Source organism: Olea europaea, chromosome 9, assembly GCF_002742605.1.
Source record: "Olea europaea var. sylvestris chromosome 9, O_europaea_v1, whole genome shotgun sequence".
Taxonomy (NCBI): domain Eukaryota; kingdom Viridiplantae; phylum Streptophyta; class Magnoliopsida; order Lamiales; family Oleaceae; genus Olea; species Olea europaea.
In genome coordinates this window covers 6,500,338-6,561,961 of record NC_036245.1, presented here as the reverse complement: position 1 = coordinate 6,561,961, position 61,624 = coordinate 6,500,338, and the positions used below count along the sequence as shown (strand labels likewise).

At 34.0% G+C, this 61,624-nt stretch overlaps 1 protein-coding gene across 1 annotated transcript; it reads right to left on the bottom strand.

Annotated features, from left to right (window-relative positions):
* Positions 1-15,414: 15,414 nt before the first annotated feature.
* LOC111399869 (mitochondrial carrier protein CoAc2) lies at positions 15,415-32,017 on the bottom strand. The gene is given in 12 exon segments (XM_023027358.1): positions 15,415-15,868; positions 15,965-16,087; positions 16,170-16,354; positions 16,430-16,556; positions 16,685-16,892; positions 16,986-17,071; positions 18,484-18,678; positions 19,534-19,624; positions 19,756-19,859; positions 21,959-22,003; positions 31,784-31,829; positions 32,001-32,017. Coding segments are annotated over 12 exon segments (1,323 nt in total). The 3' UTR covers positions 15,415-15,772.
* Between the last annotated feature and the right edge of the window lie 29,607 nt (positions 32,018-61,624).

The following is a 61,624-nucleotide window of genomic DNA, read 5'->3' as shown; positions in this document are numbered from 1 at the left end:
GGTGTCTTTTTGGACTTTTCCATGGAGTGGTCCACATACAATTCACCCAATGTTCTGAAATTGCTATTGACATATTATCAATAGACTTGACTTGGTGAGGGTAAATTAGTCCAATCAATTTCCAACGGTCCAATGGACAATCTAAAGTTCGAAGTTTGACACAGCAGTTAAACTTTTGCACTTTTTTATTAATTGTTCACTGTAGATTAATGAGATTTTGAACCAAAAAAAAAAAAAAAAACTCATTAGAATGAGCTCCAAACGGGGGCTTAAGATTAGCTATAACCGTCAAAGGATAGAAGTGGTCTCTTATGAGCTCACTTTTTAGTATGTGCAAGAAAAAGAAAGACTAAAGCAAGAGAGGACTAAAAAGTGCTCACACGACAAGTATCTCTAAGGACAAGTTTAAGAAAAGAAAGAATGATAAGGAAGCTACGACTTGTCAAGTTCAAAAGAAATTATAAAAGCCTAAAAAGGATGAAATATCTGGCTGCTACTTTTGTGAAAATCCTAGACACATAAAGAGTGACTACATTATATATCACGCTGGGCATGTAAAGAAAAGTAACCTTCTATCTTTGGTTTGTTAAAAGGTAAACCTAGTTTCAGTACTATGTGCACCTAGTAAATAAATTTCGGTGCCACTATGCATATGCGTCTATGCAAGGTTGCCTGAACAATCGAAAACCAATTCACGTTGAAAGATTCATCTATATGGGCAATCATAAATCAATTAAAGTTGAGGCTATATGAATTTTTAGATTACTTTTAATTATTTGGATTTGAAAGAGACATTTTCAATATCGTCTCTTAGACAAAATTTGATTTCTATTTCTACATTAAACAAATTTAGTTACTCTTGTTCATTTGAAAATAGTCAGTTTAGTTTTTTTTTCTTAATTCAAATGTCCTGGGTACCATTTTTTATTTGGTTATGATAATCAATATTTGCTTAATCTGTTGCCTTGTATGATGAAATATTGAATGTGAATTCACGTGGTATTAAACGTAAATTAACCAATGAGAATTTCACTTCCTTATGGCATAATAAATTAGTCACGTTCTTTTAAAAGACAGTTGAAAAGTTTGTGTCAGAAGAAATTCTTGATCCATTGATTTTTCAAATTTAAATATTTGTGTTAATTACATTACATTAAGGGAAAACAAAACAACATAAAGAAATTTGGTGCAAATAGGACTTTGGACGTCTTGAAACTAATACATAAAAATATCTATGGGTCATTCTTTTCAACTTCTTGGAATTGATTTTTATCGTTATTGTTTCCTGTGTCCCATTCATGAGAAATCTCAATCCCTGGACATGTTCAAAGCTTATATGGTTGATGTTGAAAATCAACTCAGCAAAATAATAAAATCCGGTAGATCTGATCGTAATGGTTAATACTCTGTAAATTACTATTGGAAACTCCTCTAGGTTGTTTCCTATGTACATTAGTAAGCAATGGGTCTTATCTCTCCATCCGTGCCTTTTGCATATCCAACATGTCTCTCACATTCAAAAAGAACATCTCGAACTGTCATATCATCTCATTCGATATGTTATATTGATTATTATTCCCGCTTGAAGTAGAATCGTCTTTATCAAACATCCTAAATCTAAAGTAAGATTTGCCTCGCATGTATACGCGCGTGGATCATTCAAATTTGGCTTTTCTCTTTACCTATCTTACTATTCTTACCTTTTTGCACTCAATGTTTTAGCTTAAGTGCTTTAAAGAACTAATTCAATTTCAACCAAGTTTTAATCTCAAAGAATTTAAATTAGGATGTGAGTGAAAAAAATTATAACTTAAAAGACTCAATAAAGGAAAGAAAAGAAGCAATCGAATTTGACACTTTGAATGGGAACTAATATTAATCCAAGAAAGTGATTCTTGAACTTTTATTGGACACCCCCTTCTTTTTCTTTTCAACTCAAAAAAAATGAAATTGTACACTACTTTGAATTTTCAAATTTTTTTGCTCAAAAATTTAATTACGACCAGCAAAAGAAATAGAAAATAATTAGGGTGATAAATTAACACACAACCCCAACGAATAACAAAGATTGAAAGCAAAATAATCTCTTAAATTGTATGTATCAAAATTGTTCTACAATGAAAATAATGAGTTCCATATATAAGAAACTCGAGAAAATCTAGTTAAAACGAAATCAAATTCTAAATATTACAAAAGATACCAAAAATATAAAGTTTGAACTAAATTAAGAGATTTTGTAAACCTAGTTAAAATGAAATCAAATTCTAAATATTACAAATGATACCAAAAATATATAGTTTTAACTAAATTAGAAAATTTCACACACAATTTGAACTATGCGGTCACATAGTTATATTGGATGCAGTCGCATAGAACTCTTCAACTCTTTAGATAGATTTTTTGCCTGGTTACATGTGGCCGCGTGTAGTCTTTCACTATGCGGTCGCATATGCCCCATTTTAGCTTCTCCATCATTGCTTGAACCAAATTGATCCATTTTGTTTCTTCTCCCAAGTCCAACACGACAAGTAGTCACATCGCTTTTTTAACCCTCTTTGCTCATGACCTAGTTATAGCCATTCTTCAACAATCAACAGATCTTTGACCAGGCTTGCCTTTGTGCCATGGATCACATTGCAGATACTTTAGCGTGAAGATTTTAAAATATGTTTAGATTTGCGTACGCCCGGATATAGTATTCATTATTGGAACTAGACAAATATTTAAGTAACTTTGGGATGGATTTTTGGAGAGAAGCCAAGAATGGTTATCCTGTATCTATAGAGAACAAAGGATTACATGACCACATACAGGAAATTAGATCAATTGGAGATCATTAGATATTCTGATTTTGATCATGGAATATAAATGCGAAATTTTGTCACTGGGTTGCACATTTTGGATGGAATTGAAAGATCGCTCAAGTTATTTTGTAACAATATGTTAGTTGCTTTGTATTTCAACAAGAACTCAATGATGACAAAGTTTATAGACATTGAGTTCTCAACTGCTAAGGAGAAAGTTCTATGTGACTAGGTTTCTATAGAACATATTGAGACAAACTCTATTATTATGGATCCATTTACTAAAGGATTATTTCCTAAGATTTTTCATGAGCATGCTACTCATATGGGTGTTGCATCTTTTGATGATATTGTAGTTTAGTGTGAGTTTGTTTATGGTTGTTGTATGATTCAAACACATTTTATGCTTATAGATATTCAGGTTATTTTTAGAAATAAAGTATTCAGTTATTTTCACTCTATTAAAGTTTTAGCCTGATCTCATTAAAGAGTATGGCAGGTGCAGTTGGAAATAGATATATTTGGATCACATTGCATGTAATATTCATCCTATACATCCATACTTAATCTGTATCATTTGATTGTGTTGATATACATGACCATTGTTGAATTTTGTTATGATATTTATAATGAAGACCGTTTTGATCTTAATTGATATATTTAATGGACGAGATTGTTCGAAAATACTTTGGGTTATGATAGAAAAAGTTTTGAACTCATTAGATTATGTTACATATGTGATCTAATTGAGAGATTGTTGGATTTTAATTTGTCATGTAGATCTACATATATAATTAATTGTGTATTAAATGTTATCTTAATGTTAAGCCCAGTTAAAGTTATATAATAAAGAATCAAAATTATTGAGATTTGAGCATCTAATATGACATGGGCCTATATATGTGTAAAAATTAGATTCATTTGGGCCATATTTCATGATGGGCCGAAATACATATAAAAAGATATAAATAGGTTATGATCCACAATTTGCACGTGACTTCTCATTCCTTATGCCATCTCATCAAAACTAGAATAACAAGCGAGTGTATTAAAGAATAAGTTCAAGAATTCACAAATCTACTAATCAAGAACACGCAATTCAAGATGTTGTGCTTACTGTACACTCTTGTGTACAGCAAGACACACCCCCTCATGTGAGGGGGCTGTAAGGTTTTACGGCCTTAAAGGTTGTATAACTGGAATAACCCTATAAATAGAACCACAGTCCATAGATATATTATGATAACTAATAACCCACAAAGGGAATTCTAATCTGTCCAAGTATCTTAGTCAAGGCTTCAAGCGTTTACAACTTCATTAAACATCAAGTCATATAACAATAGAAAATATAAAAATAAATACATTGTTAATTGAATATGATGGTGGACAAGCACACTCCACACATTTTGGGCAAACCCTTTATTAGTACTGCTTCCATATAGGATAGACCAATCAAATATATCCGTCATACATGATCATCTATAAAATTTACATAGGATAGACCGACAAAATGTAACCATTAAATAGAATCTTATAAAATATACAAGAGAGACCAAAATTTTATCTCATTATAGTTTTAACATAGGATACCACCCTATTATTAAATACATATGTCGGTACATCATAGAGTATTCCATAATTTAATGCATAATCTACACTTTCAAAGTCATTAGATGATGCTACAGGGCTTCACATAATGCAATATTGTTGGATTTTTTTATATCCAATAATTCGGACGATGATTTAAAACACTTGTCGGATTATTTATCGACACCATGGACTTGGCTCGACTCGGAGACGAACTACACTTTTGGATGGCTCGGGTTTGGGTTGGATGATTATTTGGTTAGTTGGACCATTTAGTGATTAATATGGAGTTGGAAATTGGGCCATTAGTTTAGGTTATATGGCAGTCCACTTAGAGATCTCTTGGCTCATATTTGGTAAACTAAACTAACCTATATTTATGTATTTATCTCCCATCCGTTTTGATGTGTGTGTTGTAGCAATTGAAAGGAGAGTTGAGAGAAGAGAGGTAGCCGAGAGAGAGGGAAGCCATGTGAGGTTGTGAGTAAGATTGAACATTTGTGATATCTTCTTCCTCCTCTCCATACCTTTGTGGATTGCTAACACCACCACCCTTCTCCTTTGTGGGGTTTGAGAGAGTTTGGGCAATCCAAAGTGAAGGCGAAAGTTTCGAGTCGAGTCGAGTCGAGGCAAATCGGTGTTCGTTTGATTATTTTCTGAGCCCGAAATCAAGATTTATCGAGGGATTTTCTCTACAAATGGTATCAGACCTTATGCTGTTGATAAATCTGTGATTTTTGGGGCTAAAAATAGGCTGGAAGTAGTCAGAAACGGATATGGAAATCAGAGGCAGAAACTATCCAGTTTCTCAATTTTCTGACGGATTTGTTTTGGCATTTTTTGGTGAAACCAAAAACAATTTGGAGAAACAAACACCACCATTGGACTGTGCAGGTGGAGACGGTTCAGAAGGTTGGGGCGTCCCCGGTGCGTGGGAATGCCGACGAGGCGCGTGAGGGCGCGTGGGCCTAAATCTGGCGATGGTGTCTTCAGACAGAATGTTGCTGGTGACGATAAAGACCCTGCGGTGCTGTCAGATTTCAGTTTTAAGCAATGCAGTGAAAGTTGGACGATTTTGCCCTTGGACGTTCGAGTGCCGGGTGCTGTTTTCGTGTTACTGTGTTTGCTGGTGACTTTAAGATGAATAGTGATAGTCCTGAAGTGGTGAATTCGCATGTCTCGATATTTACGGACCTTCAGACGTGGTCCGCTCGGTATCGTATTCTTTACTTTTTATTATTGTAGTTAAAATTAATGTGTATGTTAATTATTTATTTTTCGCATTAGAAGTCATCGTGTGGGGGTGACGTTAGGTTTGGGGTAATCATTGCTTGTTCCTAGATTTAGGAATTACATGTTAATTAATTGCCTTAAATTCTATGTGAATTTGTCACCAATTTTTTCTACACCGATAGAATTGCGTGTGATCTTATGAAAGTTTACTTAACTATTTTGTGTGAATTATATGTCAATACTTCGCTTGTGGTTATTATTTGGTATAGTTGGCATGTATAGGTCTAAGACAAGTGCGAAAAATAAAATGTCTTAACTGTGGTAGACATAATTGAAAGAGATTGTTCTAAGATAATAATAAAATGAAAGATGAGAATAGAGACGAGGCGAATGTGACTTTAGGGTCGAGTAGTGATCTCAGTGAGGTTTATTGAGAGAATAAACCTGGTTATTGCATTGCATCTGTATGTAATCCTTTCTACATGTATGTGGTCACTTAATTTTGTTGCAATATTGATGTTAGATTTTCAATATGTTTGATGTGTGTAATTGCACGAATTAGAGTGATTTATTACTTTGTGTAATGTGTTTGCATGCATAGTGGATTGAGATTTGTGGCATACTCTATTTGCTCTGTGAGTGGTGTGAGAGTATGGTAGTGAGAAGAAAGTTGGGCAGCCACTTCTCTCCTTTATCTTTGTGAGTCTGTATGGTTTGTGAGATTATGTGAGGCAGCCATGTTAGGGTTATATTCTTCCTCTTTGTGAGTGTTGTGAAATAACCGACTCTTTCTTCGATTTTTCTTTGTAAGTGCCACCTTCGCCATTTTTCTTGTGGATTTTTGGAGCTTTGGTGATTGGAGAACCTTTGTGGTCACCGAAATGTGTTGTTTTGCTGCTGTGAGTTTGGGATGCATTAGCAGTAAGTTGGATGTCTTTTGATAAGGTAGAGTATAGATGCCTAGATGTGCATTGGTGATATGCACGGGGATGTGAAGTGTGACATTTGGATCATAAGTGGAGATGTGATCAAATGTGCAGAATCATTTATCTGTGAAAGAGACCCTGATTAGGTGGAGTGTGAGAGAGACACTTCTATCACTTCTATAAGGTGGAGTCCTATTATCCACGTACGTTGGGAGAAGTGATGTGGTGATAGAGGATTATCCGGAGAGTTTAGGATCTATTGTGACTTACCAGTTAGATATGAGATGAGTGATCTGTTTAGTGAGCATGGTGAGCGATGAGAGGAGATATGTGTTCTCAAGGTGTGTGGAATACGAAATGGGATAGGATAAGTGTGGTGAAATCTTTCATGGGGTAATTTATGCATTTGTGGCATATGTGCGTGACCGTGTGTTGATTAACTAGGTGTTAATCTGTGGTTCTGTGTGAACGTGATTTTGAAATGATCTGCTTGTGTGTTATCCTATATATCTTCATCGCATGATTATTTGTTCACTGTGAATACTTGTTTCTATTTGGGTGTTCTTGACCTTAGCCCTAGTGAGTACATGAAGCAAGTGTGGTATATATTTCGGTTCGAAACACGAGGTAAGGTCTGAGATACCAATTTTATTGGATTACCTTGATTGTGCAAGTATAAACTGTGTGTTTTGGTTGCTTGCATATTATTGGGCATCAAGGTGGAGATTGTTGAGTTTTTTGATACCCAATAATTCGGGTGATAATTTAAAATAGTTATCTGATTATTTATCGACATCATGGATTTGGCTCGGCTCGGAGACGAACTACACTTTTGGATGGCTCGAGTTTGGGTTGGATAATTATTTGGTTAGTTGGACCATTTAGTGATTAATATGGAGTTGGAAATTGACCCATTAGTTTAGGTTATATGGCAGTCACTTAGAGATCTCTTGGCCCATATTTGGTGACCTAAACTAACTTATATATATGTATTTATCTCCCAGCCGTTTTGGTGTGTGTGTTGTAGCAATGGAGAGGAGAGTTGAAAGAAGAGAGGCAGCCGAGAGAGAGGGAAGCCATGTGAGGTTATGAGTAAGATTGAACCTTTTTAATATCTTCTTCTTCCTCTCCATACCATTGTGGATTGTTAACATCACCACCCTTCTTCTTTGTGGAGTTTGAGAGAGTTTGGGCAGTCCAAAGTGAAGGCGAAAGTCTCGAGTCGAGTCGAGTCGAGGTAAAACGGTGTTCGTTTGATTATTTTTTGAGCCCGAAATCAAGATTTGTCGAGGGATTTTCGCTACAAATATCAAATAGCACAACTTCCCAGCATCGAATTAAGCCACATATTATTAAGTAGCATAAATGATCAAGCTTTCACTGCTACGTAGTAACAAGTAAATCATATAGATAGAGAATTATTTGTTTGCATATCCCTTTACGTTAGGGTTGAATATGATCCGATTCGATTCTAAAGAGAATTAAATTAAACCCAAATTTTTGGATATTTAGTAAGTAGAGTCGTTGAATCCAAATTTAATTATGAAACCATTCAGGTTCGGTTCCCGAATTCCATACTATAATTAATCCAAATTTCATGGATTTGATTATTAAAATCACATGAAGAGGAAGATATTGAGTTCATAATAATGAAGAAAATGAGCAACCTAGTTTCAATTCAGTTTCTACAGAACAGTAGAAATGACACTATGGTATAGTAATAGATTTGAATAAAACTTAAGTCAATTTAATTAAATTGGTCTTGGAGCGAAAATTACAAATAGAAAATTTATATATATATTTTTTATGTTTGGGCTAGATTAATTAATTAGCAAATTTATTTAGAAAAAAATGAAATACTTTGGTTTATTTAAAATAAATAAATTTAAAAAATTAGAGTTTTCCGATTCTTGATCTAGAACTGAGAACCAAACCAAATTCATCAATTCTCGATTTAGATACTCGTTTGGATATTTAACTTATGAAGAACCACTCGATTCGATTCAGTTCAAGTCGGATCGAGTTTGTTTCAGAAGTTTTGTCCATCCCTACTTTACGCCACTATTTTGGTCTTAACTTATAATATCCCTTTTCATTTATGAGTCCCTTTTCCACTACTTCGTTATTGACTTATTGTATCCCTTTACGTTTATGAGTCCATCCTCAACAAATATGTAACGTAACATGGTTTTTCTCCTTCTTTTATAGCATTTTTACCTTCTAATTAATTAAACATTTCAAATTTAAAAATATATTCCAAAAATCTAAAACCACTAAACATTTAGTCCCAGTTTGGTCAAATTTTTTAAAATCCATATTTTTCCAAATTCATCTTTAACTACACATTCTTTCAATAAAATAATTTTGCACATAGAACCATAATTTTTTTCTTACTTTTAACAAAAAATAAAAATATTACATTTTGCAAAATCTATTTTAAAAACTTTACCTATACGTACAGTAGAAGGGTGTTTCATTCATGAATTGTGACCCCATATCATATAGCCTTTTGAAGGTAATGTACAGTGTAAATGTATTTCATTCATGAATTGTGCCCGGTAAAAGAGTTGAAGAACCAAACTTATGGTTCTGTTTGTCATCCTTTAACAAAATAAATTATTTGCTACAATAACATTTTTCATCACATATTCACACAATAAAATATTCAACACTTGCGTCAGCCCAAAAGTTTACCCAGTACGCACCCGAAGGGTAGCGGCTGCGAATTTTCCTGTCATTAAAATAATAATAATAAATAAATAAATAATAAAAAAATAAAATAAAATATTCAATACACATACCAATAATTTTTCTTTTTAAAATTTCAACCACATGTTTTCCAAAAACTACTATTCAAAACTCTATATTTCCTTCTAAAATGGGATACAAACAAGAACCCCTCAGCACTTCATTTATTAGGCCTTGAGAGAAACAATTTAGATTAGCCAAATCAGTTCCGGGTCAATTGGTTCACAATAAACTATGTTCATAACAAGGTTTTGAACAGCTATTTCTGGTCGAGTCAATTATGTTTGGTCCAATTTTTGAAAAATATTGCATATTGTTACTTAGCCAATTATTAGAAAAATGACCTTAAGGAAAAATTGCAGCCGCGATACTAGACCTTTCATTTTTATGCAGACCAGACCCAAACCTTTAATTTGTGGCTCTTGTGGTACCAAACCCTTCAAAACAGACAACCGGGGTCCAATTTAATATAAACTATTAGTTTGATTTTTAATTGATTGGAGAATTGACATTAACCATAATTTTGATTGATAAAATGATAACTTTACATTTTTTTAACAAAAAAACTCAATTGTAATATTAAAAAATAAATAAAAATCGAACACACCACCCGCTACCATTCCCTTCTTCCCCAAAACGACCAGCGGCTGTCAATTGGTACAAGTATATACAGAGCCGGTCCTGAGATTTTGGGCGTACTGTACGAGATTTTAAAATGATGCCCCCTTCAAGTAACTAAAATATATATTTAAAAAATATATATTTCAATAATATTATTTAATCACAAAAATATGATATTTTATTTTACATACGTGAAAGAAAGCATAAATAAAGCTTAAAAGCATCTCTCGAACTTCATAAAAATTCATATATCATCAACAAAGAATCATTCAAGCCACTAGCCTCTTCGTGTAATTCCATATACAAACCTTGAAAAAATATATATATATCAAGTCAAGTGTAAAATTTGAAATGCAACAAATCATGTAAAAATATTTCTTCTCGCATTTTTAGAAGTAAACTCATTATCTAAACTTTCGTAATTAATATTTTCTAAAAAGTCTTGCTCAATAGATATCAAAACAAATATATTCAATCATTCTTGTAACATGATTGATCGCCAATAAGATTTTAAAAATTTCAATTTTGAAAAACTTTTTTCAGCAGATGCCACAATAATAGGAATTGTCAATAATATTATATAAGCAATACATGTATTCGGAAAGCAATCCAATCTTTTCAAATATGTCAATATATCAAAAGTTGTCTTTATTTATTTTGGTAAAAGATTTTGCAAAACTTTTTAACTCTTGAAATAAATCTTTATCATCAAGATCGCAAAAAATTACATGTCTTAAAAACAATATCAAGATGATCACAACATGTTTTCAAATTAACATCATTCGATGAGTTTAACTTATCTAAAGAAAAAAGAGATTTTTTGGAGCTAGATCAAAGATGATTGAAGAAAAAGACGATTTCTCCAAAAAGATGGTTGTTTTCTTTCTTCTCTCTGCCTCAATTATCATTGGGGCAATTGGATAAGATGGTTGGTTTCTTTAATTCTTTTTTCCAAAAAGATTATTGAAAAAGGCGGTTGCTCAATTTTTCTTTATTATCTAAATTCTATGGCTGACCTGATCTCTTTTCGATTTTTCCCTTTTCCCTCACATTATTTACTGTAGGAATACTATTTAAAAATATTAAATTCAAGGAAATTATAATTAGTTAGTCACATTATTCTTAATTTTAATATCTTACGCATAATAATAAAAATTTTATATTTTGAAATTAATATAAATATTTAATTATAAGTAAATCAATAACTATAACAAAAAATTTTTTTGGTGCCCCTACAATTGTGAGGCCCTGTGCGGTCGCTCAACTTGCGCACCCTCAGAGCTGCCTCTGAGTAAATGAATTAAGCATTAAAGAAGCATTGGGCATTGGGTTATGAATCTGAAACTTGTGAGTTCACTATAACTCAATATGGACTTGCTTATTGCAATAAAGTTGTTGGGTCTGAATCTGGCCAGCCCTTCTCCTCTTCTTCTTCAATAGCTAGTAGTGTTGGTGGATTCTTGCTAGGTTATGGGCTGTAGCCGTGACGATGGTGTTTCAATCTCTTCTGTCATGGATGGCTGCTGATGAGTGGGATTTGGTGGAGATGGTGATGGGATTGTTTCAATTCGGTGTTTCAATGTGGCGTTGGGATCTGATGGGTAAGACTTGGAAGAGGTGTAGATAAACAAAATTGAAGGTAGAACCCCGATGGATGGTGTTTCAATTTGGTGTTTCATTACAGATGGAAGGTGGCGGTCAAGGTAGCTGTGGTGGTTGGTAGGGTTGATGGCGATGGTCGAGAAGTGGTTGGGTACTGATTTTTTAATATTTGAGGAAATTATTAGAAATCTCCACTATCCCATATCCATTTGCAAAAATGTCCACATTGCAAATTCTAGCAAAAATGTCCATTTTGGAATAATATAGACCAAAATACACTTGTTAACAATTTATGATTCCACACAAAGTCAAAAATGAACATTTTTACAATTAAAAATTTTACTGGCCAATAAAATCTTGACACGTAACCTGTCCTAATTATTTTAAAAGTGCACATGTCAAATCGCAATTAATGCTATTTTTCTCATTAACACAAAAATCTTGAGAATTACATTTCAAGTGTAGAGAAATATCATGTTCGAAATGAAATGTCATTCTAGACATCTAATATATCGAGAACAACATTTGAAATATCGTGAATATTATTTTCGGAATGAAATATTATGATTTGACATGTGTATTTCTGAAACATAAACGGGGTTCAAATCTCGAGAATGACATTTGAAATGTCGAGAATATCATTTTAATGTAACTTCTTATGGAAGCTACTACTCGAAATCCGCGACAAATTAAAAAAAAATTAATTGCTTCATTTTTTCATTAAGAGCATAGTAGATAGTTTGATACTAAATTTAAAAGTGGACATTTTTGAATTGCCACCCATAAGTTAGACATTTTTTAAAATACCCCTTTTTATTTTTGGGCTTACATGGGGTGGGTGTGTGTGGAGATTGGTGAAGATGTAGTGTTTTTTTAAATTTTTTTTATTATGGAAAATATAAATTTATCATTTTAACCTTATAAAATTAATCAAAATTTCGTCAAATCATTGACTTTTGGTCAACTAACATTTTTTGTTAAATTGGACTTCGGGTGCGAGTTTTTTAAATATTTGGTACCATGGATGCTACAAATTAAAAAGTTTAGATCATGCCTGCTTAACAGTAAAAGATGTAATGTTATGATTGCAATTTTCCTAATCTTAATCCAATTTTGTGGAAAATATAGCTTGATGACAGGGGTCATAATGTTTAAGATCAGTGTTTTAAAAGATGTAATGCGTGAAGATGCGTTGATGCTAAATTAAGGGCAATGCGAGATTAGGCGAGACAAATACGTAAAAAATTGTTTTCTTATTTTAATATTATTTTAAATTTTTAATCAATAAAAAATTTATTTAATAATTATAAATTATTTAATAATTATATGTTTTAACTTAAAAGAATTGTTAAAAAGAAAAAAGGAAAAAAAACCCTAATAATGCACTCCTAGGCGCCTTAACCTTGCCTCACGTCCGTTGACCGACAAATAAGGCGTCAAGCACTTCGCATTGGCGTGCTATTTAGAACACTGTTTAAGATAGAATGACATAACTAACTAGTTGAAGATGCTTGTAATAATTATTCAAGCTTATAAAAGGAATTTATTAACTTTAAAGAGATTTTTTTTTTATTGTGTGTCCGTATATTATATTTTGTCATAATAAAATAACAATTTATGATAAATGAATTGTGATTTTATTTATTTATTGCATTTATTATTATCGAGCATGTGAATTAAAATGTCGACGATCACTTGCAATAATATAGTTTGGGTGCATACATTGAGAATCACAGTGTTACACAACTTATATAGCAATGTTATGTATTGTATTGGAAGGTTGTAATTCTGATCAATTCATTATTCGGGTTTGCAATTTGTGTGTTGAATCGAGCACATGTTGAGTTTAATTTTATAGCATGATCATACGAATAATTAAATTTCACTTGATTGTCGAGTATTTCATCTAAATTCATTGATAAGGTTGTATATATATATTTTTTTGTGAATTTAATAATTATATGATTTACGATTGGGTGATATCAATTAAATATGTTAAATATCTCGTTGAGTTGAGGATTTGAGAATGAATAAGATCAATTTAATTTTCCTCTAGCCTCATCCTACCCAATTCAACCATAGATACCTGGTCATACTCATTCTCTCTTTCCACTTCATTCTCATCATTAAATTCATACCATGAGTTGGGATCACGCCTACCTTACCTCCTACGACTAGGGACTCTTTGTAGTTGTTCTTGTTGCAAATTTACAATTGTTGTATCTTGCCTATCCATTCTATTCATAATTTTTCCAAAAACCACATTCATCCACTTAAAATTGTTGTTGCATGGCTTTCAACATAAAGAATTGATGATTCTCCTTCCTATATGTTAAATCTTTGTTCTTGGACAATTTCGGCTAACGAACAGAATTTTAATAACTAGGAAAAACAATCTCACGTGTTTCACTCTAGTGACTTTTTCCTGAAAATAAGCTTACCACTATTGCTTTTTTCCCCTCTCTTTGCTTTCCTTATCAAGTTCTTTAAGGAACTAATTAAACTTAATCAAGAATTCAATCTTTGTAATGTTTAAACCAACGAGACTCAAGAAATAAGAAGGACAACAAAAAATGAGAAAGGACTCAAGAATACAGATCACAAGCAGAACGAAATTTATGATTTATGTGCCAAACAATAGTAATAATGTATTTCTTACAAAATAACACCACAAGAATTCTAGGAAAAGATTTCTTGAAACCGGTTTATATTTTTCTTGAATTTTTGAAGAATTCTTGGATTTGATTTTTTGCTCATTACACCAAAAACGTCTTTTGCAATGTTTGGACGTACGTTGCCGGCTTCAACGTTGCTGTAGAACAGATGAATATGACAACATTCAAAGATCGTTGCAAAAAAACTTTTTGTAACGTTCATTACACGTTGTCGTTAAAGCTTTAGCAACGTTCATTGTGTGTTGCCATTGATATTTTCGTAACATTCAATAAGTGTTATCATTGATGTTTTAGCAATGTTTATTGCCTATTGTCGTTGATGTTTTAGTAACATTTTTTGCCCGTTGTCATTGATGTTTTCACAACATTCTTTGCCCGTTGTTGCTTCCTATCTATTTATATAAAAAATCATTTATAACCTTTGTGCAACATTTTTTGACCGTTGCCATATTTATTTTTTTTTCCTCTTTATACAACAATTTCAAATTAACCAACAAAATTATATGTATATTTTTGAGATTGCTTGACCGTTGCCATGAATGTTGCATTTTACATGTTGCAAAATGCATTTTTTCTTGAAATTTTGATGAACTCTTGAGATTGGTAAGATGGTTGGTTATGTCCTTTTCTCGAAATTTTCGTACTTTGTGCAATCAGCTTAAAGGAATAGAGTATTCACCAAGCACCAAACCAGAAAAATCGACATTGTTGCACTATGGTTGAGGGATTGTCCATTAATCAATTCTTGAATATTCTTGGCACGATTTTGAGATAAATGACTAAGATTGTAATGAAACTCGGGAAACAAGAGACGCAACGAAAAATAGAATGGAAAGAAAAATGAATAAAACCTGATTTTAGAGCCAAAGCTCTGGTATCAACTTACTTGAACTTTGGAACCCACAACAAGATTTGATATACACACACTCCAAGAAAGCTAAAATTAGATCTTAGAACCTTGACCCAATGATTTCTTGATCAAGAACCAAGATTTTAGGGTTGACCGCCCCAAAAATAAAAAACACCGAATCCTCACTTCAAATTAATTCACACAAATCAAAGTTGAATGTTTATACAATAATAATGCATTGAATATTTATAAAATAATAATGCCTAATATAGGCGAAATTAGAAGAACTCTAAATTACACGGAAACGGAAATAACTCGAAATTCACATGTTGACATGATCCTGAACACTGTCACGTATTAAAATTTTCTTCATGAAGAAACTATTTTCATTTAGACAATGTTTAATGGCACATTCTTGTTTCTTATATACACTGTCTTGATCATTCAACTGAAGTGTCAATTTACTACAAAATCAACTAAGGTTGAACAAAACCAAAAATGTCGATTAATTGTTAACCTCTGTATTGAGATTCATTTGTGACCCCTCTGTATTGGGATTCATTTGCAACTTTAATACGTCGATATTATATTGCAGAAAAAATAGAACGTACAACCTAAATGATCCCGGTATTTGGGAATAGACTTCAATAATAATTGTGGAGGCAGCATCGAAAGATTTAACTGAGATAAGGATGCAGCAGAATGAAGGGACGATTGAATATCTTTTCAAGCAACTTTCCCTGTTTCATCTCGTGGTGGAACTTGTAGAAATGACTTCAAAACATCATAAAGAGTGAATCCAATGGCCACTGAGGGTACAACCTGAATTTGACGCATATTCCATAGTTGAAGTTTTTCAAATGAATGGAAATAAATGAAAAATGAAGCCAAAAAAAAATAAAAATTATTCATATTTACCTTCAGATAGTTGATGCTAAGTCCAGAAAATAATTGTTTCCATCCTTGTCTTTGAACAATCATGATAAGAGTTTTCATTGTTCCTTTCATATCACTGCTGCTAGATGTTTGGAGCCTTTGGACCTGCCAGATTATTCTCTATCATTCTGAATTCAGATTGAGGACGGTACAAATGTTTCAATGAAGTAGAGATCATGTAAATTACCTGCATTTGCCGCCTGACAACATCAGGAGGATAAGTGAAAGTCTGACCCAGTAAACCAGCAATAGATCCGCACACAAGATTTACAGTTATATCCTTTTTGTGATTTTCAGGGACGTTACTTTTCATTTCCTCGTAGAAATAAAATTTTAATCCAGCATATGAAAAGATCCCATACAGGGACGGAGCTGGAAGCACAAGGCACAAGCTTAAATAAGAGTTCAAGAAAGTTTAAACAGAACTGTAGGTATACTGCAACATACCCACTCCACGGTAGAGGCCTCTTATTCCAGCCTCCTGCTAAATGTTTGAGAAGCAATTCCATATTCCTTTATAAACTTTTTCTGTAGGAACAAGCCCTTTGATGTTCAGTTTCGAGGAATCAATAACCTGTAGCATCGTATAGAAACTAGTAATCAAAATTTATGAAACTATAAAACGGAATAGAAATCTCATTTCTTTCATTACACTTGTTCGATTGAAAAAAAATAGAAGAAAAATGCCTTTGTACTGCTTGCCTGATAAGCCAATTTAGTCCAAATTAAATCAAGTAGATATGTAAAAAGTACAGTTGTTCCTCCAGCAAATGATCCAGTTATGAGATCAAGAACTGGGCCTCTCCCGATGCCAGGAACACCGAGTATAATCCATCTCCGGTATTCTTCATTCGCCATATAATGCAATGCTGCGTAAGGCAAAATACGAGCAACACTGGCTCCATTTCCCCTAATGAATAAACCCAATCAAATCTTATATTGAGGAAAAGATAAACTTATATGAACAAGAAGCTCAAGTGCAAAATAAAGATAAAGCTTCTACCTATAAAAACCCAGCAACCCTTCTGTTTTTGCAATTTTTTGGAAGGTTCCCACTTGTCCAAGACAATGAAATTCAGTTCGTCTCATCTGAAAAATATGAAATGCATGATCATAGAATTTTTTTCCCAGACATATATTAGAAACAAAGTATAGTTTCATGTTATCAAATGGTGCAAAACTTTGATGCCAGAATGTGCTATGAACTCATGGGATTATGCCATTAGTACACTCATTTTTTACATCTTTGTTGACATTTGCTCTTTGGCAAATAATTGGATGAAAGAATTGGTTTATTTTTTTATTTATTTATTTTTTATATTAACTGTCCAATTGAATAATGCTATGTGATAAAGTGCAAACAATGATGTACCCAATGACGTACACCAAGCATGATTGAAACTCATAACTAAGTTTTATTAAGACCTAAAAATATGCTTATAAAGCTTTCATAAAACCATGTGTATGTCATAAAGATGCACAAGCATTAGTCATTTCACTATGTCTCCATAACACACGTCAGTCGAAGTACAAAATCCACACGTTTTAATAGCAGCACTTCTCATATATACTCACACAGAGATAACTACCAAATAAATTCCTACTCTTTACAAACTTGCATTCCACCAAACTCTGACATCACAATTTGATCTCAAGTTGACGAAGAGAATCAAAATCTAATGTATGTGAAATTGAGTTCACTTGTGCATCTGCATCATCCAAAGAATTATAAAACTTGATCATCAATATCAATTCATTTATGTGTGTAGAAATAAATTGCATACTTTCTTATATTGAGACTAGAGAATTTTCTTGAGTTGAGACTGCAATTTAGTTCGCTTAGTATTCCAGGCTTTTGTTTTTTCTCTTCAAATGGAACATAATCTACTTGGACATCTTGAACAAGGAATACCAAAGAAGTGCAAAGCGAACCTCAGCCAGAGTTTGACACAGACGAATACATAATGAAGCATAGGGAATAAATAATGTGAAATTCATTTTCCGTGTATGCAGGAAATCGATGCCATATAAATACAGAAAAACGAAGCACATTTGTGTGTATGATACAGAATTATTTGTTACATTCTTGTATGTTTAGCTTTTGGAGACTGATCACAAAGTGTAGATCCATAAATTCTCAGAAACCTTTGCTTTCAGAGGAAAGAATCGAATGCTCTATGAAGGCAAACCTTTTCTCGACACCAAACCCCTCCCACTAGGTTGCAGGATTGAATATCAGTTCACTAAAATGTAAGCTCTGTCTGCTTAGTAGGTTAACACCAGAAAAGTTCATTATAAAACTCTTTTTAAGAAAAACCCAAGCACAAACCCAACATTGCCACTGCCCGGTATAGCTAAATCGAATCATTCTAATTAAAAACACCTCCCCGGCCATCCCCCCAACAAACACATAATCCCACATAATTTAGAAAGAACATTCAATTCATGGTAATCATAAAAATTAGCGCACAATTCAATGATTAATAAAACTAAATAAATACCTGGAATAAGATCTTGACACGTTCAAGAGGTGCAACAGCAGTCTTGGCAAAACCTCCAGCCACACCACCAGCAATTAACTCCTTAGCAAAAACAGGCATGCCCTCAATTAACCCATCTGCAAAAACGCCCCTCTCTCTCTTTCGTCTCTTTTCTCTCCCATTGCACAACAGTAAATACCCTTTTTTTTTCAAGATTTATATGCATACGAATATCAAAATGGATCAAGAAACGTAAGCTAAAGGGGAAAAAAAGAACAGGAATCAGAAATGTTTTTGAATTGGGACATATGCTCTTGCAAGTTTTAGTTATGAAAGAATAAGTTGACAGGTCATATAAGCCATGTGTCGTTCTTAGTAATTGAACAATTACAATTAAACTCAGTATATGTATAACTAACTTTTACTCTAGAGATACTATTGTACTTTTATAGGAAAAAAATTGGGCGCTGCGGAGGAACATTGCTCGCCAAATAAGGTGAAAAGTAGCAAGCGCATAGGAAGTTGTGGCTTGGTCCATCTTCTGCCCAGAATGAATGTCAGGTTTTATCGGTCATGTCCTCTTCCCATCAAGTCCGATTACGCAACATTTCATTTATTAGTTATAGGGATCACAAGGGGCGGCATAGGGTGGCAACGAGGAAGCTATTTCTACGTTATTGGGGATTTAGGAAGGCAAGATAGGTGAAAAAAAATCTTCAATTTATCGTCTAGTTTAATTAATTATTATTTTTTATATGATTAAAATTGAAAAACATAAAATTAAATAAATAGATTTGGAATGGGGAGTGACCATGTTCTCCGTCTTGTCCTCTTTACTTTTCAGGGCGGGATCAGTGGGAAATGAATAATTTTGCAATTGCCAAGTACTTTGCTTCAAAATTAAGGCCCCGAGTCCCCAAACAACATAATTTTATGACCTGTAGTCCACATACGGCGAAAACCGTCAATATGGAAGTTAATGCACTCTACTTTCAGGAGAAATGTAAACTAGTTTGATGGTGAATTAAATGTTTCATTAGCCACTGAACTTTACACCTCGTCATGGTTTACCCACTGAACATAACGAAGCTTCCCAATGGCCACAGAACTTAACTCCGTTGCACTAAATTGACCATCGGATGGATTCCGTCTGTGGTTGTGTCTACGTGGAGGATAAAAAAGTGACACGGCAGTTAAAATTCTCCACAAATTAACAAATTTGCTTGCGTGTATGCCAAATAGCCAAACAAAGTCTTATCCATACGAAATTTAAAAATGCTTTTCCAAATTAACTCCAAAACCCCCCATGCCAAACCAGAAACCAAATCCATAGGTAACTCGCCGCCTTCTTCCACAGCCACCTCATCATCGTCAGCGGCAGCAGTAGCCTTCGCCACCTATTTATCTTCTTCTCGACCCTTAAAAAAAGAAAAGAAAAGAGTAGGGATCATGAAAATAAAAATCTCCAACATTTAAATAATCAACCAAAATTGTAACTAAAATTAATTGATTAGGAAAAGCAAAAAATTAACGTTAATGGTCTTTCATTTTGGAGCAATTGAAGGAGATACAATGTAAAATCTGTCATTAAGAGTTACGATTTTCCTCTCTAACCCTCTCTCTGCCCCTATAATTATTTGTTATTTATTGGTATTTGTGTAAAAGGGTTAGTGGTGATAGGAAGTGTTTTTCTGTAGGAAAAGTAGAACACATAAAATAGAATTTGTGTAAAAGGGTTTGTGAAGGCCACTACTGCATCGGCTCTAATGAGGTAGCTATGGACTTGGTTTTGGGTTCTGGGGATAGGGAAGGCATGGGGGTGGGAGAGGAATTTTGGAGTTAATTTGCAAAAGTATTTTTTAATTTCACATGTGTAAAATTTTGTCTTGTTAAAACCTTATTTGAATGACATATTACATTAACCATGTGGAGAATTTTAACTGCCCCATCACTTTTCCATCCTCCACGTAGACACAACCATAGACAGAATTTGTCCGGTGGTCAATTTAGTGCAACAGAGTTAAGTTCAGTGGCCATTGGAAAGCTTCGTTAAGTTCAGTGGCTAAACCGTGATGAGGTGGAAAGTTCAGTGGCTAATGAAACATTTAACTTTTTGATGGTTATGCCCTCTAACTTCAATGAAATAAGCATGGCATTTTAATGTCCATGTCAGTGGTTTCCTTCAACTAGAGATCCAAATTCACATATTTATATAGGGTGAAGATCTAAAAGTTCATTTTTATAGATTGAGGATCAATAATCACACCACATAAAAGGTTTGGAAGCTCAAACCAATTCTTCTTACTTTTATTTTTGTTCTATTTATCATTAATGTATTATAAATCTGCATGTGAATCATTTTATGGACGATATACCAACTATATTTAAAATATTTCGATATATAATTATTTTTATTTTTATTATTATTATTTTTTTGCTGAACGACAATAAATGCAGAAATTATTGAAGGGTTCATTAAATAACGATCCTACACATTAATTATCTTTCAACGGATTTGAATAAGATGGATCTAAGATTATTTTATGATTCATGTACACATACTAAATCTATTAGAGTACTTGAATACATTCTAAATGTGTGTTAGTACAATATACATGATCCTAAAATTAGAAATAAATTGGAGTTTTTATTGTATCTTGAAGAGAGTTTAAACATTTTATGAGAGAAATTATCCTTTTCTTTTCTACAATCTTCGTCTAAAGATTTGTATGATCAAAGAAAAACAAGCTACCAAGTTTTAGGAAAGAATGATTATTAAAGAGATATTTTTCATTCAATGCGAAAATTAAAATTGGAAGAACAAAATTATCTAAATGAAAAATTAGAATTGGAATAGCCAATATGGACCCTGGAATGCAAATGTCTGGAGAAATTATAATTTTTTGGAATTATTTTCTTTTGTTATGAAAAGAGAAGAGAATAGAGAAAGTTCAATAGACTGTGTGTATTTTATTAAGAACCAAAACCTTATATTTACTGGGTAGAATCAAAGATATAAGATAATAATTTCTAAGGCTGTAGGTATAGTTATCATTCACTTGTAAACCTTAATAAACTTATCATTACAATACTCCCACTTGAATGACATATTACAAAATGTTTGTCTTGTTAAAACCTTATTTGATAAAAACCCTATGGGACAAAAAATCAAATGAAAAAAAAAAGAATATAGTTATTTTGGAGTATTAAAAATAAATGCTACTTCATTAAACCTTGCTAGGAAAACCCAATGGGATAAAACCTAAGTGAAGGAAAAAGAGTACACCTATTCTCCCTTATGTTGATCATTGAAAATCTTTGAGTTTACGGATTCTAATATCATGAACTAATTTCTTGAATTTAGATATTGGTAGTGCTTTTGTGAATAAATCAACTACACTGTCATTTGAATGAATTTGTTGGGCATCGATGTTGCCATTCTTCTAAAGTTCATGTGTATGAAAGAATTTTAGAGAAATATGCTTCGTCCTATCACCTTTGATATGACCTCCTTTGAGTTGTACAATACAAGCTGTATTGCCTTCATATAAAATTGTAGGATAATCTTTTGTTGAAGTTAACTCGCATGATAATATTTGTATATGATGGTTCATGTTCATCAACCATATACATTTTCGGCCTACTTTATGGATTGTAATAATTTCAGAATGATTTGAAGATGTAGCTTTCAAAGATTGCTTCATAGATTTTTATGATATAGTTGTTCCTCCACGTTTAAAGACATATCCCGTTTGTGATTTAGCATTATGTGAGTTAGAGAGCTAACGTGCATCTGTATGTCCCACTAAAGCAGATCCTAGCTTTTGGCAATAAAATAATTACAAATCAATAGTTCCCTTTAGGTAACAAAAAATATGTTTAACATCATTCCAATATCTTTAAGTTGGTGTAGAGTTATATCTTATAAGGAGATTTATATAAAAAGCTATGTCGGGTCGAGTGTTATTTGTAAGATTGGTTAATGCTCCAATTGTACTAAAATATGGTGCTTAATCAAGAACTATTTCTCCATCTTCAAGTTGACGAAATGGATCATTTTTTTATATTAAATGATCAAATAACCATAGGTACTATTAACGGATGTACACTATCCATATAAAAACGTTTTAAGATTTATCTGTGTATGATTGATGAACAAATAATCCTTACGCGAAATGTTCAATTTGCAATCCAAGACAAAATTTGATTTTTCCTAAATCTTTCATTTCAAATTTTTTTTTTAAATAATCAGTAGTATTGTTGATCCCTTCAAGAGTTCTAATTAAATTTAAATTATTAACATAAACTGTCATAATTGCAAATATGATACTTATTTTCTTTATGAAAACACATGGGTAGATATCATCACTTTTATAATCCTCGTTCAACAAATATTCATTGAGGCGATTATACTACATGCATCTGGATTGTTTCAGTCTATATAATCATCTTTGTAGTTTAATTGAGAACATGGTTCTTGGACATGTATCATTTACTTTTGTTACTTTAAGTCCTTCAGGGATTTTTATATACATGTCACTACCAAGTGAATCATATAAATAAGGAGTTACTGCATCTATAAAGCATATATCAAGCATTTGTGTTGCAGTCAAACTAATTAAAAATCTAAAAGTGAGTGTCCATTACGAGAGAATATTTTTCCTCATAATCAATTCCTGATCTTTGTGAAAAATTTTGAGCTTCGAGTCGGGCTTTGTATCTTATAATTTCATTATTTTCATTTATTTTTCATACAAAAACCCATTTATATTTCATAGGGATTACATTTTCAAGTGTTCGAACTATTGATCTAGAAACTTTTCATTTCTCTGAAGAGTTCAATTTTGCGTATATGGCTTCTTTTCATTTTGGCCGATCATTTCTATTTTGACAGTTTTTAAGTGATTGTGATTCAGAATTCTCATTTTGCATAGTATCAAAAGCCATATTAAAGGCGAAAATATTATCTATAACAACATTATTTTCTTTTCGTAGTTTATGAGATAACATATAATTTATTGAAATCTCATTATTTTTGGATACTTGTGGTTCCTTAGGAATCATATTTTCAATGTTTGATTGATTAATCATTTCTAATATTACTTCTTTTGAAGTTTTTGGTTGTTTTTCTTTCTCGAGGTGTAGAGTTTTTTGAACCAACTGGTCGACTATGCTTCTGGTGTATTTGAGAATCATTTGCTACAGTAGATTGTCCTATAAGGATATCAACAAATAGTATATATGACTTTGTCACTTTTTTGTATCAACAAATATATTAGGTAATTGATCTGCAAAACGTGCAATACATAAATCATCCGTTAAAGACTCAAGATATCTAATAATAGATGGTGAATCAAAACTCACATAAATCTCAAGTTTTCATTGGGAACCCATTTTAGTACATTGTGGGAATGGAATAGGGACTTGGACAACATAATCAAAAGTTCGTAGGTGAGAAATATCAAGTTCATGACCAAATGAGTTGAAAATGTGAATATTGATAATATGTAGTTGGTCTAATACGAACCAATGATACAGTTGTTATATGGCATGAACCCCAAACACAAGTTGAGAGTTTTGTTTTCATAAGTAATGGTCTAACAATAAGTTGTAGACGTTTAATAAACAACTATGCTAAACCATTTTGTGCATGGACATGCTCAACTGAATGTTCAATTACAATTGCAATTGACATACAATAATCATCAAATACTTGTAATCTAAATTCACCAGCACTGTCAAGATGAATAGTCTTGATTGAGTAATCAGAAAATTGTGCATGTGATTTTATGATTTGAGCAAGTAATTTAGTAAAAGGCTACATTCCTAGTGAAAAACAGGCAAATATGTGACTATCTAGTAGAATAATCAATTAATACCATAAAATGGTCCACATAGTGGGTGTATTGAGCCATATATAGCTTCACGAATTCTTTTCAAAAAAGTTGGAGATTCAATATTGACCTTTATAATCGAAGGTCTAATGACTAGCCTTGCGAACAAGTTACATATGAATAATCGTTAGGTAAAAGAATCTTCTGGTTCTTTGAAATACGCCCGTGTGAGTAGTTTATTTTTCGACGCATTTTTATAATTCCAGACGTCTAAGTTGACCATGTCAAAGTTTAAAATTTTTTGGGTCAATGAACTAATGGTTCGTGACAATATTTGAATCAACCATTTTTATAAATTTATAATATATGCCGGATGGGAGTGCATGACTTTTATCCGCTTCTGATCAAATACAAAAGAAGTTATGTAAAAATATTCAACATTATGTTTTTGCATCATCTCAATATGATATCCATTACAGCAAATATCTTCAAGACTAAACAATTTTTTTCTGGATTTATTAGAATAAAGTGCACCGTCTCTATATAAAATTTTATTATTTGGTAAACTAAACACATTAGAATAAAGTGCACCGTCTCTATATAAAATTTTATTATTTGGTAAAATAAACACAAGTTCTTTCGAAGCCTTCAACGATAATTGATGCACTTGATATCGTATTAACATCATTTTCTGCTAATGTCAAGTTAAAAAAAATAGTTTTTATCTTGAAGAATGGTATATATAGTTGCACTATCAATCAAACAGGTATCTTGACAATCTATCATGAATTTATCAATATAACAAAAATAGACATATTTTAAAAGAACTTTAATTGAAATTTAAAAGGGTAAATATAATTCAATATTTTGAAACTAACGAAGCATAATAAAGTTTCAAATTTTGCAAAAAGAAAAAATATATTTCAAACTAAATTTCTAAAATAAAAAAAAATTCTAGAGACATAGAAAATAAGCTAATCTATATCTTTCATTACACTATCCCCAATCAAAGAGTCAATATTCCCATTTGGATCAGCAAAGAAATCGATGACATCCAAATGAGTCACATCAATTGGGCCATCATAATTAGCAAAATTTATTTTCACCTTTTTCTTTCCCTTGATTGATTTTTTGATAAAGATCCACAAGATATTTTGTCATATGACAAATACTTGTCCAATGCCCTTTCATTCTACATCTAAAGCAACTTTGTTCGTGTTCCTTTTTGGATGTACTACTTTTGTTTGCTTTGTGTACTTTGAAATTATTGCCTTATTGCTGATAGCATTGTTGATTATTTCATCTATGGTTTATTCCATGTGCACGTCTGTGTCCACGTTATTATCTTGATATTGTATTTGCTTAAGGAAACATAGTACTATTTGCTTTTGGCAATGGTACAGAACCAATTAGACATAATCCATGATTTTCATCAGCAGTTCATTATTTTATTCAGCCACAAGCAGGCAAGATATGAGTTCTGAGTACTTTTTGGAACCACGCTCACAATATTGTTGCTGTAGGAGCGCATTCGAGGCGTGAAACGTGGAAAATGTTTTCTCCAACATATCTTCATTAGTGATTTTTTCCGCACAAAGTTGATTTTTAACATATTTTGAACAGTTCAAATTGTACTCATTAACATCTTTGAAGCCTTGCAAACAAATGTTCATCCATTCATGCTGGGCTTTGGAGAGGACTATAGTCTTCTGATAATCAAATCTCTTAGTTATTTTTTTCGAAAGAGCTTGTGGATCTTTCTCAGTGAGATATTCAATTTTCAATCCATTATGAAAATGATGATGAAAGAAGATGAGTGTTTTTGCATGATCATGTGGGGATTCTTTGTTTCTTTCTTTCATTGTCTCTCCCAAACCTTTTGAGATAGGATGGATAACAGCATTGAGCACTCGAGATAGATAGTTTTCGCTAGATATGTCAAGTACAACAAACTCAAGTTTTGTGATGTTTGCCATTTGATTAATTACACAATAAAGAAATACCATTAGCTTTGAAGAATATGACTACGGATTATATCACATAATAATTAATCAAGTAGTCAATGCCAACATGACATGAGTAACATATTTCCCTTAAAGAGTAAACACTAATTCAAAAAATAATATATTCTTCGAAGCATGTGTTACTTCAAGAGCACATTGTATTTTATCAATACTTCTTCAAGAGCAGTATATCAATATTCTTCTGGAATATTGAAAAAAATAATTCATACTCTTCAAGAGTAAGTAATATTATTCAAGAATATTAATTATAACATTGTGTTACTTCAAGAGCAACAATAAATTATTTATAACAGACAAATCTACAATTAATATTCTTCTAGAATATTAATAATAAAGTTGTACTACTTCAGGACGAACAACATAATAAATTATTAATTTAAAATTTATATAAGAATATCTAAAAATATTTAATCATGTTAAAGATATTAATTACCATACAAACATGAGTATAAATAACCAAATACGCATTAGAAAAAAAATCTTCATATATAGAAGGTAACAAAATCGACTAAATCTTATAGGCTAAATCTTTACCAACACGTATTAGTAAGAAAAGAAAGAGGCCAAAGATGCATGTGAATTTCATAAAGAATTTTTTAGTATTAGTATGTGAATTGGATGCAAACAGGAACATGGAATAAGTGTAGTAAATTCATTAGTTTATTTGTGTAGGAAATGAAAAAAATAAATTGTAGGACATGAAAAAAATAAATTGTATGAATTGTTGTAATTGGTAGGCAAAAATTGAGGTAATGTATCCCGACAGAAATAATATGATTTTGACAGATGTATATGTAAAATTTTCGTGTTATTAAATTAATTTTGGCATACATGATAATAGAAAGAAGTCAATAAATTTGTGTGTATTTTATTAAGAACCAAATGCCTATATTTATAGAGCAGAATTAGGAATACAATAGTAATAATTTCTAGGATTGCACAGGTACAATTATCATTCACTTGTAAGCCCTAATAAATTTACCATTTACAACATTTTTCCTATCTAATTTTAGTAATCAACGTATGCAAACTATTATATTTTGTCTTTGGTATTTGATGGTTGCCTATGTTTTAATTGTTAATCTATTAGACTATATACTTGATGGAATTTGGTTAAATAGATTAAATATTTGGTTAAGTATGAAAATCAAGAAATGTGAGAAATGACTTTCGTGTCAACTTCGGCTAAATATTTTGACTTGATTCAATAATCAGATTACAAATATAAATAGACTAACTTGTTCTACTCGTTGAGTAGATTGTCGTGGTATATTTGAAATCTTAAAACAAATTTCGAAAAAAATGAGAAATTACTGTCCAAAGTTGGAAGAAAATTGAGGAAAACTAGCCTATAAATCGCCTAACTCCATCGTTCGCTTGTCACTCGAGTGATAGCCCGTTGCTCGAGCGACAGGTGAACGAAAAGTTTCTATTAATATTTTGACACTGTCACTCAAGCTAGAGGCCAACGAAAGGCTAGCAATAGCAACTGATGTTTCCTTTTGTAAAGTTACAAGGTTTGGCTCGCATCACTTCACCCACAATCCCTCATCCTCTATAAATAGGACCCTTGAGACGTCCATTTATTTATCTAAATGATATACAGTCAGAGCATAACATTATTCTCTTATTTCTCTACTAAATTTCTACATAAAACTTTGCATAAAATCTAGTTTTCTTTGTTCGTTCATATAAAGAGTACAAAACTCGGTTTTGGTTTGCTGATCTTGTGTTTTGGAGTGCTACTAACACAATAGGATAGTCGTTGCGTCTTGGGAGTTGATTGCCATTGTTATAGAATGTATAACCTGTAGAATTATATATATCCTTAATTGCAGGGATCCCTAATTAGGATCCTTCCTAATATAGATTTCCTAATATGTGTGTGTGTAAATATGTTTGTACCTTTTCCTATGAATTAATATCAAGAAATTATTTTCTCTCTTGATATCATGGTATTAGAGCTATAAATCAAATACCTCAATACTTTCTCGTGGGACTGATTCTCGTGGTTTTGAAAACCAATTTTTAACTTGTTTGAGTGCTTCTTTCTGGCTGTCTTGGCTTTGGTAGATACTCTTTGGATTCGAACGGAAGCTTTGTGGAATTTCCATCAATTTTTCTATTTCTTTGGTGTTGTCAACGTCTTCAATTCGATTGGCATTGGTCGACAACATCTATGGTGATTTAGTGGTCTCGAAGTTTTGCATAGGTGGCCGACAGCGTAATCTGACAACTTGATCGATACACGGTTGATATAATTTCGATGGTCTTAGTAGTAGGGAATGCAGATCGTTGGATTTGTGGACTGTTATTGGGCTAAAGATGATTTCCTTTAGTTTGGATTAGTTATCTTAGGCCAAATACTGTGCAGTGAGGTTCTAAAGAAATTAATTTTGGTTGTTTGGGCTATTATTTGTTGGATTTGGGACAATATCATTTTGTTTTGGATCTTGAGGTTTTTTTCTATGGTTGACAAGCAAAAGAATTTAGTTACGACTAATGTCATTCTAGTGATTTCCAAAATCACAGAGCATAAGTTGGTTGGTCCAAATTCTTTATATTGGTGTAAGATAGTTTCGATTTATCTGTGGAGTATTTTTATGAACAATCATCAAATTAAAGATCCATCAACTGATAATACTCGCCAGATATGGCTATGAGATGATGCCTGATTACGTCCAAAGAATAACGCGGTAGTTGTAGCACAACTTTGAGGTGTCGATTCCACAGTGAGACGAACAAATTGTTTAAAGGATTTATCGAACTAAGATTTCCTGAACTATGTGAAAATAATTTGTCAATTGGACTGAGATTTAATTATCAATATGCGAGATTAATGAAGCATCCAAATTCCTTTAATTGGATTGCATCATCAACATCAATAATTCATGGCTTTGGTCAATTAGAGGTTTTCATCCCAACTCTTTAATCGGAAGATTTAACAATGAACAAATTTCAATTGTAATCCTAGGATCTAGACTTTTGTAAACCATTCACACACATGCTTATTGGACTAAGATTAAGAAATCCACCAAAAAAGTTGTTTGAAATTGAAATTAGTTGAATTTCACAATAGAAAAAACACGATTGAATCTATGAAGAATCTAGTAAAAGCTAAATCAATTTCCAAAGTAAATTCATAAAAGAAAGTCTAGATCTAGAAGTGTTTGACAATAAAAACACCAATTTGCATGAATAAATGATGTGAAGTCGTCAAATCCAATGAATTCCTTCGTAGCTTCACTTAGGAATTTAGTTCTCCATCGAATTCTTTAGTCCAAGATGAGAGAAAATTGTTATGGAGGTGAAGAAAATGTGTGTTCTGTCCAGTTTATGGCTTAAAACCATGTGCCAAGTTGTTTTTAAAAGATGTTGAACCGTATAAGAATACTAAATTTTCGGCTAGAATATTCTATCCGACTACTTTCAGTATTTTGACCATAACTTTATCTCCCAATGTCTGATTAAGGAAATTCAAAGTGCGTTAGAAAGATAAGACAAAGGGCTACAACTTGCTAAATATATATTTCCAAATTCAGACATTTACTCGGTCAAAAGTTGATCCAAATCTCTGGCTGAAAATTTAGAAAATCCTTATTCGGTTGTAATTTGATTTGTGAAAACATTATGGTCATATTTAACTTCTTTTAAATTTTAATTGCACCCAATGGACTCCTAGCTTTCTCGAATCATCATTCCATTGCCCGTCTCATCTTTATATTATTTGCAACTTGGTCCCTGAACTTTCACTTACTTCCATTTTGGTCATTTCTATCTCTTTTCTTCTAAATTTCACCTTTGTACCAGAATGCAACCTGAATCACAGCATAAGTATAATGAGTGCATTTTTTGGTATCAAATAATCACACGAATGTAATAATTAAGATGGGAAAATATTATATTTTACACTCTTATCATACTCCCCAACTTACTTATTGCTAGTCCTTAGCAATTCAATGCAGAATAAGCAAATGAATGGTTAAATTGTGATACAAGTGAAATCATTAAGTTTCAACTTAACCGCAGTTCACGTTCTTTTCACACTCAACACCACAAGAATTTAGCAATGCCATGATCATCAAGATATCAAAAACACTTACTAAAAATGTGAGTGTGTGTCAAGCCATAACCATCTTACCACCAACCCTAGCACAAGTAACAATAAGTATGTCTCAAGTTGAAGGTTCAGCCCTATAACTCACAAGTATCAAAGTGTATAGTACGGTTTTCTCTTATGGAGCTAAGAAAGATGTACTATCAGAACATAGAGGCTTAAAATTTATGAACAAGCAACAAGTACATATTGATCACATGACAGGCACACTATCAACTGGGAATTCATCAACTTCTTACCAAAACCCTACTTAAGATCAAAACAGTCAATGCAAAGGGTGTAAAAAGGGTTAAGTTGGGTTACATGAAAAGTAGGACAAAAAGAATTTAAGGACTTTCAAGTATCCAACTAGGCATCTCAACAAGTATTTCAACATATTAATCTTTTACATCAATGAATTCCTCAACCTTTCAATTCTCAATAGCAATTCACTTTCTTTTTTTTCTCATCAACTTTTTGCGATTTATTATTATTATTATTATTATTATTATTATTATTATTATTATTATTATTATTATAACTTTTTTTGGAATTCTCATTTTTCTTCTTTTAAGATTCATCACTTCACATGAGCACTTATCAACTCTCATCACTTTTCTTCGTTGCTTTTCTTTAGAAATGACATTTAATACCTACTATACACTTGAAAGCATAAAGATTTGAAAAATGAATGTTTATAGAGTTTATTCCGATATGAAGGGTATGGATAACATAGGTGCATTAAAAGAAACGATTATATGTTTATTGGCTCAAAGTGGCAACTAGAAGATTATAATTATGAAAAGAGAAGAACTAGTTTGAAGGCTCAACTTCAATCCTAAATTGACTGTTATCTTTTCCCAAGTATAATCCACCATCTTACCACATATCGTGTAATGTTTATTCTCAGAAGAAGTTTCCAATTCACAAAATCAAGGAATGCTTATTACCATTTTTAGTATACATGGCTCTCAATCCTCACCAATTCTCTCACAAGAAAACTTCAGCAAGAGACTCATCTAGATACATGTGTTAAGCCACTATCTTATCATAAGGCTTATGTGCACAAAATGATTCTGCAAGTGTCTCAAAATCTAGAGTCACATGAACAATATCAACTTCTAGTGGCATATTTTGTCATTCAAGAACATAAATATATAGCAAATAGAGAAGGAAAATTTTTAGACCAATTTAGTAAAACAAAACTAACATTCCATGAAAATCATGTAATTCACAAGAAAATTTCAAATACAATGTCCCCAACTAAACATTGCATTGTCTTCAATGCAAAAATATATCGACCAAAAGAAGGGAAAGATGTCACATGGATATTGTAGTGAATCAATAGAAGTTTGAATATGGTGGACCTGAAGGTTCTCAATGGAAATGGGTGATGCACGAAATGAAAATGAACTGAAAGAAAAATGGAAAATACATAAAAGAAAAATCTAAAAACTAGTATACAAAAAGGGTGAAAGACATACCCAAAGGTTGTCATGGGCGGTAAACCGGGTTTGCTAAGGAAATTTCTTCCACTGCAGGCACCTGTTGCCCATAGGCTATTTTGAGTCTCTATTAATTTACCTTGAATACCCTACCATCATTGGGATCTTCTATTTCAACAGCCCTATTTTCAAAACTTGTGTTACCATAAATGGGCAAGTCTATCTAGAACGAAGTTTTCTTGTATGCTTATGAAGTCTAGAATCATACAAGTACACTTTCTGGTTCGGTTCAAAAGTTTTTCTAAAAATATTTTTATCATGAAATGCTTTCATTTTCGACTTTTTGATTCTAGAACTTTTGTAGGCATCATTTCTTAGTTCCTCCAACTCACTCAATTGAAATTTTCTATGTTTACCTCCCTCTATTACATCAAAGTTGAACTACTGATAGCCCAAAGGGCTTAGTGCTCAAGTTCGATAGATAAGTGACAAGGCTTTCCAAATATAAGCCTATAAGGTGACATGCCTAAGGAAATCTTAAAAGCTGTGCGGTAGGCCTAAAGTGCATCATGTAGTCTCAATGACCAATCTTTAAGATTGGGGCTCATCATCTTCTCTAAAATTTGTTTAATCTCCCTATTGGCCAACTCTACCTGTCCACTAGTTTGGAGGTGATAAGCGATGGAAATTTTGTGAATAGCCCCATACATTTTCATCAGTGCCTTAAATGAACGATTGCAAAAGTGTGTGCCTCTATCATTAATAAGGACGCGTGGTGTGCCAAATCGAGACAAAATATTTTCTTTAAGGAACTTAACAACCGTTTTATTGTCTTTGACCCTACAAGTAGTTGCCTCTACCCATTTAGACACATAATCAACCACCACAATGATATAAAGGTAGCCAAAAGAAGGTAGAAAGGGTCCTATGAAGTCAATGTACCTACAATCAAACACTTCAATTATCAAAATGAGATTTAAAGACATCATATTACGTCGGGAAATAGCACCTAGTTTTTGGCACATCTCACAAGATCTATAATAAGTATCAGTATCTTTAAACAAAGTAGGCCGATAAAAACCACATTGCAAAATTTTTGCAGTGGTCTTTTTTCAAAGAAAAGTGGCCTCCACAAGCTTGGGTATGACAAAAATTTAGTACATTAGGTATCTCCTCATCAGGAACACAACGTCTTAAGATTTGGTCGAGGCAATACTTAGATAAACAAGGACCATCCCAATAAAAGTTACGTACCTCAACTAAGAACTTTCTCTTATCTTGTGCGCTCTATTCCTTTGGAATTTCACCTGTAGTCAAGTAATTTACTATGTTAGCAAACCAGGGTAAAGAAGAGGCAAAGAATAGATTCTTATTAGGAAATTCATCTCTAATTGGCATGGTGTTTGAGGTGTCTTCAAATCTCAATCTTGATAGATGGTCTGCTACGACATTTTCCACTCCCTTCTTGTCATTGATGGTGATGTCAAATTCCTGCAAAAGTAAAACCCACCATATTAATCATGCTTTAGCATCCTTATTTGCAAGAAGATACTTAAGGGCTGCATGATTTGTAAAAATGGTAATCGAAGAACTAATCAAATAGGATCGAAACTTATCGAGTGCAAAGACTACAGCTAGCAACTCTTTTTCAGTAGTGGAATAGTTCATTTGAGCACTATTTAGAGTCCTACTAGCGTAATAAATCACAAAAGGTTTACCTTCCTTTCGTTGCCCAAGAACAGCACCTACCGCAAAATCACTAGCATCACACATAATTTCAAATGACAATGTCCAATCAGGTGGTTGCATTATAGATGTGGAGGTCAGTTTACCAATCAACAGTTCAAAAGCATTTTGACATTTAGGTGTCCATTCAAAATCACATCTTTGTTAAGCAAGTTACATAGGGGTTTAGATATAGATGAGAAATTTTGTATAAACCTCCTATAAAAACCTGCATACCAAGAAATGATCTAATGTCCTTTACTGTCTTAGGTGTGGGTAGTTTAGAAATCAATTCAATCTTTGATTTATCAATCTCTATCTCTTTTGAAGAAATGACATGTCCTAAAGACAATACCGGAAGGTACCATGAAGTGACATTTTTCCTAATTCAAAACTAAGCCTTTTTTCACATCTAGCCAAAACTCTCTGTAAATTCAACAACCGTGCATCAAAAGAGGTTCCAAACGCAGTTAAGTTATGCATAATACTTCCATATAATCCTCTACCATGTCACTAAACATACTCATCATGCATCTTTGGAAGGTCACAGTGGCATTACAAAGTCCAAATGACATCCTGCGAAATGCATAAGCACCAAAACGACATGTGAATGTGGTCTTTTCCTAGTCCTCTAAAGCTATTTCAATTTGATGGTAACCAGAGTATCCATCTAGGAAGTAATAAAAGGGATGACCAGCTACACGTTCGAGTATTTGGTCCAAAAAAGGGAGAGGAAAATGGTCCTTGTGAGTGATAGCATTTAACTTCCTATAATCAATGCACATGCCCCAACCAGTTACTATTTTTGTGAGGACCAGTTCACCCACTTCATTTTTAACTAACGTGACACCTGACTTTTTAGGGACCACCTTTACTATCTGAAATTGGGTAAATGATTCCTGCATCTAGTAATTTAAGTACTTCATTTTTAACCACTTTTTTCATTGTGTGGTTTAGCGTACATTGTGGGTCTCTCTTGAGGTTAGTCATTTCCTCTAGATGAATCCTATGTGAACAAATTAAAGGACTAATACTTTTGACATCAGCTATGGTCCACCCTAATGTAGTTTTATGCTCATTCAAAATGCTCAAAAGCTGTTCACATTGCAAAGCATTCAATTCTGAAGAAATAAGTACAAGAAAGGTATCACCTGGTCCAATGAATACATGTTTTAGTCCTGTGGGTAGTTGTTTCAATTTTGGCTTAGGTCTCTCAATGCTTGATGGTTTTTGTCATCCAGTCATTTTGGGCAACTCTTCAATCTTGGGTTTCCATGGCGAAGTCTTATGGTCTTGCAACTTTGCAAAAACAACACAAATAACGCATATTCATCAATATCAGAACCAATTGAGATTTCAAAGTTTAGGAGAAAAGAGTTCAAGGGATTATACTCAATTTTTGTAGATTCTTCCTCCTGCGTTAATGCATCAATCATGTAGGTTTAATGAGATTTATCTTCTTCTCTAGGTTACTTGGTGACATGAAAAATATTAACTTTTAGAGTCATATTCCTAAAAGACAGCTTCATCAAACTATTCCTACAATTGATTAGAGCATTAGTTGTAGCAAAGAAAGGTCTACCAAGTATAATTGGGATTTTAGAGTCAACATTCACCTCAACCTTCACATCTAGTACCAAGAAATCAACGGGGTAGTAAAATTTATCAACCCGAACTAGCACATCCTCAACTACTCCCTAGGTGTTAAGGTCGACCTGTCAGCTAACTGAAGGACTACTAAGGCAGGTTTCATCTCTCTCACACCTAACAACAAGTATATAGCATAAGGCATGAGGTTAACACTAGCAGTTAAATCAAGAAAGGCTTGTGCAAACTAACGGTTCCCAATGACACAAGGATGGAAGGACAATCAGGGTCCTTATACTTTGGTGAGATCCTCTGCTCTATCACAGCACTCACCTGCTCGGTCAAGAAAGTGATTTTCTTGACATGATATTTCCTCTTCATAGTGCATAATTTTTTAAGAACTTTAGCATATGTAGGAACTTGAGAGATCGCATGCAAGAGAGGTAAATTGATTTTTACATGTTTAAGATGCTCTAGGATTTCATTATGTTGAGTGGTTGACTTCGAGGTAGATTTGAGGGTTTGAGGGAAAGGTACACTAACTGGAGTTTCGACTACTTCTTCACTGGGGCTACTCTAATTAGACTCACTTGATTCTTTTTCATTCTCCCTAGATTGAATGGCTGGTTCAACGACTTTCCTAGATCTAGTTGTTATGGCATTTACTTCCTTAAAGTTGGTCTCTCCCGATCCCAAAGTTTGTGCCATGTGTTGGCCCTTTGGATTTGGTTGAGCTTGAACTAGAAATTCCCCATGTTCCCCTACAGCTAAGGCATTGATTAGTTTGGAGACATGATTCTTTATCTCTTTATTTTCCTCAACTAATTGGCTAATCATAGTCTCAAATTTTTTATTTGTTTTACCCTGTGCCTTAATAAATGAATATAAAGTATCTTCTAAGGAATTCCTAGATAATGTAGGTTTATGTTGGGGGTACATTGTAAGCTCTATTGGATTGGGCATGTTGTTAGTTTTTAGACTCCCAGCTAAAGTTGGGTGATTTTGCCACCCTGGTTTGTAAGCCTCGGGGAAAGGTGTATAGGGCTTTTGATATATGCCTAGAGTATTACAGTGTTCCTCATAAAGTCTCATCATTTCAGCATAAGTAGCAACACTCCTGTACTTGGTGATCACTCCCTCAACACACAAAACAAGGCTCTAAAGACTCAACATGGGAAACATATCGAGTGGTTTTTGAATTCTTAGCACGCAGGTTTCCAAGTTCTCTAGTAAGCGCTTCTACCTTTACTCTAAGGTTATCTTCCTCCCTAAGACTATAAATACCTGTGGTATTCGGGTTTCTAGTAGGTCGTAACCTATTAGTACTCTCAGTAACACTAGGTCCAGTCCAGGAATAGGCTTTCTCGGCTAAGTCGTCTAAGTAGTCCATAGCCTCATCTGGATCTTTTTGCAAAAATTCACCATTACACATCATTTAAACAAATTGACACTCCTTAGGTAATAATCCCTCATAAAAATAACTCATAGTGCGCCAACTTTCATAATCGTAGTGGGGACAGAGGGCTTGCAATTCTTTGTACCTTTCCCACGCTTGATATAAAGTTTTACTCTTCTTTTGAGTAAAAGAAGATATTTATTTTTTCAATGTAGTTGTTTTGTGGTGGGAAAAGTATTTGTCAAAGAATATTTGAGTCATTTCAGCCCAAGTCCCAATCGAACTTGGTCTCAATGAATATAGCCAGCTCTTTGCTCTTTCTTTAAGAGAAAATGGAAAAAATTTAAGCTTGACTGCATCGATTGTACCACGTTGATTGTGGAAAGTTGCAACCACCTCTTCAAATTTTCTAATTTGCACGTATGAGTTTTCATTTGCAAGACCGTGAAAGGTGGGGGGAAGTTGGATCATTCCCGGTTTAAAGTCCATACGTGGCATATTAAGTGAAAATATAATGCATGATGGTATAGATGTGTGTGTGGGGTGAAAATAATCATGTTAGGTCCTAGTTGGTGCCTCTTCTTAAAGAAATTTTGTGAGAAATAACAGAACAAAAACTAATAGAATTAAGCTAATTAAAAAATGTAAAAGAGGAACGAAGTCACCCTTTTGCTCAAAGACCCTTTCACTATTTGTACCGTCTCCTTATTAACGGTGCCAAAATTTGATTACGCCCAAAGAATATCGTGCTAGTTGTAGCTTAGCTTTGGAGTGTCGATTCCATAGGAAGATGGACGAATTGTTTAAAGGATTTATCAAACTAGGATTTCATGAATTACGTGAAAATAATTTGTCAATTGGAATGAGATTTAATTATCAATATGCGAGATTAGTAAAGCATCCAAATTCCTTCAATTGGATTGGATCATCAACATCAATAATTCATGACTTTTTGCTAAATTAGAGGTTTTCATCCCAACTCTCTAATCAAAAGATTTAACAATGAAGATCAATCAAATTTTAATTATAATCCTGGGATCCAGACTTTTGTAAACCATTGACACACACATGTTTATTGGACTAAAATTAAGAATCGACCATATACACAATGTACAAGATAGTAAATAATCCACCAAAAAAGTTGTTTGAAATTGAAATTCAACAATTAGGTGAATTCCACAATAGGAAAAAATGATCGAATCTAATAAAAGTTAAATCAATTCCAAAGTAAATTCATAAAAGAAAGTCTAGATCTAGAAGTATTTGACAATAAAAATACCAATTTGCATGAATAAATGATGTGAAGTCGCCAAATTCAATGAATTCCTTCATAGCTTTACTTAGGAATTTAGTTCTCCATCGAATTCTTTAGCCCAAGATGAGAGAAAATTGTTATGGAAGTGAAGAAGAGGCATTTTCTATCCGTCTAGGGCTTAAAACCGTGTGCCAAGTTGTTTTCAAAAGAGTTGAACCGAATAAGAAAACTAAATTTTTGGCTAGAATATTCTGTGCGACTACTTTCATTATTTTGACCATAACTTTCTCTCCCAATGTTCGATTAAGGAAATTTAAAGTGCGTTAGAAAGATAAAACAAAGGGCTAAGATTTTGCTGAATATATATTTCCAAATTCAGATGTTTACTAGGTCAAAAGTTGATCTCAATATCTAGCTGAAAATCTTGAAAATCCTTATGCCGTTGTAATTTGATTTGTGAAAATATTATTGTCATATTTAACTTCTTTTGACTTCTAATTGCACCCAATGGACTCCTAGCTTTCTCAAATCATCATTCCATTGCTTGTCTCATCTTTAGATTGTTTGCAACTTGGTCCCTGAACTTTCACTTTCTTCCATTTGGTCATTTTTCGCTTTTTTCTTCTAAATTTCACATTTTCTACCAAAATGTAACCTAAATCAAGGCATAAGTATAATGAGTACATTTTGGTATCAAACAATCACACGAATACAATAATTAAGATGAGAAAATATTATATTTTACACTCTTATCAATGCCCGACTATTCTTACAAATCCCTAATTTCATTGACACAAAGATAGCCAGATTAATCACTGCAAGTAAGTTAAGAAATTAATAAAATATTTAGAATTTATGTACTTTAGGAAATGGAATGTGCCATGTATTAATGAAGTTTGTAAGGGTTTCATGAGTCGAACCACAGGATTAGTTTCTTCAGGCTTAATTTATGAATTTCAAAAAAACTAGGAAGAACTAAGGCCCCCTTTGATTACACGAAATTTTCCATGGAACTCCAACTTTCACTTTTGATCTGTTTGATTGACAAAATTTTTCAAGGAATTGATTTTTCATGAATTTCTAGGCACAACACCTTAAAACGTGATTTTCTACCTTTTATTTTCCTAGGGGATAGGTGGTTTTTGGTTTTCCACCTTTTTTTTTTTTTGCTTTTTGTCTTTTTTTTTTTAATTGTTGGCAATGAGAACAAATTTTAGGAACAATTGTAAAAGAGGATATTCCTGAAATTGATAATTTTCATGTAAAACAAAGCCAAACGTACACCAAAATATAGATGATTTTTTTATCCTTTTTTTTTGGTTGGTAATGGAAACAAATTCTAGGAACAATGGTAGAAGTGGATATCCATTAAATTGACAATTTTCATGTAAAACAAAGATAAACGAACACCAAAAAACACTTTTATTTCAATATTTTCCACGTGAAAAATTATACCAATCAAACACAATAATTTACAATTCCCTGGAAAATAGTTTCTAGGTAATTTAATTCCCTGAAATTCATTTTCGTTCCACCCAAATTTCATCTTTGTAATCAAACAGACTCTAAATGTTTTGCTACCTTTTAGTCCAGATGTAAAAGTTCAGCAAGCTCATTTGAAGCAAATGGTTGTGATGAGTTTTCTAGTTGGTTTTAATTCTCAGTTTAAGGCTGCCAAATCCCATATTCTCTCCAGAGTTGAGATTTTATCTCTGCAAGAAACTTTTACTAGAGTACTTCACATAGATACTAGTATTTCAGTTGCTTTATCTGTTCAATCTTTTAGTAATCTTATCAGTCGCAGTAGTAGAGGTAATATAAGGGTTGGGGTTACAAATAGTCGGATCAATTGAAGTCAGAATGAAGGGAGAGTTGTAACGCCATGATATTTTATAGCTCTAGAAATTTTTCGTCTAGTCAAGCCTTTACAAGTAAATTGGCGATGCCTAATAGCTAACTTAGGTCTACATGAATATTTTTATAGTTGAGGAAACAAAATGGAAATGAATATAAATTTATACTTTTATTTAATTGAGTTAAAATGGTTAGCTATTGATGGAGTTAATTGTCCTATCAATATTAGGCTGTTTTCAAAGCTCGAAGTAAATGATGAATTATGGGGCCAATAATAATAATAATAATAATAACTACTACTTAGTTAATTATCGATTTAGACTGTATTACCATAACAATATTAGACTCATTTGATAGATCATAATTATTTCTGTACGTTCAAATTTAGATAACATCAATTTGGATAAGACTAAATTAAGATTAGAACTATTAAAGAAATATTACGGGTAAATGAATCTTAACGGAAAAATTCATATAATAGTTAGACTTGACTTTATTTCCAGCCATAATTCCCTTATTAGATTAGTTAAACTAAAGTTTGGAGTCAGCCATAATTAAGCAAGAGTTTTTATGATTAAGTCATAGTGTAGTCAAATTATATGGAAGCTGTCCACTTTTGATCTCGGTTTAGTAAAAGATAATAAGGATTATTTTGTAGAAAACAAATAAGAATTTGATTTCCGTTTAGTTAATAGAATTGTTTGTTTGCATTAAAATAAATTAAGCTTTATACCCAATGCAATTAGGAGTCCAACTTATCTTAATGTGTGCATGCATGGATAATGATAACTTAATTGGGAATAAATCAATTCCAAAAGAAAAAAGAAAAAGGTATTTAATATGTATTTTTTTTTACCTTTCAAGATAATTAGCAAAAGAATATAATATTTATTATATAATCATGTTTATCTTTAATTTGAAAAAGGATTAATCATATCCAACTTCTGCTGTTCCATTTCTTCTTTTGTGTACACGTGTATTGTATGAAATTTTGCAAAGCAGTATTATATTATCTAATTCATTTATCTTGGTATTATCCTATCAAACCAAAATCTGTTTCCTTTTATTTTGCCGTGATTTATATGTTGGTTGTTTGATTTAAAAACTACAACCGTGGTCCGTGTATATGAATAGATGAAATGAGACTTGAATTTTTAAATTCAGATAAATGTTGTTATAGAATTTTTATTATGTGTGATTGACTTGTCATTAAATTGAGAATGCATCTAATCCAATCTTAATCAAATTTCCTTATTGGTTTAAATCAAAATGGATATCTATAACAAATTCTATTTATATAGCATGTGGATCAATATGTTTTGTATTATTATTATTATTATTATTATTATTATTATTATTATTATTATTATTATTTGTAAATCTTGTATGATAGAGTGATCAATATTTGAAATTTAAATTCCAAATAAATTATTCTTACCCTAATCAACTCCTTTATGTTTACCTATAAATAGCAATGCCGTACACATATTTTTGCCATGAACCCCATTTCATTAGTTTTTATGTCATTCTTTAAATTCAGCAGAAACCCTTACTGTATTTATATTTTACCAAAATTATAATTCCCTCGCCTCTTTATTTCCATATATTACGTGCACATGCAGGACAACAATTCATAAGCAGGAAATAAAAAGAAAACAATTGGAAAGTGACTCTTGGATTTTGTCTTCCAACCTTTATTTGATAAGGTAGGATACTATGTGCAAGTTGACCTGTCCTTTCAATATTATAATATTTTCTACATGATTTATTTCATGAAATGCTAATTGACCTACGGGTCCCGATGAAATGAAATGTAAGATTTCCTTCGGGTTTTCGTAATTTTTTTTTTTGCATAGAAATGTGTTAGAGCATTCACTTGATCTCAAATTGCTCTTGATGAAATGATGGTATGAAATGTTATAAATTTATGTTTAAAAAGTTATTATATTGTTTGGGATGCACATATCCTACCGAGTATAAATCACTCATTCCTTCAATTTTTACATTTCAGGTTGGATCGATCGACGTGGAAGGTAGCCGAGTAGTGCATGGGCTGCCGTACATCAAGCGGACATATAAATTGGAAGCCTAAAATCTTAATTTATTTGAACACTCAAATACTAAATTGAATAAACATAATGTCACGTAACATAAGACATTTAATGAAAATAAATAGAAACACAAAATATCCTTACAGAATTATTTTTTGGAACCTATTCCTTTCTTTCTCACGTCTTATACTTCTTTCAATAAGGGGGAGGGTGATGATATGTTGGTTTATCATGTTACTTACCAGTCAACCAATGTTGCTTCTACACCTGTTGTTCTCAAACCATCACCACATATTCGTCAGGTGTATTCCAGACGACGAAACCCTTCCGAGGCATGTTCGGCACTTGACTCTTATTTAACATCGGATCTAGTGTCCAGTGATCTTGATCTGCCTATTGCTCTTTGCAAAGTTAAATGTCAGTGCACGTATTCTGTTTCATTCTTTGTTTCTTATGATCACTTGTCCTCTTCTTCTTGCTTTTTGTCGCCTCCATAAACTTTATAGCTCTTCCGAAAACTATTCATAAAGCCTCATTCTATACTGGTTGGTGTGATGCTATGATAGAGGAAATTAACTCTTTAGATGCTAATAGTACTTAGGATTTAGTAAATTGACATGCAGAAAAAAGGCCAATAAATGCAAGTGGGTGTTTGCAGTCAAAGTCAATCCTCATGGATTAGTGGCTAGGCTTAAAGCTTGTTTTGTGACTAAAGGTTATGCCCAAATTGATGGTGTGGATTACCCTAACACTTTTCTCTCATGTAGCTAAATTACTGGTTGTTCGCTTGTTCATTTTTATGGTAGTTACACATAATTGGCCTCTACATCAATTAGACATAAAAAAATGCTTTCTTACATGGTAATCTCCAGTGGGAGGTTTAGATGGAGCAATCATCTAGGTTTGTTGCTTAGGAGGAGTATGGAAAAGTGTGTCATCATTAAGTGTCATTAGATGGTTTGTAAAAGAGTCCACATGTGTGGTTTGGCTTATTAACTGATACAGAAAAGTTGGGAGTGCTCCAATGCTTCCTAATTTGCAACTTACCAAAGATGGTGACTTATTTGAATATCTTGAGAAGTATAGAAGACTGATTGAAAAATTGAACTATCTTATAGTAACCCGTCCTAATATTGTGTATCCAGTCAGTATTATAAGTTAATTTATGTCTTCCCCAACAGTTCACCGTTGGGTAGCTTTAGGAAAGATCCCGTGTTATCTAGAAGAAGCTCCTGGAAGTAGGATACTGTACAGAAATCATGGACATACCCACATCAAATGCTTCTCAGATGTAGATTGGGCGAGTTCCAAGATTGAATAAAGATCCACTATTGGCTACTGTGTTTTTGTTGGAGGAAAATTGATCTTGTAGAAAAGCATGAAGAAAAATGTTGCGTCTCGATCTAGTGCACAATCAGAGGATAGAGCTATAGCACAATCTCTGTGTGAGATAATATGGATATATCAGCTCTTAACTGAATTTGGTCTTAAGGTTTCAATATCAGCAAAGTTGTAATGTAACAATTATGTTTCTCTTTGTTTTGCTTCTAATCCTGTAATTCACGAACTAACTAAGCATATTAAGATTGACTGTCATTTCATTTGTGAGAAGGTACATCAAAATTTAATCTATGTAGGATATGTGAAAACTGGAGAAAAACTCGAAGATATTTTCACAAAGGCTCAAAATAGGACTTCGATTGATTATATTTGTAACAAATTGGGCATGATTAATATCTATACTCCAACTTGAGGGAGAGTGTTATTGAATGTATAGCCTATATGATTATATATATCTTTAATTACAGGGATTCCTAATTAGGATCCTTCTTAATATAGAATTTCTAATCTTTCCCATACATGTGTCTACAGAAAATTAAACCTAAGCTCTGATACCAAAATGTAACGACTCAAATTACTTAATTTAAATCACTATCAAAGAGGATGTAATCTAACTCTATATATATATATATATATATATATATATATATATATATATATCAAGAAATTTTTTCTCTCTCTTGATATCAGCTATCAATCGTAGGCACCATTGCGAGACAAAATCGACTTAAGGATAAATTGTTCAACACTTGCATCTGACTTTTGCATCCATTTATTTGGCATCATCTTTGCGGCATATCCTGGAGTTATCTTGTGATATTTACTACATTGGTTTTTATTTTTACTTTTATTTCTTCACCATTATTCTAACTGTTGTCTTCTTCGACTCTCAATCGGGCAACGAGTTCTTTAGTATTCATCTTCTTGTGCTCGTGCTTGAGACAATTCTTGAAGTCCTTCCACATGGGTGGAAGTATGAAAAAATACTGATGATGCTGGAATGAAAAAAGTTTATCGTGGGAAAATACTTGAACTACAAAATGGTAGATTCAAAGACGGTCATTAGTTAAGTATAAGAATTGCAAGTAATACTTTATGACATTCACGTAAAGAACATGTCTTTAAGTGAATCATTTCACGTGGGTGCAATTATTGAAAAACTTCCACCCATGTGGAAGGACTTCAAGAATTGTCTTAAGCATCAGCACAAGAAGATGAATACTAAAGAACTTGTTGCCCGATTGAGAATGGAAGAAGATAACAGAAGTTCGAACAAATCTGTTGGAAGCCATATGCCCCATGCTAAGGAAAACGTGGTGGAGTCAAATAAAAAAAGCAAGAAAAGAAAGTATTTTATCAAACCATCTAAGAAGAATGAAAAGAAGTTCAAGGCAACTGCTATAAATGTGGAAAGGCCAGACATCGTTCCATGGAGAGTCGCAAATCTAAGAAGCAAGTCCAAGTAAATATCAACAAATCTGATGCCATATTTGATGGTATTTCAGATATAAATTTGTCGACAGTTATTTCTGAATGCAACAATGCTGGAAATCGCATGGTTTGGTGGGTGGATACGGGTGCTACACACCATACTTGTGCCGACAGAAGAATGTTTTCTTCCTACACTCCAATTGAAAGTGAAAAATTGTTCATGGAAAATTCTTCAAGTTCAAAAGTGGAAGGACAAGATAAAATAATTTTAAGGATGACATCGAGCAAGTAACTTACCCTAAAAAATGTTCTTCATGTGCTGGATATTTCGTAAGAACTTAATGTAGGGTTCTGTATTAAGTAAGAGCGGCTTCAAACTAGCTTTTGGATATGTTATTTTTGTACTTCCTAAGAATAATATGTTTGTAGGCAAAAGCTATGTAAAAGATGGACTATTCAACATGCTTGTCCTTACTATTGTACCAAATAATTTAAGGAATAAAATATCTTCTTCTACTTATATTCTTCTTTAACACAAGAAAATGTTATTTTTGGATTATACTACATCAAGTTGAGTCCGATTAAAAAATAATAGATTAATAGAGTTGGTGGGGGCTTGCAATATTAACTAAGTAAAATTCTTTTCCTCTTATAGTTCCTACCATATGTGATTTATATAAAACCAATAGTATAGTATACTACTAATTCTACCATTTGAAACCAATTTTTATCCAAATTCCGTGTATTACATATTTTTTCAATTTTAGTTGTATACAAACTCAATTGAGAATTTCAACTACAAATACTGAAAGAATTCTTAGTATTTCACCACAAAAAATAAAGAGAACCATGGTAGAGAGAAGAAGAATAAGAGAAGATTTTTTACATGCAAGATTTTATTCTTTCCAACATTTCAAAATCAAGGTAAGATACTTATGTGCAAGTGATTTGTTTCTTTATACTTTTATGTATTTAATTAAATATACATAAATTGCTAGTGGACCTTTGGGTTTTTTAATAAGATAAATGAAATCCTTTGGAAATTTAAGAGGACCTAATATGTGCATGTCGCTTGGTCACCGATATACTCTATAAGAGAAGAGTGGTATGAAATGTAAATTTTATTGTTATATAATTGTATCTAAAAATTGCACGTATTTTACCTGGTATTTTTATATACTCTTACATTAATTTTATAGGTTAGTTCGGGTCGATTGAAACTGTGGCGAGAGGGTGATGCGGACTGCCAAGAGGATTCGAAAAACGAAAAGCATTAAGTTTTCTGTCTTCCAATTTGTTAGCTAGTTAATTTGATAAAAAAAAGTGTTATTTAATTAGTTAGGTGTTTATGATTTTTATTTAAAAAATATGATTTCAATGATTTAATTTAAATTTTTGAATGTTCTAGTTAATTTTTTTTTATAAAGAATTTTATTTTCTCATTCTGCTTTTAATAAGAAGAAATGTAAATATTTGATAAAACTTCAAAATTTATGAAAATTTGGGGTGTTACAGTAGTTGATTCATTTACAAAACCTATCCCTAAAGATATTTTTATGACTTATGTCAAATCTCTGGGATTGGGTAGAATTTGAATCATGTGATACGTAAACCTTTCATATAAGTCCGTTAATGAGCAATGCTTTGAGTTCATATTTAAAAGTAATCTATTGTTGTAATTTTTTGATCACTGTTTAATATGCTCACATAAAAACATGTCAAATAGGTTGAGATTGGTTCACTTACACTAACAATTGCCTTAGACACTTTGAGGTATACCGAGATGAGACATAGTGATCATGTTGTGTACATGATCCAGTCTTCTTGATGATATAATAAGATGAGATTACAACAATTTATCAAAATGGACTTTGCTATCCATTAGACCTGATCCAAAGCCAGATTGAGTTCTTGATTGAGATTGTTTGAAAGAATATTTGTAAGGAGAACCTAGGTTAGATATCAAGAATTTTCTTTGATCTATGCGATATATTTAATTTGTAAGATCAGATATACGATCTAAGAAAGAGAGAAAATATTCTAACATGTGTTTCATACCACATGTGCTTTAACGACCAATGAAAAATGAAAGAATTGATCCCTGCTTCTTCATTGTGAGAGTCTCTAAGGCACATATGACCTTACTTATACGCCCTTATGGCTTCTGACTATTTTTCAGAATTTTATTTAGGTATTTTCACAGTAGTATATTGCCAATAACTTTGGTTGATTCATTTTGATGGGATATGTCTAGGAAAGCAACTGACTTAAGATTAAGGAATTCAAGTAGGAAATGAAGATTATTTTATCTAACACCTCAGGTTGTACTCATCGACAAGACAATTGTTTTAGCTTTGTGTGTTTGGGACACAATTGTGAATACAATATAAATGAGAATGTTGAGTATGTTTTTTGATTAATTGAGGGGTCACAAAGAAAATTGTGGCTTAACTCCATACAAAACATGGTTTGACAACTTGTCACGTCTCAGGATTGGAATTCAGTGATCAACACAATGAACATTTTCAGCAATACAAAATCAAATCAACCTCCACCTTTTATATGCATAACTCATCATGTGTGTGCAAACTCATGAAAACATATCAAGCTCATGATTGGTTCAACTCCTAATTTGCAGTGGTAAAGTATTTTCTTTCTTCACTCGAGAGATATGGACATCTAAAGTTAAAGTTTAGTTAATTCTAATTCTTACCCTCTTTTGGATAGATCTTGCTATCACAAGTACACACTTCAAGGAGTAAAGGTTCTCTATTTTTGATTATTTCAACCTTGAAGACTAAACTAAGCTACTGCATCGCATTAAAGGTATAGTTCTATCAAACCAAATGTCTTCGGCTTAATCATAGTAACTGTGTTTTCCCTTACATTTTTTAACATCTTCTCATTTGCTTTCTATATAATCTATGTAGTGAGCTTTAGGCTGGTGACTCCCAAGTCAGTTGACCTTTGGGGCATAGGTTTTAAAGTACAGGCTTATTCACTTGAGTTATAAAGGCTCAACAGATTATTTTTTATTAACTTCTCCTCTTCTTGCTTTTTATATGACTCATGTAATGAGTTTTGGACCGATTACTCTTAATTCAATTGATTTTAAGGTACAAGGTTTTCAAATGCCCTTACGGGCTTACTTGCTCAAATTATAAAGGCTTTGAGAAAAGTGTTGTTCTCACGCAGATTAATTTTTGGCCCTTTTTGTTTAGACATTTACGTAGTGTTTGATTCCACCATTTTTTCCATGAAAAACAATTTGGATTCCATTTTCCAACTTTTAGGTGTTTGATTGTCCAAAATTTTCCCTAGAATTAAAATCCCACTTTCTTGCCATGTTAGCATTTTCCTTCGATTCAAGGAATTCCAATTCTTACCAAAATGGTGAGAATTGGAATATTTGGTTACTGTAGGACTTTTTTATTTTTTTCAATTTTTTTTTGCAATGGAAACAAATTCTAAGAATTATTGTAAAAAAGCTTTGACACTTTTTTTATTTAACCAAGACGAAATATCCTAATCTTTCTCTCCTACAGCTCTTGGAATCGAAACTCTCCCTTTCCGAGCCCATCCACACCTCGCCAGCCTTGCCTTAGTTCTCTTCTCGTTCAATGCTATCTTTTCAACGAAAAATCTTCATAGATAGTGTTGGCGCTGCGATTAGGTTCAAAAAAGAAAAGATTTCTAACCATCCCATGTTGCTCACACCAACATGTCTCAATCTAAGAAAAAAATCAAATGATTGTTTTTTAACCAGCACCCCCTCTCAAAAGTCTCAATTTTAGGGCTTGGTTCTGGCCTTGTTTCATAAGATTTCCCTTTAATTGATAATTTTCATGTAAAACAAAGTCAAACAAACACTAAACGATAGATGAGGCAATGGAAACAAATTTCATCCCCAATATCGATAAATTCTATCCCTTTAATTGACAATTTTCATATAAAACAAAGCCAAACGAACACAAAAACAATTTTATTTCAACATTTTCTACGTAAAAAATTATACCAATCAAACGCAATAATTTACATTTCCCAGAAAAACAATTTCTAGGTAATTCAATTCCCTAAAATTCGTTTTTTCCACCCAATTCCATCTTTGCAATTAAATGGACTTTTAATTTTCAAAACCATCCCTAACTTAAGACTTTCACTTAATCTTCATCTCATTAGTTTTAAACGATCCACACAAGATAAATTCATGTACAGAACCCCTATTCATCTTTAATGTTCTCCTACAACTCAATCACCTCCAAATCACCAAAAAATGGATCATGGAAGCACAATAGAGGTTTTTGAGGTATAACCTATTTTGCTCAACTCTTTTCTAAAAAATGAACCAAATCACCAACTTAGCGTCTATAATATGAGTATTGTACATAGATAATGCCAAGTTTCATATAAATAAGTATTGACTAATCTAGTCATGCACTATTTCCACTATCTCTAGTCTATACATATTTCAATATTCAACATCATTGCCGGCAAGGCTATCAAATCCACACAAGCACACAAAATTAAATTTTTTTTCACAAGGATGATCACACAAAAGTTGTAAATTATACGAAAAATATTGATGAATGTCAGTGTCAAGAAAATTCTGTCACCCAAAACTTATACAAAATATAATCCTTAATGTAAAAGAAAAAATAATCAAATTTTCAATGTCATGAATATTATTTCACCCCAAACTCATACAAAATAATAATTAAAAGTTTTTCCACAAGGACGATCACACGAAAGCTGTAAATTATACAAAAAATATTGATGTCAGTTCGTAGATGTCACCTTAACCACCATTTTTCTTTGTTGCTAGACTTTAATTTTCTCTTTCAAAATTTCAAAATAGATATTAATGATAACAAATAAGGTTTATATATTTATAATGTATCACACCAAGAAGAATTCCAATCTTCTAACATTAAAATTATTGAAATCTCTAGGTACAACATTAAGAATGCATTTCACATCAACATAAGCTCAACGTAATGCTAAAATATAAACGATGAGCCTAAATAAAATGAACTCAATAAGTAAATATGCGGGAAGAGTTCACAAATCAGGTTTTAAGTATGCATAATTCAAAATTCATATTACAAATTTTATTAATGCAAAACTCAGGTTTTGATTGATTAATTAAAGATAATTATTAAATAATGATAATAAAGTCACAGTTATACGAATAATGGTCACAGATTCACAACTATAGGTTACAGATTTATTTATTGGTCACATGTCATCAAATTAATTGGTCACGAATTTTTTCGAGGTCACAAATCAAAATTTTCGTAGGTCACAGATAAAAAAATTATAGGTCACAGTCACACATTTTCAAATTTGGTAGTCACAGATTACTTTTTTAATCACAAAATAATCAAATATCAAGGTCACATATTACTAGTTAGTCACAGAGGTCACAGACGCCAAATGCTCAATCCCGATCCACACCAATACTTGGTTACGAACACTAACCCCGACCACAACACCATCACAACCACCACCACCACCACCACCACCACCACCACCACCACCACCACCACTCCAAAGACCAACAAACATAACTAAATAAGTCAACACTAGCCACCGCACTAAGCCAAGCAGGCCACCCAACCGTCAGCAATGACAGGGATCGAACAGTAAAAGTATATCAGGTCGATCAACTGCATCGGTGCACCATCACTATCACCTCTGCTACCATCACCATACCGCACCACTACCACCTGCTATTCTCACCAAACCGCACTGCTACCTAGATCCACCACACCAGCTCACCCCTACCGTTAGGTGCACTATCACCGCCACCAAACACACCAACGATATCCAACCCACAACCTCACCAAAGTATCCACCGCCAACACAATTGCCAATAGAAACCACTACACCCACCAGGACCACAACCACATTCAGAACCACCACAAAACACGCCGAATCATACAGGCCGTCGCAAACACCAGATTTATCACCGTCTCCCCAATCCAAATGCTGCACTTCCAAAGCAGCTTCCAACTCTCATTTCACCACCATCGCCAACCGTTAACCACAATAGTTGCCACCAGTTCACCACCAGATCCGCCACATTCAAAAAAACCCAAAATCGGGTTAGGACGTCAATAGTGTTGCTTCGTCGGTAGAAAAGACCCCAAGCGCCACAAAACCCCAAAAAAACCCAAGCGCCCCAATGCTACGCTGAGGAGCTCACATCGTCGCTGTACAGGGAGAGCCCTCTCTGCAACGCTGCTCACAGTGGCGATGCCACTTATGTGCTGCAACTGTTGGTACATAGAAAGAAAGGCAGGTGATGTGGGAGTGCTACTACGCAGTGGCGATACCGCTTGTGTACTGCAACAGTTGGTCCATAGAGAGAGATGGAGGTGAGGCAAGAGAGAGACGGTGGGGGAAGAAAGTGAATTATGAAGATGAATTAGGGTTATGAAACCTGATTTGTGAGTTATGAAAGTTGGTCCCTGATTTTTGAATTCTACTCTTTAAACATCTGGAATTATGTAATTTTCCCTAAATATGCCTTAGTTACTAATGTAATTCTTAAAATACTGCCTAAAATGTGTTAAAAATCATTAAATGAATGAGTTCTTCACTTTCGCCCTTAAATAATAATTTAATCCCTAAAAATACATGTAATTCCATAGCTAATCAAACTATGTGGATAGAGATAGAAAAATGAGTTTCCTTCCTTTAAGTGCTTGATTTATACTAGAGCTCGAATTTATGGTAGTTTGAATATGGCTTGCTTAGCTTGCTCAATATGACTTTGTTCCATATTGCAATAAATTTTAACCTTTTCCTTCTCCAAGTAGTATGACTTTCCTTCATCACCCGTTTTAAACTTAACAATGTAAAATTCAATCTTCTCATAAGGTTAATCACAAAATCAATTTTTGAGCAAATGACAAAGTCGAGAGATTGCATGCTAATTTTCTCTTCTTTGAATGTTACAAGTCCTTTCCCCCATTATTAGTAATTTCTCAATCTTTTCATGCTCATCTTCTTTAATTGAAGTTCTCTTGGTGTTCAATGTCCATATTCAAAACTTTTGGCAAAGAAATAATAACATCTTCCTAGAGAGTCTTCTCCTGTTGTTGTATCTATAAGAAGTTCGATTGGCATGATTCTCTTAAATGAGTCCATTAATAACTAGTGGAAGAAATAGCCCCATAGGTAAATCACCCATATCAAATTGTGTTGAGAGAAATAATACAATAGGTAAGTCACCCAGGGCAGTTTTATCAAGTTTACATTCTGCATTTATATCTCGTAGTCATTGTCCTATAATGAAATCCCCCACAAACATATATTCCTTATCAACTTTTTTAGCGATCAATTGTTGTTGTCTTATGATGTAGACACATATGAGTATCTTGTTGAAATCAACCACAACCATCTTTTATCTTGGCATTTTTGCTCTTTTATATATCCTAAAAAATAGAGAAAAAAAAAAAAAATTAAAAAAAAAAAAAAAAATACAAGAATACATGTGGAGGTTCGAATTAGTGCCAAGATAAACAAAATTAAACTAAAACTCAATCCTGGCAATGGTATCAAAAATTTGTTAACAAAATTATCTTTCAAATTAAAATTACTGGAAATATATGGTTCATTAACAAGTAATAAAGTAGATTTTTAAGTCCAAATATCATCCCACAATGACTGATTTAGTTCAATTTCTATTATCGTGACCATAACTGATACAATAAAACTGAGAGTGTTTATTGTGATGCAAATTATAACTAAATTAAATTACGTATGTAATTATAAGTGATTTAACTAACTAAATGCAAGTCGAAGTGTTCTAATAACTTATAAACATACTAGATTTACGAATTCCCATACAATAATCCATTTTAAACTTAGTTTTACACTTCTACAACAGGGTTGAATTTTGACGAATTAATGTTCCTATTTTATTTAATAATCTCTCTGAGTAATGTTGAACCTATTCTCATATATGACCTGCTATATTTCTATGACCGATGCAAATCCAAAAGAATGCATGAATTTTTATGAATACTTAAAGATTCGCATAGAGTATAAAGTATATTTCTATCCCCTATCGAACCCTACGATGATTTATACCATGTCAAGCCGATTCCGCTTCTTTCGAATGCATGAAACAAGCCACCAAATTCACATAATCACATGCACATTAATTGTGGAGAAAATAAATTCATATAAAATAATCAAATTTCAAAAACGTCTTTTAGTGTCAAGAATGTGAAACTAAAGATTAAAAAGCCATATCACATGGTTCATCGTTCTTCTAGCATAAATAAATCTAGCCCAACATGTTCGAAAGAGGAAAACAACAAGAATATTGAAGAAACGACATCACCAATTTAAATCTTCAATTGAATCTTGCCGTATTCGGGTTGATCTTCGTATTTCTTGCATTCTTCTATGCTCTAAAACCCTTATGAATGTGTTGGAATGTGTAATGTACACTTTTGGACAACTCTAGAGTTTAAAAAGATGTTCTAAGATTGGTTTCCATAATAATTTTAATCATACAAGGAAATCAAATTTTTCGCATCGGAATTATACTATGCTATAGCATAGTACAAATCAATGCTATAGCATAGTTCACTGAAAATTAAGCCTTCAAGTATCTGAAAATAAGTATGCGACAGCATAGTAGTGACAAACTTTCAAAAGTTATAATTTAGTCCTTGAACTCCATTTTTTCATTTGTCGACCTCTTTTCTCATTTCTTTTTCTTTCAACACTACATGTCGTCACCAATTTGGCCTTTAACTCTTTGACATCCTCGATCCTGCTTTTGGGTCATCTTTCAACTATTTACAATTTGGTCCCTGAACTTTGTTTTTTTTCCATTTTGGTCTTTTTTTGCTTGTTTCTCCTAAATTCCACCATATTCATCATCAACGTTGTCCCATAAATCATATTTATATAGAATTGAGCCATCTTCCAGCATATTTGCTAACAATTATTTATATTTTGTGGTCTAAATATGTGTGTGAAACTCATTTATCGGTCACAAATAATCGGATTGGTGTTACCAAATATATCTAGGGTATAGCTTGAAATAAATTCCCTCTATTAGAGTTACTATATATCCCTAACAAGTGTGTAGCATTATGTACTCTTAAATTAACTCACTAGTCGTACAATCTATTTACTTGTATGAATTTGGAGATGTTGAAATCTCATTAATTTTGCGCTTAGTCATATATTTTGTGTTGACGTAAAAAATTGTGAAGACTAATTTTTAAGCCAACTTTAAGAAAAAGGACCACTCATAGTACACTTTTTCCCCCTTGAGGGGAACCATTTCATACTATATATAAGGGGCTCAGCCAAAATTATGTCACTTGAATCAAATCAACCACTTGTGCTGAGCTCAATCCACATGCTGACGACCTCTACCTTGATGGCTAATGAGGTCGGTAGCCATCACGTCATTGTTTCTTTCAGATAATGATGGACTACAAAGGACAAGGGAGCAAGGGTGGTTGATTGGTGGGTATAGGTGGTGCTGACGTCATCTTCTACAAGGGCACGCAATTAAAGTGGTGATGTGATATGATATAACGAATCTGCAACCATTATGTCTTTTGGGGTTACGATGACAATATACCGAGCTGAGCTTTTGTGACTGAGCTCAAACATATATGAGGTGCCTGTGAGCAATAGATGTGAGACTGGAGGTTAGTCATCAACAGATACCTCCTTGGTCAGTGCTGCTTTAAAGGGGAACTGATCTCTGAACTTGCTTGGCCTTTTTATCTAAAAATGTAATTATTGCATTGCCATGTGCCACTTTTCCATCAGTGTGAGATGTATAGCATTAGTAATAGCAGCTCTATGGGGAAGCTATGTCATTTTGGGTCCACAGAATTTGGGCCACATGTTATCCCTCCATTTTATTGAGTAAATGGCCTAGATTAAGTACCTTGGTTTTCCTTCTTTTTAAATTTCCTTTGCCCTTTGATTTCACCACTTTACTTTGGCAATTCACTTTGTGTAAGGCAGCAATACTCTCATCCATTCTTTTTTTCGAGTGCGCTTTTCCTAAACCCAGTGAGGTCGTCTGTTTCTCACTCCCAGGTATTCCTCTTCTTTTTCTCTTTTCTTTTTTCTATTCATTATTTTCGCTTGCTTTTTTCATGAGCTCTGATGAGTTAAGGGTACATTCCTGGGGAAACCAGCAGGAAGAATCAGTCCCTCTCACTCTAGCTCATCATATAGTTATCAAGAGATCTTAACTCCTTCCCTATTTTAGTAGTTAACCTTGTAGATTTAGCTTACCTTGTGAACATAGAGTCGGATCCAGAGGGTTCTAGAGGAGAGGAAGTCATGTCTTGTGGGAGAGATGAGAGCAATGGCTCAAAAGAATGGGGGATGAGCTCTTATAGATCGGTAGTAACATGGGATCTATTAGTGAGCTGAAGGGCTAAGTATGATATTTTGAGCTCCGTAATAATGATAACCCCCAATCCTTCTGACCATGCTGATCCTTCCCCAAAGGGATGTGTTGCCCTGAATTCAGCCATTTTACACGTCAGGCTCAGATTGCCCATTTTTAGAGCGATATGCAAATTTTCGTCTCTCTGGGTTATAGCTCCCACCCAGTTATGCCTCAATGGGTGGCGAACCCTAATTGCTACGCTCATTATATGGAAGGGAATCCAAAATTTGTGTAGATCAATTTAATTTCCTATTTACATTTAAAGAGGATGGGAAAAATTTCAGTTGGTGGAATACTAGAGGCCGGGGATAAGGGGTTCCCTAGTGTTGGATACCTCCTCGTCCATTAAAAAATGGAAAGTGGAGTTCTTTTACGTGTTGGGGGAGTGGCAGTTCTATCCTACCGAAGTGGATAGGGATGATGTCGTCCCATGCTTTACCACTCTCTGTGTAAGTGGCTATCTTTTGGTGGTTTAGCTGTGGAAAATGTTGGAGTGGTCTTGACTGCTTGTGTCTCATTTTATAGATTATAAGAAGGCGGTCTTAACAAAAAATACTCAAAGGCAAGCTAAAGAGATCGGGACTTTTCCAAAGAAGTCGAGTCCTGCAGGTACCTGATCTCTAATTCCAACCTCTTTCAGGCCGGTCTTATCCAAGCAAGGGTCTCAGGGCTATTTGTGATTGTTGCATTCGCTTCAACCTCGGTAAGCTCAGGTATAGGTTAAGTTAATTTAATGAGTGAACTTGGTTTGATATTATCGAAATGCTGAGGGTTATGTTTGCGTTTCTTTTGCTTAACGTTAAGAAATGCCGAGGTACAAAGCAGCCAAAGTAGCAGTTACGACTAAGAAGTGAGAAGTGCTAGTTTGGACATAGAACCGTTCTGAAGAAACTGAGGAAGGGATTCCACTCCTCAAGAGGAATCGTTCTATGACTTCTACTACAGCTAGGCCACTGATAACTATGACTCCTACGCTTGTGTCACAGATCTAACTTCTCATGCATGCGTTAGTGATTTTATCCCCCATTACCACGCTTGTTATGCCTAGCTCATCAATCCCCACTACTGTGGTAGCATCTTTAGCTCCTACGACGTTGGCTGTGGCTTTTACAAATTTGACGAGGTCACAGGACAGATGGCCAGATCTGTAGAGATTGAGCCTGAAGGGCCTATTGGGCCATCGACCTGATATTTTCTTGGACTTTCTTCGTGCTCCATCACCATTTAGGGAGACCACGGCTGTGCTGCCTTCTCCGTTGCTTGAATCGGCTATTCTTTTGACAAGAAACTGGGAGAGCAAAAGAGCAGAGATTCCTTGCTGACATGAGGTTATGTTTACTGCTCAACTTCATAGCCATAGATCCATCCTGTACATGGCGTCAATAGCAGATAAGGTAATCCCATTGAACCATCGTACTTAAGAAATTTGTTGCTTATCGTACTTTTTCATAACTTGCTTCTCTTGACACTATGCTAGATGAAGGCCGAACTGGAAAAACTTTTGAAGGCCAAGGATTAAGCTTTGGGCTTATATGAGAAAATGGAGATAGAGCGGGCTCAGTTTGCAGCCAAGGAGAATGACTATGAAAATAGGCTCAATAAGATGGGCGAAGAGTTGGATACGAAGCTAACCTCCGAACTTAAGCTCCTTGATGAAAATGCAGCATTGAAGGTCTAGAGAGAGAAGGCCAGCTAAAAGGCGAGGTCGAAAAAAAGAAAGCTGAAGAAAAGAGAGCTTGGGCAGACGCAGAGCGAGCTAGGGTAGACAAGGAGTAATCTCACGTGAAGGAAGCCCTAGGAGGGTTGAGGAAGCCAATTGAAGAGTGAAGAAGGCCGTTAAGAAGGTTGAAGAAGCGGAGGCCAAGGCCATCAAGGTGGTGGAGATTTGGAGAGAATATCTTAAGTTTGATGCCTTAGCCCAAGATGCCTACATGGTGGCCCTTGAGAAGATCATTAAGCGCATCCAAAAGGAAAGGCTCGAGTTTGATGTTGCTTTTCTTGAGGAGTCCCTGGAGGAGTAGAGAGAAAAATTGCAGAGGCTGTCCCTTTGTATGGATTCATTGGTTATAGTATCCACATATGATAAGATGTAGATTGATCATGGCCTTACCTCCATGATCGCCCATTTGTACGGATTTATTGGTGATAAGATCATCTCATGAGGGTGGATCACTTTGGCAGTAGAGGTGGGTATACATCTCCTAGTGGCCCACCAGTTCATAGAGTTTTTTGGTGGTGGATCATGGATTTGCTTACCATGGCATACTAGGGAGTCCCTCTTCAAAAGATCCACCACTTGTGCAAGAAATTTCCAACTGAGTACAACATTGCCACTATCCGAGGAGACCAAAAGGGATCCAAGGAATGCTATCACAACTCCTTGCAAAAATTCGAGCTTCGTACCATGAATATGATAATAACTGACATCGACATGGATGACAAAGATATAGACGATGCCCCTGCTCAAGGGTATACTCCCGAATAGGGAGAAGACGTCGAAATGATTGAGGCCCTTGAAGAAAGGAGCTCTGGATGAGTTGGATCCTTGAATTGTTAAGTCTGAACAACACATGGCCCTAATGAAAGAAATGGAATGTTTCTCTGTCAACCCTCAGACCTTGCTCCGGTCTTGCAAATAGGAAAGGCATTGCCCCGTACGATCAATGAAGAACTGATGAATTTTTTACGAAGGAACTTGGATGTTTTTGTATGGAGGCATGAGGATATGGTGGGGATAGATCCTAAGGTCAGTTGCCATTACTTGAATATCAACCCCACATAGGTAGAAAAGGCAAGCCCTCAACCCGAAAAGATATGTGGTGCTCAAGGAAGAAATGGATAAATTGAGCCGCAACAGTTTTATTAGTGAGACCATCTATCCGAAGTGGATATCCAACCCTGTCTTGGTTAAGAAACCTAATGAGAAATGGAGGATGTTTTTTGATTTCACTAATATGAACCGAGCTTGCTTGAAGGATAGCTTTTCACTTCAGAGTATAGACCAATTAGTGGACTTTATAGTCGTACACGATCTTTGAGCTTTATGGGTGCATATTCAGGATACAGTCAGATTTCCATGTTTCGGACTGACGAGGAAGCAACCTCGTTTATCACAAATTGAGGTTTATATTGCTACAAGGTAATGTCCTTTGGGTTGAAAAATGTAGGAGTTACCTATCAAAGGCTAGTAAACATGATGTTTTTTTTTTATCTCATTGACAAAACCATGGAGGTCTACGTAGATAACATGCTGGTGAAGAGCTTTAAGGCGGTGGATCTTGTAAGCCACTAGGAGAATACCTTCATAATTCTAAAGAAATTAAGGATGAAACTAAATCCTCTAAAGTGCACCTTTGGGGTAGCATCAGGTCAATTTTTTTACTACAATGTCAATCAGAAGGGAATTGAGGCAAACCCCTAGAAGATCAAGGCCTTAACTGGGATGAGGTCACCTCAGAAACCTAAAGAGGTGCGAAGCCTAAATGGATAGATAGCTATACTTAGCCACTACATCTCAAAAGCTACGGATTGGAGTTTACCCCTTTTTAAGGTCTTGAGACTAGGAAAGAGGTTCCAATGGATTGAAGAATGCGAGCCAACCTTCCAAGCGTTGAAGACATATTAAGAAAAGACGCCCCTACTATCAAAGCTAAAGTCATCTGAGCATTTTCTGCTATGTTTGGCAGTTTCAGAAGAGGCCATCAGTACAGTCCTTGTCAAGGAAGAGGGGACACGTCAAATGCTTGTGTACTACATTACTAAGGCCCTACTCCCAATTGTGGCTCGCTACCTAGATATGGAGAGACTCGCTCTTTCCCTTGTCACTACATCTGGAAAATTGAGGCCATATTTCGAGCCCATTCCATTGAAGTGTTAACTAATTTTTCCCTGAAGCAAGTGTCCCAGAAGCCAGATGCCTCGAGACATTTACTGAAGTGGGCTATTGAACTTAGTGAGTTGGACCTTATCATTTAATCCCCATAATGCTGTTAAGGGGTAGGCCCTTGCTAATTTTGTGGCAGAATTTGGCAGAGCTCTAGAAATGAAAGCAATAATGGAACCGACAGAGCTCCTTACATAGAATATTTTTGTCGATAGTTTATTAGGAGAGACTCGCTCATTCCCTTGTCACTACATCTGGAAAATTGAGGCCATATTTCGAGCCCATTCCATTGAAGTGTTAACCAATTTTTCCCTGAAGCAAGTGTCCCAGAAGCCAGATGCCTCGAGACGTTTACTGAAGTGGGCTATTGAACTTAGTGAGTTGGACCTTATCATTTAAGCCCCATAATGCTGTTAAGGGGTAGGCCCTTGCTAATTTTGTGGCAGAATTTGGCAGAGCTCTAGAAATGAAAGCAATAATGGAATCGACAGAGCTCCTTACATAGAATATTTTTGTCGACAGTTTATTAGGTGAGACTGGATCCGGAGCCGGGGTCATACTGGAAAGTCCTGAAAGACATAGACTAAATTGTGCAGTAAGGTTCGGCTTTAAGGCCTTGAACAATGTTGCTAAATATGAAGCACTCTTGGTCGGTCTACGATTGGCGAAAGAAATGCAAGTCAAAAAGACTCATCGTCAGTAGCGATTCACAGCTCGTAGCGAGCCAAGTTAACGGGAGTTTTATGGCCAAAGATAACAGCATGGCCATATATACAGGCATTATTTGCAACCACCAAGTTCTCGATAGTGCATGAAAAAGTGTGGTCCCTCTACGTATCAATCCAATACTTGTTATGGACCATTGCCACACTACAATTTTCGGAGGTAGGGCTCCTAGCACTTCCTTCATCGGCTCCTCAAGGTTGGTTCCCAGAAAATCCACCTTCTTATTAGAGAGAGGCTTATTTTTCCTTGCTTGCTCTAGCACTGGTGGCCACTGGAGCAGGGTTTGCTTCAGGCGCTAGAGGTAACCTCTCTTTTATTACGATCCCAATGGGAATGGTTGTCTAGTGAGTGGTTGGCCTCGAAATGGTTGGAACCTTATATTAAGGGCCAGCCACTCTTTTGTCCTTCTTCAGCAAAGGGACTTTGTTTTCCTCTTTCTCCTCCTTGCCTGGAGGAAGCTACTTAATTGCAGCAACCAAGTCCTCCGTCCACTTCTTGTAAGCTGAAGTGAAGTCTTGAGCACGGCCACCAACCTCTGGATCGTGGTAAAGTCTGGCATCAAAGGCTTCTTTTTTGCAAATTCATCTGCTATAAAAAACTAAGAATTAGATTATGAATTGATGAATACCTAGAGATAGCTACTTCGAAAAGTTTACCTTGGGAAGATATGATCCCATTATCGACGAACTAGATGTTCTTTCTTATTAGCTCGTGATAAGACCGACTCTTTGGTAGGAGCCGCTAGATGATGCAAATAGTTTCAAAATCATCGATCGACAACTTGAACGAGGTAAAGTACTTGCACAAACAAAGACCCATTAGATAACAAACCGACGCATGAAAAGAACAAAATAAAGAGACATTACACACTAAAAGTAGAGAACTTTGTGGGGACCATCAGAAGAGCCAGGGGGTCCCCCTCCATTGTGTCCCATCTTCTAGAAGCCTAGCACAACAGATTGAGCACAAATGGAGTGTCACCCCCCATGATGTAAGGTAGTACCACCTCCTCGTCTTATCCCCACAGTTACTTTAGGAATGGAGAGGGTCTGGAAAACTGAGAAAGGCACTCTACCTCGTACGAAGCCTCCCTCCGCAGCATTCACGACCCCATCATTTGACTCCACGAGTTTGGGTTTAGTTGGTTTGGGGCTAAATTGTAAGATCTAAGGGCGAAGTGGAAGAAGAGATAAATGGATAATCTAAGTCCTGCTCTAAGGATGGCTTCACTAATAGCCATGCACCCGGCCTTGGGTAGCAGGCTCGCTCATCAGGGTTCGGCACTATCAATCCTACGCTATCTGGGATCCTATACTCTGCCTGCCACCTTATCAGGTTGGTAGAGGTCATCCTAGAAGGCTAATCATAAGCCCCCAATGAATAGAAGTATCTACAGGGCTGCCAGGTCTCTTCCAAATGTTTTCCCTACCTAGTATGGCCTCTGATACTTTGACCGAACTGAGCACTGTAGGCTCATCTAACCTAGCCTCCTCTAACTCACTGCCCAACACTCCAATCCTCTTAGATGCCATTTTTTTTACAGGAAATAAAGGCAATACTTCGAATTACTTACTACGGATAAATGGAAGAAAAACTTCGAACGTCGAAAAACCCAAGGAAGCACCTCAAAGTTAAAAGAATGTCATCGAAAAACTTGCAAATCACAAGAATATCACCGGAGATTTTGGGAGAAATATAAGTTACAGGAATAGCCAAAGTGAAAGGCTTCAAATGAGGAGAAAAAGCTTTTTGTATGGAGCTTTGAAAGATCATCACCATTCGATTCAAACGCAACTGATTTGGGTCTTTGATTGCATTATAGATCTTGGCCATCAAAACCAAATGATAGATTTGATTAACGCTTAAGATTTGTCGATGATGTTTATAGAACTTCAAAGTGTGTCGCCTCGAGCCTCAACTGTCGTTTGCTATGATTAGCAGTGGCAGCCTTTTCTTAGAAGTAGACATCAATCCAACTGTCCTTTTTGGAAACCCGTGATAGCTTTCAAATCATTGCCCTATCTGTACAACTAGAGCGTCGACTCCTATGGGTCAGTGCATCTGCCA